At 41.1% G+C, this 72,089-nt stretch overlaps 2 protein-coding genes and 1 pseudogene across 4 annotated transcripts; all 3 read left to right on the top strand.

Moving 5' to 3' along the window:
* The first annotated feature begins 20,336 nt into the window (after positions 1-20,336).
* On the top strand, positions 20,337-22,734 carry LOC147897694 (putative 12-oxophytodienoate reductase 11). Its single transcript, XM_087379965.1, has 5 exons — positions 20,337-20,518; positions 20,999-21,139; positions 21,248-21,378; positions 21,679-21,858; positions 22,068-22,734. Exons 1-5 carry the CDS (start codon positions 20,442-20,444, stop codon positions 22,682-22,684), a joined length of 1,146 nt encoding a protein of 381 aa, XP_087236091.1. The 5' UTR covers positions 20,337-20,441; the 3' UTR covers positions 22,685-22,734.
* A 22,242-nt stretch (positions 22,735-44,976) lies between these two features.
* On the top strand, positions 44,977-53,677 carry LOC147897693 (acyl-lipid (8-3)-desaturase-like). 3 transcript variants are annotated; one of them, XM_087380564.1, is made up of 14 exons: positions 44,977-45,082; positions 45,425-45,607; positions 45,703-45,795; positions 46,542-46,695; positions 46,788-46,971; positions 47,093-47,162; positions 47,259-47,332; positions 47,697-47,764; positions 47,938-48,029; positions 48,281-48,425; positions 48,558-48,683; positions 49,133-49,204; positions 52,750-52,860; positions 52,945-53,677. In XM_087380564.1, exons 2-14 carry the CDS (start codon positions 45,444-45,446, stop codon positions 53,023-53,025), a joined length of 1,434 nt encoding a protein of 477 aa, XP_087236690.1. In that variant the 5' UTR covers positions 44,977-45,082; positions 45,425-45,443; the 3' UTR covers positions 53,026-53,677. The 3 variants fall into 3 exon arrangements, with proteins under 3 accessions (XP_087236690.1, XP_087236691.1, XP_087236692.1); XM_087380565.1 differs by having other exon boundaries at positions 44,989-45,082; positions 45,439-45,607; XM_087380566.1 differs by lacking the exons at positions 44,977-45,082; positions 45,425-45,607 and having other exon boundaries at positions 45,699-45,795; positions 46,546-46,695.
* A 6,914-nt stretch (positions 53,678-60,591) lies between these two features.
* Positions 60,592-63,912, top strand: LOC147897692 (pentatricopeptide repeat-containing protein At3g09040, mitochondrial pseudogene; annotated as a pseudogene).
* The last annotated feature ends 8,177 nt before the right edge of the window (positions 63,913-72,089 follow it).

Genomic DNA, 72,089 nt, shown 5'->3' with positions numbered 1-72,089 from the left:
AGAAGGCATTTGAGTAGCTCGGTTATCCACTAGGTCCTGGTTTGGACACCAAATGGGGGCCATGTGTGGCCTGATGGCTGGACGGAGTTGGCACACTGCCAACTAGGCTACATGCAAGTGCGGGAAGGCATCCCATGACTGACCGCATTAAGGGTGGACGCAGCATTTCCTAGCACAGCCCACTCTCGAGTTGCGGGGCTTGTTTGGAGTCCCAGATGATCCCGAATGGCTGTGGGCCAAACGGTGACCCTAGGTCAATTGCTCTATTTTGCGCACTAGTTCTATCGTGTGGTCGGTGGCCTATTACCCCCAGTCGACCATTTTGGCTAGACTGGGTCGATCACCCAATTGAGCCCAACTGACTACGACTGGTGGCTATATAAGAGCAAGCCCGTGAAGCCCATTTTATCACTAGCTATAGTGTGAAGATAGTGGGAGAGAAGGAAGGAGTCTCACTTGCAGCTTTCTCACATACACAATGGGGGAATACACACAAAGGTGGAGGCTGAAAACAGTTTTCCTCTTCTTGGTTGTGTAAGCCAAAAGAACTCTAGTACAAAGAAATAGAAGAACCCTATATGTGGGTCTCAAACCAAACTCAGCTAACTAAGGTGGCATACTAACTGAGCCACAAACTAGAGTATATAAGGATAGCTGTCATCCAGTGCATCTGTAGCTAACAAGTCGGTGACATAAATGCACAACGGTCACCCTGGCATATCACGAGTGGAGCTCGATATCTCAACACTCCCCCTCAAGCTCAATCCCAATTCCTACACACTAAGCACACTAAGCATGTCTTTGAACTTGCACAGCTTCTCTACACCCAATTCCTTCGTGAATATGTCAGCTACCTGATCCTCTGTGCTGACATAAACTAGATCAATAAGACCTCCTAAAACCTTCTCCCACACATAGTGATAATGCACCTCAATGTGCTTTGTTCTAGCATGATAGACTCCGTTATTTGCCAAGTAGTGTATACTACTCATGTTGTCACAATAAATGACAACTGGCCCTGATGCATATCATAAAGTAGCTTATGCACATGCAGCCATTATTGCACCCCTGTACTCAGCCTCTGTGCTCAATAAGGCAACTGTAGGCTGTTTCTTGCTGCTCCAAGTGACTACAGCACTCCCAAAAGAGAACACATATCCACTGGTAGATCGTCTATTAGAAATACTACCAGCAGCTAATTCAGCATCAGTGTATCCATGCAATTGTATCCGAACCCCAACCTCATAAAATAGTCCATACTGTAATGTGGACTTCACATACCTGAGTATGTGTCTAGCCACATCCAAATGCGGTTTCCTTGGAGCCTACATAAACTGACTTACCAATCCAATAGCATAGCTCAAATCTGGCCTGGTAAAAGTCATATAAATCAAACTTCCTACTATGCATCTGTACATAGTAGGGTCTTCCAGAAGCTCACCTGCATCTGCGCTCAGCTTCACATTCTGCTCCAAAGGAACTGATATAGGCTTATAGCCTGTCATCCCATATTTGGATAGCATGTCCAATCCATATTGCCTCTGCAAGAGCCGTATCCCACTTGGTGATCTAATCACCTCAATGCCCAAGAAATAACGCAGCTCTTCCAAATCCTTCATCTCAAACTTCTGCTTCAATAGCATTTTCACATGAAGGATATCTTCATCACTATCACCTATGATGATCAAATCATCAACATAAATGACAAGCAGCATAATACCTTTCTCTGTTTTTCTCACATAAAGTGAGAAATCTGCCTTGGAAATCTGAAAGCCAATATGACAAGATACTATCCTATCTTGTCAGACCATGCTCTAGGTGCTTGCTTCAAGCCATACAAGGCTTTCTTCAACCTGCAAACAAACTCAGGATGAACAGCATGAACATAACCTGGTGGCTGCTCCATAAAGACCTCTTCTTGCAAATCACCATGCAAGAATGCATTCTTTACATCCATCTGATGTAAATACCATCCCTTTGATGTAGCCATAGCAATGACTACTCTTATGGTTGCCATCCTTGCAATCGGACTGAATGTTTCTTCATAATCAATGCCATATGTCTGTGCATACCCCTTGACAACTAATCTTGCCTTGTATCTGTTCACAGAACTATCTACATTGTGCTTCACCTTATAAACCCACTTACATCCAATTGCATTCTTGTCTTTAGGCAAAGGCACTAATTCCTATGTAGCATTTGCTTCCAAGGCATCCATTTCTTCATCCATGGCTTTCTCCCATTTTTCTTTTCCCATGGCTTGCTCAAAAGAAGTGGGTTCTGGTTCGTGTATCACTTTGACCATATAGGTATAGTGAATGGCTGTAAATCCATCATATTTCAGCCTATCCACAGGATACCTAGCTCCGGTAGACCTAGGCAAAATAGGCTCACTTCTAGGTGCTCTCAAAACATCCCTGGTCTTCCTTACTCCAGGTGTAACAACAGAAGGAACTCATCATCAATGCTCTGTTCTAAGCCACTGGATTCACCATCCACATAAGAGTGACCTGCATTCACATCAAACATGGGCTGATCTACCTTCTCTTTTCCTTTTTGTGATACCTGCATACCACTATATCTGCATTGCTTTGAGGAGATTCTCCTGATCTCAATCTGCCTATCCATGGCGAAGTATGTAAACCACTACTAGAGGACACTGAATGTCCACTAATATTTTGTGATTGCTGCTATGAATTCTCTGCAGCATTACCATTTTGTGCATCTACGTCATCAATCACATTTACTGGTTTATACCAGCTACTCATCTCATCAAAAACAACATCTTTGCTCACTGTAAACTTACGAGTAGAAGGGTTATAGCATCTATACCCTTTGTGCTACAGAGAATAACTGATAAAGATGCACTTCTCAGCTTTTGGATCCAACTTGGACCTCAACTCATCAGGCACATGAACATAGGCAATGCAACCAAAAATTTTCAAACGAGAAATATCTGGTTTCCTACCAGTATACATCTCCTCTGGCATCATGCCATGTATTGCTGCAGTGGGAGTCTTGTTCATTATGTAAACTGTTGTAGCAACTGCTTCAGCCCAATAATAATCTGGTAGGTCTTTTTCATTTAGCACGGCCCGAGATACCTCTCCAATATGCCTGTTTTTCCTTTCTGCAAGTCCATTTTGCTGTGGGGTATGACTGCATGAATATTGCTGCTCTATGCCATCCTCCTACAAGAACCTTGCAAACTCATTTGAGAGGTACTCTCCCCCTCCATCTGACCTTAGGCATTTTATTTGCAGGCCTGTTTCTTTTTCAACCATAGCTTTAAAAGCTTTGAAATGCCCAAACACTTCACTTTTCTTTTTCATAAAATACACCCAAACTTTTCTGCTATAGTCATCAATAAAAGTGACAAAATAATGACAGCCTCTAATAGATGCAGCTTTAGTAGTCCACACATCAGAGTGGATTAATTCCAATGGCTTCTTACTCTCTTGAACATGTCTAGGAAATGGTTTCCTTGCCTATTTTCCAAATGGACAGGCTTCACATACTTATGCATTTCTGCAACCTTGAATTTAGGCAATCTTGCAACAATATTTTGGGCCTGCATTGATTTAAGTCGTTGTACATTAACATGACCAATGCGTTTATGCTAGATATCAATATCTGCAACTACACCGGTCCCATGTGCAAACATTGCTACACTCAATTCAGGCATGTCTGCATCCAACATAAACATCCTACCCTTCTTCTTTCCTTTTGCTATCAAGCGACCTTTATTTTTCATATCCTCAACAAAGCATCCATGAGGATTAACTCTGACCTACAAGCCTTGCTCAACCATTTGACCAATAGAAACTAGGTTCTTGGTAATATTCGGGACATGAAATACATCAGACAGGTATTTCTTTTTCCCATCCTACATAGACAAAGGAATTTTACCAATCTGTACAATAGGATGTGCAGTATCATCACCAGTCTCCACAAATCCTGGTCTTTCCATTTTCCTTGCATCTTGCATCCATTCTGCATGACTTGTCATGTGGTTTGATGCACCTGAGTCAACATACCACACATTATTGCTTTCTTCTGCACTTGTCACAGAATTGGTCATGTGTTGCACCATAAACAGATGCTCATTTCTGTCATCACCCTGTCTACTAGAAGCTGCATAATTCCCTTACTGCAATTTTCCATTCATGATGTCATTCTGCTTTTTATAGCAGTCTTTAGCCATATGACCCATTTTACCATAGTAGTAGCATTCAACATTGTTGTTTGGATTTCGGCCTCTTTGCCATCCACCACGACCTCTTTGGCTCCCCCTGCCTTTAGAGCTACCATGTCCTCCTCCATAGGACTGGTTTTCTTGAGTTTGCTGCATATTTTGATTTCTACCATGGCCTCTAGATCGGCCTGCTCTACCTCTGCCTCTACCTCTTCCAGCATTTGAGTAGAAGACAGTTTCTTTTGAAGTTCCTCCTGAAGAAGATGCACCACCATTTCTCTGCTCTTCAGAAATTAGAAGAGCAAACAATTCCTCAAAATCAGGAAATTTTTCACGGACGGCAATGGATGTCCCAAACTGTGCATAATCCTTTCCTAGACCATTCAAGGTCACAGAAACTAAATCATCTTCCACTGGCAACCCAATGGAAGCAAGTGCATCTGCAATTTTCTTCACCTTCATATGGTAGTCATTGATGCTCATATTTTCTCTCTGCACATAAATTATGCAACTCCTGCTTGAGCTGCATTTTCCTGGCTTGCGTATTTGTGCTATACATTTTTGCCAAAGTATCCCATGCCTTCTTTGGCATACTTGCATCCTGAATCTGCACAATCATAGAATCTAAAATACTGATAGACAGCCAGTACATAACTTTTCTGGCTCTCTCATGCCTGCATTTCCTATTGATTGGGAACATTAGGAAGAACTGGTTCTTCTTCATTTCCTGTACTGAACTCCCAATAGCCTTTTCCCATAAGGAAATTTGTCATTCTAAACTTCCATGCTTGGAAGTTGTTCTTGTCAAGCTTTTCAGTGACAATCTGTGAAAGAGAATCAGACGCCATTACAGAACACTGCAAAATATTATGTCACCGCAAAAACCACAGCTTCTGCCTCACAAGGGCAAATGTGCAAAACTGACGAAAGTGGTATTTGACCACACAGTCACTTCCTAGTGACGATTTTGCATCAACAGGCAACCAGGATGATTCTGTAACTCCCAATATCTCTGTGCACAGGCATATGATGCAATTTCTATAGCAACTTTTCACCGACCTGCAGAGCAGTGGTCGCACAGCAAAACCAAGCCCTTTTTCTCAGTGCTTGCGGAGAACTTCCGCCTCCAAAACGGGGGCCCCGAAATGGCCTCGAATCAGAAAAATAAAGTCACCATGGGTTTTCCCCCTTCCCGCAGTATATACTGCCCTCTCGCCACACTGCAAAGGGCGTCTTAATCTGAGACAATGCACTCTTGCACTTTCCGGCTGTGCTACCTGTAGAGATTTGCTCCCAAACTCGAAAAAGGAAAGCAACACTGGTCCTCTTACCAGAATACCGCGAACTTGGTTTGCTTTCTTGAGCTCCTTACCATGAACCAGGATCTGATACCATGTGAAGATAGTGGGAGAGAAGGAAGGAGTCTCACTTGCAGCTTTTGCAGCTTTCTCACATACACAATGGGGGAATACACACAAAGGTGGAGGCTGAAAATAGTTTTCCTCTTCTTGGTTGTGTAAGCCAAAAGAACTCTAGTACAAAGAAATAGAAGAACCCTATATGTGGGTCTCAAACCAAACTCAGCTAACTAAGGTGGCATACTAACTGAGCCACAAACTAGAGTACATAAGGATAGTTGTCATCCAACTATTATTCATGGGCGGTGTACCAACCGCATCTGCAGCTAACAAGTCGGTGACATAAATGCACAACGGTCACCCTGGCATATCACGAGTGGAGCTCAATATCTCAACATACAGCAACCCTGATTCCTTAGCATCCAACCTCCATCCTCTACTGTTTCCAACTCGCCATCGAAGCTTCTTTCACAGGAGTGTACGGTTGGGAGGCAGCGCCATCTATTTTATCAGTTCTATAGTAATCAAATTTTTGATTCTCCATACTATCTGTTTTCTCTCTTGCGTACGAGATCCCATTATCTGTTGAGCACAGACGTTGTATTGTTTTCTTACAGTTGCATTGTGTGTTGGGCTATTCTTTAACAAATGGAACAGCTTTAAGGTGCAGGCAATTCTTTTGTTTTTGTAGTAACTGCATGTAGGGCAAATGGGGGAGGTGTTCCAATACATCACATGTGCCCTTTTGGGAGTATGTTACCCTCTATCCCTTAGAGAATATCATTGAAGATGAGGACAAAACTGATGATCCAACATTTGAAGGACATCATGATGCCTTTGTGTTGGTGATAATTTTGTTGTTATAGCTCCTCCTGATTTCTATATTCTAAAATGGACACAAGGGAAGCCCTCATCCTAAATTCTAAATCCTTAACCTTAATTTCTAAATCCTTAACCCAAACACTCTAAACCCTAAACCCTAATCTTGGCTCTATAAACCCTGACCCCTAAATCCTAAACCCTAATCCCTAACTTCTAAATCCTAAATCCTAAGCCCTAACCCCTAATCATTAAACCCTAAACCCTAATCCTAGCCTCTAAACCCTAAACCATGATCCCTAAACCCTAAACCCTAAATCCTTAACCCTTAATCCCTAAACCCTAAACCAAAAACCCCTAATCCCTAAACCCTCATCCCTCACCAAAAACCCTAAATCCCTAAACCCTAATCTTGGCCCTACCCTAAAATCTAAATCCTAAACCCTAAACCCTAAACCCTAAATCCTTAACCCATAAACCCTAAACCCTAAACCCTATTCCTCACCCCTTAAACCCTAAACCCTAAACCCCAAACCCTAACTCCTAAACCTTAAGTCATAAACCTTATCCCTGAATCCCTAAACCCTAAACCCTAATTCTAACCTTCTAAACCCTAAACCCTAATCCCTAAACCCTAAACCTAAACCCAAAAAGCCTAACCTTAAACCCTAAACCCTACATCCTAAGCCCTAAAACCCTAAATCCTTAACCCTAAACCTAAACTCTAAACCCTAATCCTAGCCCTCTAAACCCTAAACTCTTAATCGTAAATGATAAATCCTAAACCCTAAACCCTAAACCATAAGTCTATGAATGCTTGTGCAAAGTATCATATACATCTGTGACAAGCACATAGGACAAAAGCATAGGGATTTAAGTAATAGTTTTCATTCATTTAAGTAATATCATTGGTTTAAGTAATAGTTTTCATTGATTTAAGTAATATCGTTGATTTAAGTAATAGTTTTAATTCGGATTGATAAGTGGGAGTGGGAGTGGGAGTGGGAATGTGGGAGAGGGAGAGGGAACAAAGTGATGTGGGATTGAGAGAGGAGAGAGGGAAGGGAGGGATGTGGGGGTGGGAGTGGAAGTGGGAGTGGAGTGGGAGTGGGAGAGGGGGAGGTGGGAGGGTGGGAGTGGGAGTGGGAGTGGGAGGTGGGAGGTGGGAGTGGGAGAAAGGGAGGGTGGGAGTGCAGAAGTGGGAGTGGGGGAGGGGGAGGTGGGCGTGGGCATGGGCATGGGAGGGTGGGAGTGGGCGTGGGCGTGGTAGGGTGGGAGTGAGAGTGGGAGAGGGGGAGGTGGGAGAGTGGGAGTGGGAGTGGAAGTCGGAGTGTGTGGGAGAGGGGAGGGTAGGAGAGACCAATGGAAGAGGGGGTAGTTGGATGGAGGGGCCAATGGAAAAGGAGATAATGTGATGGAAGGAAGGGCCGATGGGAGAGGAGACAATGAGATGTAGGGACCAATGAGAGAGAAGCACTTAAACTCTAGCTTTTCTCGTGTATACCCTTCTCCTCTCATTCTTTCTCCCATTTCAACAAGGAAGAGCAAGAAGAGAAGCAAGAGGAGGAGCAAAAGCAAAAGCAAGGACAACCATACTTTTCAATCTCAACTTTCTTCCAGGTATTTTTTTCACATTTTCATCTTTGAAAATTTAATTCTAGAGAGAATCTAGAGAAAGAAATAAAAGAGAGAGAGAGAGAGAGAGAGAGAGAAAGAGAAAGCTCAAGAGAGAGGGGAGGGAGGGAGGGGAGGCTCAGAGAGAGAGATGGGAGAGGGAGGGAGAAGCCACGCTACCACAGCAGCGCACAAGAGAGAGAGAGAGACAGAGAGACAGAGAGAGAGAGGGGGGGGGGATATAGGGAGAGGAGAGGGAGAGAGTAGTGAGAGAGAGAGATAAAGAGAGAGAGACGGAGGGGCAGCACGAGCAAGAGAGAGAGAGAGAGAGAGAGGGAGAGAGGGAGGGAGGGGAGAGGGAGAGGAAGGGAGAGTGCGCGGAGGGGAGACTGAGAGAGAGAGAGAGAGAGAGAGAGAGAGAGAGAGAGAGATGAAGGGAGAATCACGTTACCACGGCAGCACGCGTGCGAGAGAGAGAGAGAGAGACAGAGAGAGAGACAGAGACAGAGACGGGGGTGGGGGGGAGGAGAGGGCAACGCGCGCACGCAAGAGAGAGGGAGGGAGGGAGAGAGGGAGAGAGGGGGGGGGAGGCGCAAGCAAGAGAGAGAGATACGTTAATCTAGGGAGGGAGGAAGTGAGAGAGAGTATGAGAGAGAGAGAGAGAGAATGAAAGATAGAAAATAGGGGGGAGAGAGAGAGAGAGAGAGAGAGAGAGAGAGAGAGAGAGAGAAAATCTCTAAGGAGGGAAGGAGTGAGAGAGAGTACGAGAGAGAGAGAGAGAGAGAGAGAGGATTGGGAGAGGGAAGGGAGAGCCTGCTACTACGGCAACAGGGGAGAGAGAGAGAGAGAGAGAGAGAGAGAGGGAGGGAGGGAGGGGAGAGGCATGCATGCGTGTGCACACACATGAGAGAGAGAGAGAGAGAGAGAGAGTGCCATGGCAACAATGAACTACTATTGTGCCAACCTACAAGCTAGAGATTTACCGTATTAGTGCATGATCAATAGTGCAAGATTAACCCAACAATCTAAGTGATTGTGTAGGGAAGAGAGAGCATGTATGCCACTTTTCATTCGATAACCAAGTGACGGCCAAGCAAACACATTTGTTTATGATCTAGAAGGCAACAAGTAGTTAAAACACAGCATATTGATGCCTTTTCAAAAGCATATAGCATCTATAGTGGCAATACCAATCGCACGTGAATAGCAACATACATTCTATCGATACTAGTAGTAAAAGAAACCGCAGATAATGGCGTTATTGTATGCAGAGACCAAGACCATTCTTCTTTGGGAGGAAGTTGTCAAGGGGAAGTAGTCAGGAGCTTGTACAGCAATTATTTTAGCAAGCAGTGAGTACATAACATCCTTGAGATATCCCGAATAGCACCCACTAGAGGTTTAAGAGACTAAAGAAGTAGAACTTAAGGTAGGCCATGCACACATTCATCTATCCATCACCAAAGGTAGCTCCCAAGCTCAGAGTATGTACAGTTTATGTAAGAATAAATGAACCAGCCTCTTAACTTACACTTATAGCAATATCTGACTTCCAAGTAGTAGATCCACATAAGGATGAAGAGGGAGCTATAGCTCGATGCAAAATTATGACCAAGAGGCAAGAATATAAGCTACACACAAGAAAAGGCGAAAGAGGTCTGTGATAAGTTGATAAATGTCACCACAGCTTTCCATTGAGGACAAAGAAGTAGCGCCACCAGCACCTACAAACTCTCTATAGGTTATCTTGAGGGAAAGAAGACATCCAAGAGAAAACTCAAGCCAAAAGGTGCTCTGAAAAGTGATCATGGAGGAGTGGCCTACGAGGGGGAATGGGCAGCAGTGCGACTGTATAGCTACGGTCACAAGCCAAGACAATAGAATAAGGAGGTAGACAGTGCACATTTCCTTAGTATCATTCCAATGACTAGTCTAGGCTGTCTACCCTGAACGTAGCACAAGGAAAGAAGAGTACAAAGACAAGGTCACCAAAACCGACCAAATTACATACATTGTGAAAAGGCATTATTAAACATAGAATCCCAGGACACCCTTGTAGGGAAACTACGTACAAAATACAAAGAAAGCTTTGCGCAATAGAATGAGGACTTCTTTGATATAGAAATAGAGTTGCTCTCTCAACCGTCTCATAGCATTTGTAGGTGAAATTGAGTCTAATCATTTGAACAAGTATACACATGAATTATGATTACGGAACCAGTTATTACTCCAACAATGACCAACAAATAATTGAACATACAAGAGATTATCCATGCTTGAGAAGAAAAAGGAGCAATAAAAACATAAGAACTAGCATTGCAAAGATTAATGAGGCTATGTGTGTGTAAGCGTGTGTGTAAGTGTATGCATAAATGTAAGCCTGTTTGTGAATGATGATGGAATATATGTGTATAAGAGTGTGTGTAAGTGTATGTGTGTGTGTATGTGTGTATGTTAGGGTATACATAGAACTCTATGTGTGTGTGTGTGTGTGTGTGTTTTAGACTTGACATGACCCCTTTCCATAGTGAAATGAATACAATGTAGCTCAAAAGAGAGAGCAATTGTCATTAATGAAAGATATTGAATGCTAATGTTTTGAGTAAGGTTTAAAAATTGTAGAATGCACAATTGTTCAAAAGGTTGCACTTTGATAAGTCGTGGCAAGCCTCACTTTTATTGAAGAGGGGAGTCTGCATATCTGCTACCATCCAACAAGAAAAACATGGTGAGAACCAGTTAAACCTTAGTTGGGAAGACAGGTGTCATAAACACCCCTCCCTTCTTATCGGAGTCACAATAAAAATAAACACTAAACCATTGACTTACAAAGCTACTTTGAAAAAATTATAAATGCTTTGTAAGTCAATTTTGAGCAAAGGAAAGGGAAGGGAGAAGAAGACCCGTGATAAGGTTTAGAAGTAACCTTTGAAAATATTTTTTATGTAACAATTTAGAAGTATAAAAAGGAACTTTAATGGAGAAAATTATGGGGAGTGAGAAGAAATAAAAAGAATAAAAGGAATGCTAAATAAACGTAGCGGGAAATTAAAAGGGATTGGAAATTAAGAAGAAGGACTAATAATAAGAGACGAGAGAGACTAAAATAAAAGGAATTAAAGACAAATATAAAAATGACTAATCATAAGAGAGGAGAAAGAAAGAGGGGAGAGAGAGAGAGAGAGAGAGAGAGAGAGAGAGAGAGAGGGGGGGGGGAGTGGGATTTAATGCAAGGGTTCTTAATAGGACCAAAAAAACCTAAGCAATTAATGAAGAACAAGAGGTAGACCACATCATGGCAAGGAGTCATTTGAGAGGGGTTAAAGTAAAATAGAGAGGGGGAATTATATGTATAGAGAAATAAGAGGGAATTAGAAATATTTATATAGAAGGAGAGGGGGGGGATTTTTAATATAAGTAAATAAGAAAAGAAGAGGGTTTAATTAAATGGGAGGAGGGAGAGTTTATGAAAAGAGAAGAAAGAAAGGGGGAACCATTAAAAAGGAGGGGGAAAAACATTACAAATAAATTTTTAAAGAAATGAAAAAAGGAGGGGGGGGGGGAAAGGGGGGTTGGGCTAGAGAGTCGGGGAAAGGAGAGTTAGTTTAAAGGTTTGGTAAGGGAATAGTTAGTGGAGAGTGTTAATCTGCTAACATTTGTTTATTTATTACTGGAGTGTGATTATATCTCACTTTCCTAGATTAGTATAGAATCGTGTGTATATGCTCGATTCTCTCCTTTTAGCTATACTTAGTGATAGCAAGAAGACAATAGATGATGTTTGTACATGGTTACAAGCTCTAGATTTGGATGGCATGCTAGTCATCTTTATGGCATATTACTGTAAGTATTATCCCAACCTTTCTTTTACTCTTTTGTTTGTAATATTGTGTCAATTACTATTTTATTCTTTATTGGTCATGTAACTTACATTGGATCCTCATAGTATGGGATCTTGATGACAATCATTGTTGATCTGTCAATTCATTTAGAGGCTTTCACGGCTTGGTGTTCAAGTAAGTGTTCTTTTAACATATCATTATGAACATGCATCTTACTGTTTACTACACAAATTCACTTTTTCATATGTCATGATGGACAAGTCTACAAACAAGTTAGTATTGCTATTAGAAAAATCAGGCAGCATCAAGACCAACCAAATTTCCAGACACGTATCGCAGTGGAGCAGAAAGACGGGTATAGCATTGGGTGGAGAGTTCCCTATAACTTCATGTTGTTCCTCAATGAAATTTTTGAATGGGCCTCACATGTCTCAATAGAAGCATATACAAAGCTCGAGCTACAAGATTTTATGTGGCTAAGACTGTTCACGACCTAACTGCTACCATTGAGAAACAACATGATGTCAATGAAGAACTCGAGGAGAGCTCACTCAATCAATCAAAGAAAAACAAGAGACGATTCAGTCTCCTAAAGCATCATAGCCTCAAGTAGAGTTGCAACCTACACAGGAAGAAGAGAATGAGTCTATAGCAAAAGCATTACAGTCCCCACCTGAATTAGAGACTCAATGCATTCTTCCCACACAAGAAGTAGAGACTCAATGTGCATCTACAGCATCACATCTTGCGAAGGAAGAAGAGATTAAGTCTATCCCAAAATTATTACAGCTTGCACCAGAAGTACAAACTCAATGTACACAAGAAGAAGAGATTGAGTCTACCTCAAAATTATTACAGATTGCACCAAAACACCATCTACACAAGAAGTAGAGACTCAATGTACTCTTACAACATCACAGCCTCAAGAGGATTCATCAGACTCTATTCCATTGTAAAGCATGCAGATGCCCTAAGAAACATGAATCCTTGAATATTTTTACCTTGTTTGTGTTGACTAATGATGGTGTTTTTTTTACTTGTGTTAAATGTTACAATACGAGGATATTTACTTATGATATTTCTTCCATTTGTAATATTATTTGATTATATAAATGTCTCATTCTATGAGAAGAGGTACTAAAGTTGGTTTTTTCAAATCTTTAATGCATATTATGTAGAATCCTTCGTCTCAAATTATGGTTCTTTATCTTTCACTTCACACTGTCAAGTAGAGAGTTCTCCCATCCTTGTCATAGCGAAAGCACTTCCTCACTCAAGCTATGGTTCTACAATTGTCACTTCATAGTTTGTAGTAGAGCGTTGTCCCTGAACCGCCGTCTCTTTCCTCATCACCCACCTCCTTCCAAGTGAATCTGTCCCTATGAAATCTTGCATGCACACGAATATGCAACCTCCATCGATAGCAATCAGCCACCACACACCACCCTAAAGAGAACTTCATATCTTCTAAGAAGCATGGACATGACTTGCAATAGTAATTCTTCTAAATCTTGTGATAACTTTGGGCCTTATATAGCTAGCACACGCTCCCTTACAACATTATTCTAAGATCTTCGAGGCAAACCAAATATTTTCCAGTCGAAAATTTGCCACCCACAAGTTGTGTCTCATATGCGAGGGCTGATACCCTAAATCTTACGTCTTCTTCAGAGCACCTGAACTGATATGCAATGCTTCACTTATTTGCAAAGTCACTCCAGCAATTCCTTCAGGTAGTCACTGGCTCAGAGATGATAGCGACAAATCTGTGAATACTTTGATGGCATGGGCGTGCGGTTTCTCACGATCAGCTACTTCCTAGGGGCTACTGCAAGTAGTCGTGAATCCAATAGCCACCAAGGTTGGTTTTCAATAACCATGTTGGACATCGATGTGGTTGAAAGAAGATGAAACTTTTTACGATGCTAACATATGATGGTATAAATATTTTGGCTAGGTTTTTATTTCATTTGAAGTAGCATAGCATATTGGTTTATGGTAGACAACCCTTTTTATGCTAGACTGCGGTAAGTTCAAATCCATTTCTATATATCTTGTAATGGATGGAGAATTGGTATGACTCTGACCCATAAATAGGTCTATACATGCCTTTTTATTTGACAAATCCCCATCGCGCACACTACAACACGTGAGGGTCACCAACATTGGTTTTTCATAACCATGTTTGACATTGATGGTCAGAATAAGACAAAGATTTGTAGGAATCTAATGATTGATTGCATGCTTTAATCATCTCATTCCATATTATTTGGGTGTCATCTCGCAGTGTAGCATAGAAAGGGTTATCTAGCCTAAAATATGCTATGCTAATCCAAATGAAAAATATCCAAGCCCCATGTTCAAAATAGTAGACCTAGTCTTGAAAATATTCCTTTAGTGTCAAGTCAATGCTAAATAAGTTTTCCCAATAGTTGTTATTGTGAAGATCTCAAAGCTATATGTTTTGTATAATTGAATATTGGAATTCCAATTTTCCACAAAACACACCCACACAACTCATATGTTGCATCATGATTACCACTCACATGAGACTATATCTACTACTATGTACTACTATCCACTTCTATTATCTTCCTCCCAACCTCAATATTGGCTTAAAGAGAATTTAAAAATGTAATATTCTAGTTGAACTTCCATACATTGTATCATAATTACTACTCACATGAGACTATATCTACTATTATTTGCTTATTTTATCTTCCTGCCAACCTCAATATTGGCTTATTTTTATGACTTCCTATAAAGACCTCTTTATCAGTCATAAAAATAAGGATACCATATCCCCCATGAGGACTAGGTATTTTTATAATTGTCATTCATAATTTCTTTAGGAAAAATATACTCTTGTTGATCTCAAACATTGTTACACCAATAATCCATTAAATCATATACACGTACATTTACAAAAGAGCCCCCCCTACGTGGACATATTCTTGTTATTACTGTAGTAACACACAAACCACAACCACTTCCATGTAAAACATATTGACTATCATAGAATATTAAGGTATCATAATGTTTCTTCTAATGAAACATTGTACGGTTTCATACAATAGGTACCACCTTATATTAAAACATTTATCATCGTATGGGTTCATACAATTCTTTCTCATATTAAAACAGGACATTTCAAAGCTTGTGTGCATTGTTGGCATTGACTCCCTTGCTAAAATCCCAACCCATGATCAAACACACCTACTTTGTATCATAGGGTTGCACCTCAAGTTCAAGCATGTATCTTGACCAATTACCACAAGTATTAACACACTCTATGAGACATTTTCTCTCCCCAAGCATCAATGCCCCCTGTAATGGCTACAATATTATCCCTTGTCTTGAAAGATATTACCTTGTATTGAACACACCTAATAATCGTTGTCATACAATTTGATTAGTAACAAGCAAAACCTAGCAATGTCTACAAGATTGTCCCCTCTCTTGAAAGATATTATATTTTATTGAATGCATGAAACAATCCTCCCCATACCATGTTACTCCCATCTTCTACATTACCCCCAGAAAACTCATAAACGATATACCCCAACAAGCTAAAAGGGATAGTGTCATTACACAAATTATGGCTATTTCTCACAACTTCCTCTTCAATAAGGATAATGTGAGGGCCTTAAGGCCCTACCATAACTTTGAAACATGGATGTCCTTTTTCCAAATTCCTATACAAGTTGAACATCTTGTTAGGGCCTATAGGCCCTGCCATAACTTTGAAAACTTGGAAATCCCTTTTCCAAACTTCTAGACAAGTTGAAACTTGGAAGTCCCTTTTCCAAACTTGGAAGTTCCTTTTCTAAACTCCTAGACAAGTTGTAAGGATTTAGAGAAGTTCCTTGAACATCTTGAGGCAAATAACGTGCCAACAACCCTTCCAAACATCATCACCGAGAAGCCTTGCGTAGTTGAAATTTATCTTGTTCACAACCCCAAAGATCACGTTTTATGAACACAACCTATTTGTTATTTACATGGCCTCTAGAAATTATTTCATACTAATTCTAACACTCCCCTTGAACCCCCTATGCAAAGATTTGAAAATGAGGTAGCTTGATTGCTAGAATTCTATCTGAGATCTCTACCCAAAATGTACCCCCTATGTAAAGCTTTGAAAATTGGTTGCTAGAATGCTATTTTAAACCTCTACCCAAAAAGTACCATAGAAATTTAATCTCCCTTGTTAGGTGCTTTCTACTCGATGCCTCAAGAACTCTTGAATACCACTATGAACAAGATGAACATCTCCTACTCTTACTACTCTTAAGCCTGCCTTAGGCCCCTTAACAGGTAGTAGGAAGAGTCAGTTTCTATAATATTAAGATAGCTATCCGCCTATATCTAGACTCAGCTATAATCCATGTTTCTCTTAGATAATAAAGCCTCATTATCACATAAATAAATTGCTTTTCTCTCCCCTTCCCAAATTATTTTGAAGAGATACTAAGCAGCTATCATCAATCAGAACTATAGCAAAGCTTAAGTGGCTTAAAATACAAGGCTAATCTAACTATTGTACAATATAGTGAGTCACTTTCTTGCATGTCTGACATAGACCACACCCATCCAATCCATAATCAAAAATCGTAAATTTGGACTACCCTCATGCTGAGGAAGCAAGTACTCCTCCTACCATCAAGCTTGAAAGTGGTAATATGTGAGTAGGAATGAATAGGGATTTGGCAAGCTACTAAGGGTACAATGTAGTGCAAAAACAATGTGAACCGTATGTGACTTAAATAGGTCCCAACAATTAATTGATAGCACAGTTAGCAAATGCACAATGAGAAAATATTACATTCTTTGGGCAAACATTAGCTCCATAAACCTTAAATTAGTCTATCATTATGTGCCTTCATGTAATGATGTTTTTAAAACTTTTTTTAATTGGGGGGACTTGTTCATAAAAAGCTATTACAATGGATAAGGATTCTTTATGTGCCTTCACTTAATGGCATATAAATTTTTTATCCAGTTATGTTTACCTACCTTCACTTAATGGCATATATATACCCCCCCTCCCCCTTCTAATTAGCTAGCATCCTATATTACATGCTTCTTAAAACATGATCTCATCCTAGCAAGATTACCATAGATGTTTTGGGATGAGCCAAAAGAATGTCATGGTTGTATGATTTAGGGTCACCCCCAAGCCTAACCAAATGCCTTTTCTCCACCTCTTAGTCCAAGTTTTTTTCCCTTGGCACATCATGAGCATAAAACCCTCATAGCCTCATCTAGATTAGCAAGCCTCATAGGTTGGCCACCTAATAGATGGGCATCTCTTTGTGCTCTATATACCTACTTGTAGCTACCTTGGTAGCTGAAATTGTGTCCCTGAAAGTACCCCACCAGGAAATTATGGTATTCATGTTGTGTTGCTGATTCATGGTAATCATTAAAGCTACAATAGATAGTGCATGTGCCTCCTTATAAGACAACTTATGCTTTGGAGGTAAAGGAGAGGTAAAGCAGCTTTTGGGAAAGGGAATTTGTACTTTGCCAACCTGATCAAAGCTCATGATACACATTGTATGCAACATGAAAAAGTCTTGAATGATGTCAATAGGGTCTATGAGCTACTTAAAATTAGTTTTATATGGATTATTAATTCTATGCTTTTGGCCATGCTAAGAGTCTATAGGAAGATGAGATTGTTGTTTCATAGACAATACCAAAACGTTTTATTGAATCTAATTAGCATTTTAGGTTAATGATAATGTAAAGAGTAATTGACCATTGAAATTAAAATTTCTTAGGGGTTCTAAAGCTTTGGTGAGCCTTTCTTAGATGTATGACATCACTGTGTGACAAGTGACTTATTCACAAAAGTAGTTACATTGGATAATCATTGTTTGATTTTACATAAAGGGCATGTAAGTTTGCCAATTGGGTAGATTCCCCCCATTAGCTAGCTACTATGTTACATGTAAGCTGACCTCGTCCTAGGAGGGTTGTTAGAGATGTGTTGGGGTGAGCCAAAACAATGTCATGGTTATAGAATTCTAGGGCTCACCCCAAACCCTAACCATATTCTTTTTCCATCCCTCTTAGTTCCAAAATACTATTTGCCTTGGCTTGGACATACCTCCAAACCTTCATAGACTCATCTAGATTGAAAATCCTCATAGATTGGCCACTCTCCCTAATAGATGGACATCTCTCCATGCAATCTATTCCTACTTGTCGCTACCTTGCTAGGTAAAATTGTGGCCATGAATTGCCTTGCTAATTCACAATAATAATTATAGTCGTAATAAATGGATGCATAATGCATTATAATCTTTATAGTTGGAACTACCATCATTATAGTTGCAACTATAATCATCATAGTTGAAAATATAATCACTATAGTTGTAACTACAATCATCATAGTTGCAATAGATAGTGCTTGTGCCACCTTGTAAGACACATCTTGTAAGAAAACTTTTGACATAGGGGATTTCTATTTTGTCGCTTGTCAAAGCCTCATGATATACATTCTATAAGCCTTATGATATACTTTGTATGCAATATGAACGAGTCTCTACAATGATGTCAATGTAGTCTACGAGCTATTAAAAGTAGTTTTGCATGGCCTATTGCTTTTGTGCTTTTTGGCCATGCTAAGAGTCTATAGGACGAGGATGTTGTTTTTTCATGGATAATGGCCAAATGTTCTATTGAAATATGAAAAATATTTTGGCTTAATGATGAGAACGTAAAGAGTAGGTAACCATTTAAGTTAGATTTAAGGGTTTTAAAGATTTGGTGAGCCTTTATTAGATGTGTGACATCACTGCATGATAAGGGGCATGCTAAGGGCTCCACTACTCCCTTACCCCCCTTAGTTGCTTTTTCACCTAGTCTTTTCTCACCCCTCTTCTCTTCCTCATCACTCCCTTTTCCCCCTTCTTCTCTATTCCCTTTTCACCCCTATACACCTTAGGTCTAACAAGGCTTTAGTAAATTTCCACCTGCTTTTGGGGTGCTTTTTGCATGTGCATGTGTGCGTGTGTGTGTGTGTGTGTGTGTGTGTGTGTGAGAGAGAGAGAGAGAGAGAGAAGGGGGGGGGGGGGTTGCATAACATGTGGACATGTGGATGCATGCATGTGTTTTTCTCAATATAAAGGGACAAAAGAATATCCCACAAAACTAGGCATTGTCTCATAATGGAAAACTTTAATGCCTTTCCTTTGCCCCTTTCAAGTGAAGGGATACAATTTGCTAACGGGTCATACTCTTGACATGATATGCGATAGATGTGATTGATTTCAAGTGATATTACAACAGAGCAATGTCTAATCAAGGTGGTGGATTAGATTGTGTAAGCCTTCCGTATTTATTGAAAATCAAGGTGCATGGGTGGGTTGAATTATGTAAAACCTAAGAATTCATTCAAAATTAAGGTGGCGTAATAGATTGGGTGAGCCCTTTAATGCAACCTAAAAGCTTTTATTTTTTTGATAAAATATAATTCTCACTTTCTTTCCCACCATGCTATGTTGGTCAAACACTCACTAAACAAAGCTGAAGGATTCATTTAAGTGAGTGTATACATGTATTTTAGAGGGCATATCTCACTCTAAAACGGAAGCTATAAAACCTTATCGTAAAGGATAAAAGGTGGGCAAACAATGTTATACCCTTGCCGATGATTTTAAAGTACATGTTCTAAAATCTTATGAGATCTACTTAACTAGAGGAAGGTGAGCACTTAATTAGAGTGGCCATGGTTAGACATGCAAGCAGATGCAAGGTACCCTCTTAGAGGTTACCATGAGCTTGCTCTGTAAGCATGGACGTAAGCAAATGGCTTCGATGTGACAAATCTTTATCATTGGCGAGGGTAGCATGAACCGTCGTTTTGATGAGAGATATGTAGGTCAAGGTAGGACATACTTGGTTACTCATACATTCTTTGAAATCTCTTCCTAGGGATCACTCCCGATGTGAAGGTTTGAGAGCATTCAAGGCCCTTAGATTTGCAAAGATTTGTGGCTAGCAATTTTGAAAGCAATAGGATCTACAGGTGAAAAAGGGGCGGTCATTGTAAGCCCTTTGATAAATGGCAAGACTTTTGGGATTGGAGAATTTAGTCAAAAAATGTGGAGAGAGAGAGAGAGAGAGAGAGAGAGAGAGAGAGAGAGAGAGAGAGTTTACTTTGTAGTAGCAACAATACCAAGGAGCTAAGATTGACTCATTCGAAGCGATTCTAGGAATAATTGAACTCACAAATGAGCCTCAACCACCAAGACCCATGAGAGAAGCGAGAGAGAGAGAGAGAGAGAGGAGAGAGAGAGAGAGAGAGAGAGAGAGAGAGAGAGCACTTTATATGGTGAGGGAAGGGAGGACGTAAGAATGGTGATGCTACCGAAAGACAAACAATACCGTCCAACCTTTTGGCGGTGGGGGAGACATTGCAATGTGTGGGCAACTTCGCCCAACCAGTTTCCTCTCTTCTTATAAATAACCCCTCTCCTTGCTTTACTCTCTCCAAAGCATTTCAAGCTTTGAAAGTCTTTACTTGTCTCCTTCCCTGGTTGTTCCCTCACGTCACCACTCCTCTTTGCCCTTCCTTTTTCCTTCCCTTGCATTCCCATCAACATGGGCTCCCTTGATCATCCCCCAACTCTCCCCTTGCTCACCCCTTACCAAATGGGTCCTTTCCACCTCTCCCACAGGTATCCCCTCCCCTCTCAGCTTCACCCCAATTGCTCCTTTTGGGCAGCACCCGGATGATTTGGGTTTTCACTTTTGCATTTCTCAGCATTTGGGTTTTCACTTATTGAATTTCTCAGCATTTGGGCACCCTCTTCTTGTTCGAGGATTTGGGTTTCCAGTTTTGCATTTCTCAGCATTTGGACACACCCTCTTCTTGTTCGAGGATTTGGGTTTTCACTTTTGCATTTCTTAGCATTTGGGCACCTTCTGTCCCTCCTCTGCCCCCTTTGATTTTGGGTTCATCTTCAATCCGCAGTGGGCAGCCTTCTCAGTCCTGAGCTGTTCTTGGGTTAGCTCCATTGCCAATGGCTTTCGAATTCCAAACCTTCGGGCAGCCTTTTGTCAGCCCCCTGTCTGCCTGGTTTTTCGTTCGTTTTGGCCCAGCTTGATTTTAGTTCCCAAGCCTTGCTTCTAATTTCAATTCGTTTTGCTCATTGCAGAGTCGTTCTTGCTCCCCTTACGAGATGCAGATCTTACGGTCACGTGCCTCAGCCTCATCTCGTTCTTTACTATTCTCAACGCACTTCACCCGGAGGACTTCTCATCGCCGAAGCGACGGGTATCTCTGATACAGCGCAGGGGTACGATTTTCATAGCAAACCGTTTTTATCTCAAGCTAGCTCATAGTCTTTAGAATTGTGCTTTTGGTGTACTCGCGGAAATAATATCAATGAACGTCTATCGAACAGGTATCCACATGCCCCTGGAGTATGGACAGATGAACAAATACAAGCTTGGAAGCCTGTTGTCCAGGCAGTTCATGACAAAGGAGGAATCTTCTTTCTCCAGATTTGGCACGTTGGCAGGGTCTCTAACACAGGTACAATTGGCAACAGTGTACAACTCGGCATTCTGTTTCAGTAGATAGTTAGGTCAATGTTTGAGTGAAAGATCCATACTGTCACACGTACACAGTTCCTTTGCAAAGGAAGTGTAAAACAAAACCGTATTGACTGTCATCTTATGTTTTAAGTCTAGTTGAGGAAAGGACGTTGGAATTTAATTTGTACATATTGAAGAGGATCGGTGTTGGCAAGCAGATTGACTGCCTAGAGAATGTCATAAAGCTAACTATCCAGAAGAATAATGGTTCTAACAGTATTTGTTTTGTTTCTTACAGCTTATCAGCCTGGTGGTCAGCCTCCAATTTCTTCTACCAATAAGAAGCTCGAAGGACAGTGTCTTCTGCCATCGGGTAAAGAGTACGGTGAATATTCAGCACCGAGGGCTCTGAGGGCCGAGGAGATCCCACAGATCGTCGAACATTTTCGAATTGCAGCTAGGAATGCCATGTCTGCAGGTAATAGAATATCTCTTTGCAGAGAACTACTCAGAGATCTGGAAATATCCCTGGAAGTTTACAGTGGCTGCTGCTTCCTCGACCTTATCTTTTAACTAGAATTGCTGCCAAGTGATTTTGTCGTTGCGCTGGAATTCTTATTCTTTTTCCAAATGGGGGAGCCAATCTCCATGAGGGGCTAATACAACTTTATCATCTGTATGTGATAGGTTTTGACGGCGTGGAGATTCATGGTGCGCATGGCTATTTGCTGGACCAATTCATGAAAGATGGAGTGAACGACAGAACAGATGAATACGGTGGATCGTTGGAGAACAGGTGCAGATTTCCACTGGAGGTAGTGGAAGCAGTTGCTCAAGAAATCGGCCCTGAACGAGTGGGCATCCGCCTCTCTCCCTTTGGACATCATTCAGGAGCAATTGATTCCAACCCACAAGAATTGGCATTGTATATGGCCAATCAATTAAACAAGCACAAAATCTTATACGCTCATTACGTCGAACCAAGGATCATAGCAAGTGGGTTGCAGGTTGATGACACCCATTACAGTTTACAGCGAGTAAGGAAAGCTTTCAAAGGAACCTTTTTAGTTGCTGGCGGTTACAACCGTGAGAATGGAAATGAAGCCATTGAATCTGATAAAGCAGACTTGATAGTGTATGGTCGTTGGTTTTTGTCTAATCCTGACCTTCCCAGAAGATTTGAGCTCAATGCTCCTCTTAACAAATATGTTCGCGGGACTTTCTACACTCAAGACCCTGTCTTAGGATACACTGATTATCCCTTCCTTGAAGATTTGGAGCATCAAACCCATGGCTCTTCATGAGATTTGTCTCAATTTTCTCTCCCATAGATTTATAAAGACTATTTGTAATCTCACCTTGTACTCACTTTATAACTCCATCTACTAGAGGCGTCAAACATTTAAATTAAAAGACCTAATTGTTTGCTAGCACCATCAATACCCATGTTCAAGGATATGCATTTTGTGAGATTGGTGCTCATACTTGTCCTTCAATTCACCTAATTAATTATGGGTATTCATTTTTTGTTCACATCATATGTCTTCAAGGGATCATTTTCTATAACAAAAGACCTTGAATGCTCCTAAGCATGACCTCAACATTGGCGAGACAAAATGAAACATTCAAAATAGCAAGCATTTAAGATTTAAAACATAACAGATAAAGGCTAAATGTAATATTATGATTACGTAAGCCAAGCCAAAACAAATCATTTACACATTAAATTGCACCAACCTATACGATTGGAAAACCACTAATGGTGGTAGCATCAAGTATTATGGCATGCTTAAATATGGGCACATGGACCTCTTGAGCTATTGTCAAGTGACATACAATTGAAATTTTTACAGTTTGCACGGACAAGTGTCTCATTTCTTATAATTGTTTTGATCAAACTTGATAATTTGACTTCTAAAATTGGACATACGAGGAAGACCTATGAGGAGGCATTGTAATATGATTTGTTGTGAATATTAAAGAAATGATTGGCAAGGATTAAAGTTCATAATTACCTCATTTATTAGTGTTGTGTCTACATGTTTATATAGCGTGTCCATGAAGGTGTCTAAGTGGTATTTGTTTGGGACACATTTAAATTAGTTTATTTAAATGATCATTCTGGTATTGACAAAGTTCTCTATCTGGGACAAATAATAGGTCTTATGCCTTGTTGCCCATTACATAATGGCATGTGCTAAGACCCCTCCATACACCCTTCGGCTCCAACCCAAAAACAAGCAATGGTTGGCATGGTCCAATTTGATGTTCCATTACCATTGCAGAAGATGTGTTGTCTATGGACTTCTTTGGCTAGGGAGGGAAAGTGCATCCCTATGGGGGCATATATTGTGTCCCCTACCACATACCATTGTTTGCACTAAGATGATGTGAACTCATGAAGATCATGGCAACCATGTGTTATGCTCTGTTTGTTGTGTTAAACATGGATGGGCTTAAGAAGGTAAGGTAGATCATACTTTCCTCATGTAGCAAAGATATACTTTCTATATAAAGGGAAAACTTTGTGGGGTTTACTTTCGAAAGCTCATCAAAGGAGTGGCATGTGCCAAAGATTCCAATACTCTAGATTGTAATAAGGACCGTATAATGCCCACATCCCTAGTAGGAACAAGATTTATTGCTTTTCATCTCCCGAACCACTTTCTTGCAGTTTCCATGCAACTTAATGTAAGAAATTTACCTTTATTGTTGATCTTCTTTGGCTTGCAATTTGTTACCCATGCCAATTCTTGGAGGTTTGCCTTATGCTTCACTTTATGAAGGTATTGTGCTAATCATGTCATGCCTGTAATTTTCAATACAAGGCCCCTTGTTTCCATGAGAGGAAAGGAGTAGAGGACATATCTTTCACAATCATGAACTTAGTGAGGCGTATTTCTCAAACATGAAATTAGTGATGTATCATTCTTGTATCTTATCACCCTCATTCTAGGCAAGTGTGCAAGACTTTCACCCCATGTCAAATAACAAGCATGACCAAGGTAAATTTCAAATGCAACATCATACGTTTACCTTCCTATAGTCATTCTGAAATGCATAGTAGTTCATGCATCTTTCTAACTTGTTTGGTATATAACCTTGCCAGTTGTTATGGGAGGGAAGTTCCACTCCCAAGTGTTTGAGCTAGTCCACAATCCTAATTGTGGTCCTTTGAAACTCAAGTGTGTTAGTGTCTTGTTTTTGCAAGCACAAAAAAAAAATGGCAAGTACATATAGATCTTTTTTGCAACAAGTATCTCAAATTTCTTCCCCTTGCATGCTTAAATTGTTTTGCACCCAAAACCACTCTTCCTCTAGCCCCGCCGTCCCTCGCTCCCTCCCTCCCTCCCTCTCTCTCTCCCTCTCTCTCTCTCTCTCTCTCTCTCTCTCTCTCTCTGTATCTGTATATATATATATATATATGCTTACAATCAAATATGGAAAGACAAAGGTCATGTTGGTAATGACTCATAAAGACAACCAACCAACCCTCTTCTATGATGGTTGCAAGGTTGAGGCAGTAACCACCTTTAAGTATTTAAGTATTAAAGGATTAAAGTTCCTTACCACCATAAGGGGAATAGTTGGGTGGCAGTGGTACTATGTCTTTGAGAACATTCACTTATGGTGTTGGAGCTTAACAAAATACATGTTTAACACTTGTTGTGCCAGTTTTAGTGGATGTCTAACTCTTGTCATACTAGTTTTAAAAATACATGTTTGAGAATTCTCACACCAGTTTAAAGAAATACATGTTTGACACTTGTCACACTAGTTTAGTGGATGAGGTTGAGATTTGGGGTAGTAGCTTACTATTGAACACACCTGGAATGAGGTGAAAAATTTTCAAAAAAAGTTTCTAGCTAGTTTCTATAGGGTAAATGAAACCACATCATGCTCTATTCTTCTCTTTAAGATGAGAATTCTACCCTTGGAACTACTTGGCATGGAGAAAGCAGTTTGATATTTCACAAATAGAATATGCTAGCTAATAGACTCTATCACCTAGCTTGGGAAGCTTGTTCGAAAGAAATACTACAACTAAAGTGGATGGTGGACGTAAAACATTTGTTCAAATAGCAAGAGGTGACGATCTCGTGATGACTGTCCTCATTGAGATATGCCCATGGAATCATGCCTCTAGCATAGGCTATGGAGAATCACATTCACTAAAAAATGTACCACTATTACATGTAGTATATCAATCCATTCTATAGGTTCTTTCTTGAATTAGGGAACCAGAACTAGCCCTACCTACTTGAGCCAATACCTAGTTAGAAGCAAAGAGCACTGGCATCCATTCAGTGTGTGTGTATGTCCTATTAACCATACTACTGAATCAATTCTCAATGTGGCAGTAAACCAAATACAACCATATATCATTGCCTTTAACATTGCATAAGTGAGAATAATCTATAACCACATCGTTCCTTCTGGCAAGGTGTCAAAGTGGGAGTCAATTTACATAGTCACATTCATGTCAATAAATTTTAAAAGGTATAATAATACTCAAGATGAGTCTGCAATAGAAAGTCCAATCCTATTTATCAGTAGTTGGAGATAATCCACCATAGAGTACTCCTCGAAGTTGCCAACATTGTATCTTCATGCCTTAAATTTTTCAATGCAAACTCGATGGAAAGGTATGTCGACTCAACTGGCACTATCACAACCAAATGAAAGTTAGAATAATTCATTTAAGCTCTAGAATCCAGGCTTCAATGTCGGCACACAGTTGTTATCCATGTCACTCGATCTAGATTAGCACAATCAAATCTTGGCACTCTACTATTCAACATAATTTTGAGGTTGGCAATTAAAGAATTGAAGAAATACTTATAAAATGTTAGAGATAAAATTCTTGAAAGAGTGAAGATTCTGCCCATGACGGCCAAAATCAGTAGAGGGAAAAAATATTTCTATATACCCAATATTGATTGACAGCCGAATTTTCCTCAAGGGATCATAGAGTGCAAAATGGAAATCAGAAAACTGCAAAGAAATCCTTACATAGTTTATACTGTAAATCTCTAAGATAAGAATCACAATTTCTTATATAATTTATTTTAAAAAATAAAGTTTACCTTTTGCTCGGCTACTATAGTATCTACTATACTTGAAACTCCAAAATGCAAAATAAATCCTTCCAAGTACAAGACAATTACGTAAGATTCAATAAGGATCTCCTCTTTAAGTCCCAAGCGTCCTTTTGTCCACAGATGATGGACCCTTTGAACATCAGTCTTGACTATCCCTACCTGTATCGATTGGCTACGGTCCACTTGATACTTGGGGAGCTTTGTGCAGGACCCTTGCACTTATAGATGTCTTTTTTACTCTTACAAAAGCTAGACAAGGTGGCCAGGTGAACAACTTCACTTGCCATGATTTTTCTATGTGCTGTAGCCTACAGGTCACAAACTCACAGTCACACTTCAACCTTGGACACTAACTTGAGTTCTGAGCATGACAAATAATTACTGATCTCTAACATTCCTCCCAGGTTATGAGAGATAAATAAGCCTTACATCATGAGTCCTAACTGATTCTATGCATTCTAGTTACGTAGGGGGTTCGTGGGAACATAGAGAAGCATCTATTATTTGGCTACAAGAGCAAGTATTCGACGTGGGAATTTTCATGGTCTGTGTGAGTGCCAGAAGTCTGGGATATACATTATTAATCGCTCAGCTACATTATCACTAGAGATCCCTGGAGTCGAGAGCTCTATATTGGTGCACTACCAAGCTAAGTGGTCATCGTGCAGGGCCCTTTGTGGGTGTAGAGCGGTGGCAGGCAAATAGAGAAGTTCATCACCTCAGCTTGGCCCGATCATGTCTACACAACAAAGTAGCTATGTCTAACTAAAAAATTATAGACTCGCAACAAAATCTAAGGCAAAGCAGTGACAACTAGGTTGTCCACTTCGCCATATATTCTTTTTCTTTTAATAAAGTGTGGCTAGCGAGTATAGCTCAAGATTACTAACAGGGCTCTAGGTCCCAATCCACAACAAAACTTACTTCCATGCAGCTAGATTCCTGTGTATCTCACTATTAGAACATTGGTGAGGTCCATATGTCATGAACTGAGAGCCATATGTAGAGATTTGTCAAGGTGAGGTCCATAGAAGCCAATATGCATGTGTAGTGGTCCATTGGTTCTCAAAACGTGGGTAGAAATACTTTAACAAGGAAGTAACCAAGTCTTTGAAGCTCCTATTCAGCGTCCACAAAAGTGTTAGGAGCTAGTGAAGGAAACCCAGCTTGTAAATCCCTATTGTGGTATATCGAGCTCTCTCCATAGTTTGCAAATACAGCATGTAGTCTCTCAAGACTCAGAGGCTCGAATTTTCTTATCGTTTTGGGTTTGATGGTCATAAAATAATATCACCCTCAAAGACAGCAAGTCAGGGATCATGGCAGAGCATCTCAACAGTAGTCTTGCTGAGGCAGGAGTTCCAAACCACGTTCAAAAGAAATACGAGCTCATGTTAAGCTCTACCTTTAGGGTCGAGAGTGCATTATAGGGTTCATTATCGTGTTTGCAATATATATATATATATATATAACTTACCTTGATGTTCGAGGTTGTTCTTCTGATATACACCCGAAAGCCATGGACAACCCACAACTAGTTTAGTCTCCATGCTTTGAGAGTCTTGAGGCGAAAGGAGATTGAGTCCTTAAGAGATTATATTGTCAGGATTAAGCGCATGAGAGGATGAGAGATGCTCAGCTCTTACCATGCTTCCTCATAGGGCTACGGGATGCTAAGCTACATGATCATCTGTTTGCTATGAACCCCATATCGTTTGAGCTATGCAGTAAGATGGCGATGATAACATGAGGGAGAAGCCCCAAAAGGATAAATCCTTAGGTTCCTCTGATATGACCCAAAGGACAAAGGATTCTAACCTTAGAAGCAACTAAGGATACGCCCAAGGTGCTAAACATGGAAGAGTTGGCCTCTGATCTATTAAACGAGTTGAGCTAACAATGGAAGATAGAAGCATCAAAAGAGGCTCCAAGCAACCACCGTATATTTCCACAAAGAGATAACATATGTTGTGGGGTATGCAATGGAAATCATCCCACTAAGGAGTGCCCTCATCTTAGGGCAAGGCCAGCACTCTATTGCGCCCATTGTGTTCGTTGGGAAAATCATGATACATCTCAATGTCATTATCCTAGGGTCATTCCACAACCCATGTATCAACAAAGGATGCATCTACCATTGCCTTTACCACCCGATCCATCCAATTAGGCACAATTGGCAATACAAGGAGCCACATCAACCAATCTAGGGCAATCTAGGTCTCAAAACATTCCATTAGCCCCACCAGTACTAGGACCTCATAAAGGTTGAGTGGGAGGTGGATAGGCCTTCTGTGTGAGATCGTCTCTTAAGTTTTGGTTAAGGAATCTCCGCACCTTCCAACATACCGCGCTCTATACCAATTGCTTTAAATTCCATGGAGAAGGGAGGAGGGCTACTATAATCTTCTCGAGCAGTGTGTTCAGACTCCTTAGTGGTATTTAATTTTTTACTTGTCCAATTCTATACTTGTCAGGACATATCCAGTGGTCCCTGCACACTCAACCATTGTCATTTAGTATACATGTCATTATTTCTTAGTTGGTCCTTCTATTATATCAATAATATTAACACGTGATCCTTGCATATAGGACCCCCTCCAAAATGCTTAATCGTATGCAATATCTTCATGGCTTTTTTATCCAAATTCTTACACCAATCAACATATAATACATATCAGTAGGGGGTACTCCCCACTCATTGGTGGAACATGTCTCAACAAATCAATATGTCTACCACATAGATAATGGGTGATCTCAGGTGTTATTCTCTATGACACCTACTAATGTTTCACTTGAAGACTTCAAGTTACCTAATTCTCTCACCTAGTTTTCAAAGTAACCATGAGGAAAAGGTCCAAGATGTTCTCATGGACAATCAAAGTGCAAACAGCCCCAAGGATCCCCAAGGGGATAAGTGAGTGAGTGAGTGTGTGTGTGTGTGCATGCATGTGTGCACACATGTGTGTGTGTTGTGTGCACATGTGTGTGTGTGTGTGTGTGTGTGTGTGTGTGTGTGTGTGTGTGTGTGTGTGTGTGTGTGTGCACGCACATGCACACATGCGTGCATGTGTGGATGTGCACACGTGTGGCATGCATGCGTGGGTGGGTGTGCATGTGTGCGTGCATGTGTGTGTGTGGGGGGGGGGGGGGTGGGTGGGTGGGTGGGTTGGTGGGGGTGTGTGTGTGTGTGTGTGTGTGAGAGAGAGAGAGAGAGAGAGAGAGAGAAAGAGAGAGAACCTTGAAAGTTTGGACAATGGTTGGAGGGACATTGTCACAAATACATAAAGAATCAATAGTGGAGTATGAACAAACGATTCGCTCGGCACTACAAGCCATGAAATGCTACATATACACGAGTAACATTGAACAATTACTTTGGCCATGGAGTAGGCCATGGAGCAAAACACTACGAGGGCTAAAGACTAGGAAGAAGACGTAACATCAATTCCCATGACTCTATCTTTGTTTGTTTGATGCCCTTCCTTTACTTTCTATGCACTATTGTGGTTGGTATGTACCTATTTCTATGGCACTCAATTGCTAGCAATTGATTTTATGTTACTCAGCCATACTCTAAGTACACATAGAAAAAAATTTAACCTTAGCCATTGCTACCCTTATGGATTATGGTTATTTTAACACTAAAGGGCATTTTTCTCTCTATGTGTTGAAGACAAATCTACCTATCTGGCCATGTGCGAAGCATACATCTACCTACTACAAATATAGACACGAGGAGGGAGACAAAATGCCAATAAACAAGCTTTATACATAGAATTCAAAAATCTTGCAACACTGTCTATGTTTTTTAATGCCCTTCTTTCACCTTTTATGCACTATATGTATAATAGTTGATATATATGTATACACCTCATGCAAATAGTTGTCATACTTCACTATAGGTTGACATAGGGTCTTGGGTAGCTATAGCCCATACAATTCGGTTGCATGAATGTTGTTCTACCAATAACTTCATTTTGGCTAGGCATAATAAGCAACGTATTTTATTGAGGTTTGCAACTAGTAGACATTGGACTTTCTTCCATGCTTGGGTTGTCTTGGTGTTAGACTTGATTTTTACATTGTCTTGGTGCTAGCAATTGTAATGGCCATGATGGATCTTGATTGCTTGGTACATGCAATGCTATTACAAATTGCATTCATATGAGATGATAGTCCAAGAGATAGTATATTACTATGTCTTGTCCCTTTAATTAGTTGGATCATATGTATTGTTCATTGATTATGGGCATGGGCAGCTTTTATAAGAAGGGGCTAAGGCTGTAGGCCAATGAAAGACTATGGCTTGAAGCACACATGTAAAAGGTTGATAATTAAGGTCTATATATTTGGATGAGACATGTGGCCCATTAAGGCTATAGATGATATATACATGGCATTTGAGGAGGAGGATACATTATAGGGAGCTTATACATTATGCCATATGTTGTCAATTGCTATGATTTCCTTTGATGGTGGGTTAGACACACATGCCCATCATTGATATAGATCAAACACTTATACCATCTCAATGGATGTTTCAAGGGCTAATATCTATACCCATTAGTTTATACAACTATTAGGTGATAGAGGTCTTGAAAGAAGTTTTTTTCTTTAGAGACATTATGACATATATTGATTTGTCTCAAACATTTGACAGATACTCAAAATGGAATACTAGTCCCAAAACACATGGGGAGAAGAATATGACTAGACACCAAATACATGGTACGTGACAAATGCATTAATGGATTTACAAAATTTTCTCATACATAAGTGGGATTGTGCATAGTAAAAAATGGGTGTGCATGCTATTTTATAAGTGGTTGCATAAGCAATTACATATCACTAGTCATAAATGTCTTTTGGAATATTACTTCTAGATGTGCTAGCTTCTTTTTAGGAAGAGTTGGAGGTTGATGAATCATACATCAAATTGCATTATATGTACCTCATACTAAGGATATTGATTTGGTTTGATTTGCAATAGCATGGATGTAGGTGACAGATGGATGTAGGATGAATATGTCAGTAGTCTTGTCACACCCTCTCTCTCACACACACACACATACATGAATTCTTCCCTAACTATGAATTATTCTTTTATGTATCTCGTGAAATCTTCCCTTTACACTTTCTTTTTAACCACCCCGCATACCAAGCCCACTAATCGTCCCATACCTTCTATAATCCCTTCTTAACCCATGCACTCATTCGCTCCTTACTCCACGTGTGACTTAAAGTTCACTTAAGAATCCATATGGTTGTCCATATTCCTAGGTAAAGCGATAACAAGCCAGGGAAAACAGGCATTACTTGTCTACCCAAACGTAACTATGATGTTCTAACACCTAGTTTGTTTGGATGGTGATAGGTAAGTGGACCCCAACCTTGGAACTTGGACTACTTAAGGATTTGACATCTTTTTTAAATATCATGTTTGTCAAACTCAATATTATTAAAAATTTCTTAATTTTGATCAAAATGTTTGCAAGCTCTAGTTGCATTTTTCAACTTAGATGTCTCAAACATAGCATGGATATAGGTGACATATGTATGTAGGATGAATATGTCAGTAGTCTTGTCACACCCTCACACACACATATCTTTTTTTTGGGTGAAATACACACACACACTTACTCTTTTTTTCTTGGTAAAATACACACACACATGTACACGTGAGTGTGCATGTGCCTGCAGCGATAGTGTCTAAAAATCAAGTTTGATTGTGTGTTGTGTATTGAGATAACAACCAATACCCCCCTTTGACATCTACTTTCCCAGCTTCATGAACAACTATGAAGTTCATGGTCTTGATGGTTACAGGTACCAAGAGGGTGCTCTCATCATATTTCAAACCCTAGTTTCTCATTTTTTGTTGAAATAAAGAATTTCTTATTCTTGACTTCTTCATGCGTTACTCTTAATGTTTTTACATTCAATTTATGAAAATACACACATCAATTGAGGGCATCTTGATATCTCTTGATCCCATAGATAATTGTACAATTCATGTAGCTTTCATTGATCATTTATACACCCCATGATATCATGACTTGTTGATGCATGCAAGTGTCTAAGGGATAGCATATTGAAACGTTGCAACTAGGATATGATGGGCAACTACTAGCCCCTCCCATTGTCATCATGGGTGTAAGCAAGTTAATGTTTCTAAATAGCATATCCATGGACATTGCTTAGGTAGCATAAAGGTGGATAATAGGTTTTTGTGTCAATTAAAAATTCATTCAGTTTACTGCCACGTCCCCACTACAGTTGTCTTGAAGGCGGGATCATGTATATTCAAATCTTTTTGGATAGTCAATTACTCTCACATCCCACGTCTTCTTGTATAGTCCTCACACTATCTCCACTATAGTCCCACGTCTTCTTGTATAGTCCTCACACTATGTGCAATAAACAAGTCAAAAGCAGCCACCTTCTTTCTTTCTTACGCAGAGACATGCAGAGACCGGATGTATACTAGAGCTTTCAGTTGTTGAAAGCTCATTTACAGATTCATGAAAAGGCTGAGCTTACACAGGATTACTCTACTTGGGCATTCGATGTTCTTTGTATAACACGATTCTCTGAAAACAGACTTTAAATTGATGTGACAGACAATATTAGCTGCCCATATTGAGTTCCACCCTGGGACTTGAGCCTCCTTTGTCATCTTGGTGTCTTCAAGAAGCACCTACCTCTAGGAATGAAAGAGGGAATGCATCTAGCAAGAAGGATGAAAAGCATGCTCCCTAGGATACATTGTTGCTCAAATAGGAATCCTGTATAAGATGTTTTGAAGCTCATTTTGCTCTAGCCCATCTACTGTCAAAAGGTTGTATCTTTTTATTTCTCTAAGTTTACTATCCTTGCAAAAAAACATTTACTATCCTTGCAAAAAAACAAACATGGACATTATGCCTAACACACCAGGGTTGATATCGGAGGAGAACATAGATGTATCTCTAAGAGCGATGGGAATGTTTATGGAGGAGGTATATATGTTACATTTTGTGTCCTTAATGTGTTGCTTGATTTGATCGTGAGCTCACTGTCATTATATTGCATGATTTGGAACAGAAGAAAATTCAAGCAATCTTGCTCTATGGGAGAATGACCTTCGATCACATGCCATCATTAGGCACTATGAGGCCTAAAAAAAGAGAGAACAATGAGAACAAAAGAAACGCATGAGATGATAATTTGATTTAGATAGAGGAATCCATAAAGCAACAAATTGTCCTTGAAATGGTGAAGTTTGTCAATGACAAAACCCAAAGCATGGAGAAATAGATGAAGTATGAAATCTTCAATCAAATTCAACAACACCCTGCAGTGATAGGATTACAAGATTGAATAGCTAGAGAGGAGGCAGAAGTGCAAGCAACACTAATAGCCAATGTGCGTGCAACACACTGGCTATCGTAAAGCATCTTGTAAACAAAGAAGAGTTGTTCCTAAAGAAATGTACATTAACCATGCTAATGAGCTCTATTGAAGACATGCCCATTGCTAAGGTCGCAAGGGTTCTGCAAGTTTCCAAGTGTTCCTTGTACAAGTGTTCATAGCCAAATCTAGCCCATCCAAACCCTACGGGTTTCGAGCCACAAATGGCTCGGTTTTGAAGCAGGATCACTCCAATTGGCAAGGATAACAAAAAAGCCATTTGGATCCCATATATAGATAACACAAGAGCCATTTGAAGACAAAGAGGAGGCTAAGAGAATTAGCATATGCCTTGGCACCATATGGGCCCAAGTGGTTGTAACAAAAGAGAGACGAGAGAGAGTGGTATAAGGAAAAGGATTGGCCCTCCCTTCAAAAGATGACATGTATAAAAGGCCAAGTTGTTGACTCTGGTCTTCATTGTTGTATGCACAAGTTGGGAATACAAGCTCCCTCTAACAAGATATGAAGAGGGGAGAGAGAAAAGTGGAGATGAGGAGAGAGGGCACAGCTAGAGAGCACACCACAAATGACTAACTGTACACTAGATTTAGTTGAAAATGTAGAATATATACAAACCCAATTAGGGTTAGGGTTAGGGCATCTAACTCTTTCCTTTATAGCACTCTATAAGTGTTAGTGCTATGCACATGTAATCACATGATGTTGAGCATGGTCTCTCAACACCTTCCCTCAAGATCAACATCATGAAGTAGGCCTTCCCTCAAGATGATGATTATGGGGAATCAAAGAAGGGCTGAGCATTACATTCCATCACATCCCTTTAAGGGGAATGTCCTTCCTCTGTGTTAAAAACCAAGAGCTTGTCAGTGTTTCTAGAAAATCTCTTTACCGAGTGGTTTGGTAAAGATGTCTGCAACATTCTCTTTGCTATCACAATGCTACAGTCTGATGAACACTCTTTCTCTGATGAAGTGCTCTCTGACATCAATGTGCTTTGTCTTGGATTGATATACTGGATTCTTGGCCAATGCTTGAGCCGATTGGTTATCACCGTATATTATTGTTGGCTTTGATTCATCAAAGTAATCTATTTCTGACAATAGTCTTCTGAGCCATATAGCCTCACATGCACCTGTAACGAGTGCCCTATATTATGCTTCAGTCGAAGACAAAGAAATAGTTGGCTGTTTATTTGACAACCATGATATAGCACCTTGACCAAGGAAAAATGCATATCCCTGTGTGGATCTCCTGGTCTCATGATCTCTGGCATAGTCACTTTCATAGTATCCATGCAACCTTGGATGACTTCCTCTGTATTCTATTCCAAACTATCTTGTACCTCTGATGTATCTCAAGACTCTTTTGGTTGCATTCCATTGAAACTGTTCGGATTTGCCATAAACTGTGCTAGTGAGCTTACTGCATAACAAATATCTAGCCGTGTGACAATCAAATATATAAGAGATCCGCGATGAGCTGCCTGTAGCACCTGTCATTGATTATAGGCATTTCCAAATCTTTTGTAAGTTTCAAACTATGTTCCATGGAAGTGGTTGCAATCTTGCAATCTGCCATATGAAGCTTCTTCAAGAGACTATCAACATATTTGAGCTGACTCATAAAGGTGTTGTCTGAATCCCTCCAGAATTCAATTCCAAGACAATAGTGCATAAGTCCAAGATCTTTCATGTCAAACTCTGTAAATAAGTCTTGTTTTAGCTTTTTGATGAAGCTGTCCTTTCTTTTGGTCACAATTAGATCATCTACGTACAAAAGTGCAATAGTAATGTCTTCTCCTTGAACTTTGTAGTAGAGAGTATGATCTACATTGGACTTCATGTATCCCAGATATGCAAAATACTTGTCGATTTTGTTGTACCAACTTCTGGGTGCTTGCTTTAAGCCGTAGAGACTTTTCTGATTCTCTTTTCCTAGTTCAACATAACGTGCTAGTTGTTGCATGTAGACTTCCTCGCTTAGGTAACCATCGAGCTCATACACATTACATCTGTTGAGTGTCGCTAGTGATATCAAGAACCGTATGGAATCCATCTTTGCAACTGGAGCATAAGTCTCATCATAATCCTAACCATATTGATGTGCAAATCCTTTTGCAACTAGTCTGGCTTTGTTTCTTTGAATGCTTCCACCTGGATTGTACTTCACTTTGTATACCCATTTGTTTGATATGGCCTTCTTTCCTTGTGGAAGGTCGCATAATTCCCAAGTATTATTCTTGTACAAAACATCCATTTCTTCATTCATAGCAGTTTGCCATTCTGGCTTGTTAACTACATCTTCGAAGTACACTAGCTCTTTTGTAACCATGATGGTAGTCATAAGACCATAGTTGGTGGTTTCAACCTAAATTGCTTTGCCTTTCTAAGCATATGTCGATCTGGCTAGAGGTTTGCTTTCCGTAGTAGAGTGTCTGAGTTGTTGTGGTTCATCTCGAGGGGTTTCTGGCAATTCTTGCACTTCTTCATCAACCTTTTCTGTAGGTAATTGTGAAATCATGCGTCTATCTCTTGTGTATTTGAGGTTTTCCATTCTGATTCCTCATCAAAGATTACATCTTTGGAGATAATGACCTTGCGGTTATGGGATCATATAACTTGTATGCTTTGCTTTCTTCACTGTAGCCAACCATGATGCATTTACGTGACTTCACATCTTATTTTTTGCGATGGTCGTCATGTATGTGGGCATATGCTATGAAACCAAATATGCAAAGATGCCCAATGCGTGGCTTGTGTCCAGTGAATGCTTCATAAGGTGTCATACCCTGAATCGGTTCGGTAGAAAGCCAATTAAGCAAATAGTTTGCAGTGGCTATGGCTTTTGCCCAATACCGATTCGAAAGATGCTTTCCACTAAGCATCGCTCTAGCACTATCTACTAAAGAACCATTCTCCCTTTCAACTCTTGCATTCTGTTGAGGAGTATCTGCACATGTGAATTGTCTTCGAATGCCGTGACTTCTGCAAAAGTTCATGAATGCTGAAGACATGTATTCACCTCCTCTATTTGATCTCATGACTTTGTCCTTTCTGCCTGTCTGGTTTTCTACCATGGCTTTGAATTCTTGAAATCTGGAAGAAACTTCATATTTATCTTTCAGAAAGTAGACCCAACAATATCAATTGTAGTCATCGATGAAAGTTAGGTAGTAAAGTGAACCATTGATGTTGCAGGTCTGGGCATAACCCGATTCATATGTATGTATCAAATCAAGAATACCTCTTGCTCGAGAGGTGCTTCTGCCAAAGTTCGTTCACTTTTGTTTGCCGAAGCAACATGCTTCGCAAACTTTTCCAAGAAACTGTAGCTTTGGAATCCCAATTTCCATATTCTGATTCCTAAGATCTAGCAAGCTCTTGAAATTGACATGTCCATATCTCTTGTGCCATTTTGCAGATAGTGGCATCTGCTGTGGTTGAGTTGACATGGCATGCAAATCTAGTACTGTAGCTAGCATTTTGTTCAAGCGTCCTTCCTTGACTCCTTTTCCTACTAGCTGAAATCTTCTAGATTTGTCTTTAATAGTGCATTCATCTCTGTCAAAGATGACTCAGTAGTTGTGTTCCATCATTTGACCTACTGACAAGAGTTTCTTGCTGAGCTTCGAAACATAGAGTACATCTTTCACCAATGCTTTCGTACCAGTGAAATTGTTCATAAGGTTAATGCCTATCCCTTGAACTATATTCGGTGTATTATCTACTGTGTAGATGACATTCTTTTGACCTTCTAATTGTTTCATCCCTATGAACCATTTCTAATGATTTGTCATATGAGATGATGCACCACTATCGATGTACCAAGGATCCTAATCTGCTTGGTCGACTTGATGATTGAAATCATCTTTTGAATTGCCTAGATACATTGTATCAGCATTTCCTTGTTTGCAAGAAACCTATTCCCATGTTCATTTGTATAATGTTAGTGACTAGAATGTCCACCACGATGATTTCCTCTTCTGTGGAAATTCCCTAGATTGCTTGCTGGATTGACCGCCTTGGTCATACTGCTTCTCGCCGCAATCTCTTTCATAGTGTCCAAACTTATGACAGTAGTTGCATTGGATGTTTGACACGTTAGTGGATGCATTCCCTCGTCCTTAGAATCTTCCTCGATTGGAATGATTTCCTCTTTGTTGATTCTAATGTTGCTGAGGATGATGTTGATGCTGGTTCTGACTTTGGTGATGATTTTGTTTTGCTGATGATGATCACTTCTTTGGAATGATCGACCTTTGTCTCTGCCTCTGCCTCTACTTCTATCTGAAGATGTGAATGCATGATCATTAGAATGACCTTTGTGTACATGAATGGCTTGAGTCCTGAGTTCTTCACCAAGTAAGACTGTTGACTGAAGTCCTTCCTGTGTCAAAATTTGCCATTAAATGGCAATACTCTAGACTAGATTCTCATATCCCTCTCCTAGTCCATTTAGGATGACTTGAACCATTTCTAATGTATTCATAGTTGCGAGTTGATTGTTGTAGTGTTTGATCCTGAGTACTTGGTTTTGCTGATGTTGCGAAAACTTTGGTTGATTTGGTTTCTCAGTGTGAGAATCTTGGAAGTGTTCTTGGACTCGTAGAGAGTTGCAAACATATCCCATGCCTCTTTTGATGTCTTGACTGTGTTGAGTTGTCCTAGCATGACATCTTGCACATATCTTTCTTGTCCCATTCTGCCTGTACTCTGCCTGTACTTGAACAAAGGCAGGATCTGCTACAGGTGTGAAAACTATTGGTGTAGCTAGAGATCTCATTGGTAGTGTTGTGACGATAGGTGGAGTAGAGCTACTGCTAGCTGGATCATCCAATGGTCTAGCTGTAGATCCATCGACATACTCCCATTTGTCTTGAAGTACAAGAATGGTCTCCATTCGGTATTTCCATGTGCCATAATGGGAGTTTTCTAGCTTAGCAGATGCCTCCAGATTGAGGTTGCTAGTCGTAGACATGGTCCAAGAAATGTACTCAAAGTGTCATGAAAATCATTGTCTGAATCAAGTGCAAAACACTGATTATGGTAAGTGAAATCTGAGCTATCGGTGAAGATAGAACTGCAATATATAATCCAATCTGAATTACAAGGCTTGTGGCATATGATGTCGGGAATAACCAAGAGGCTTTACAAGGCTAGAATAAAGTGCAGAATGCCATGAAATAGCCAAATAGTCTTTACAATGATGGCATGTGTGTGTGAAATCAAATCATGTGCTATCTGCCCACCACTGATCAATCGGCCAATGCCTCTGAACACTCTGAAGCCTGCTTACTAAACTGATGAACGTCACATTTCAGGTAATGTGATGATGTAAAATTTTGGGCATGGCTTAGATTGGCAACTTGGAGAAATTCAAATCGTCTCCTCTATGACAATCTAGTCTACTCTGATCTATACCAACCGTCGATCGATGAAAGAACACCAAATAATCTCTTTTGTTCTTTTTATGTGCTGGGTCAGATGCGTCGATGTAGAGGCTGATGTGCATGTAGGAAGTGGATTTGTTGGGCGAGGCTCAAAAGTGAGTGATACTTGTGCCAAAATGTGGGCATGATGTGATGAGTGCGTAGAGCACAAAAAATTGAGCGATTTATCTTTTTGGATTGCCCTCAAATTCTTCTTAGATTAAGAGATACGACTTGATCTAGGTGGAGGGGCAAAAAGGTGCAAAGTGTGCTCATTGATGATGTGGCAGTCATGGGGTCACATGCAATGAGTTTGCCTATGAAGAGGTGTGCCAGTGGAGCATTGTGTGATGATGTGGTGGGCAGGTGCACATGCAGTGTGCCTGGCAAGGGTACAATGTGCCTACAGGGGGTAGTGCTGAGACTGAACAGTTGAGAGGGCTCTCACTGAATTAACCCAGGGTCAGGTTGACCCAACCATGGTTAGGTTGACTAACCCATGGTCAAGTTGACCTAACTAGAGTGAAGTTGACCTCACTAAGGTTTGACTAGTCAACATTGACGTCGCTGATGGTGATGTCAGCAATGGTGATGTGGCATGCCACCATGGTAGATGATGTGGTAGATAAGATGATGACGTGGTAAATGTGGTCACTGCTGACATGGTAGGCTTATCCAATCTGCCACATGGCAGATTCTAAGCCAAGCTTATGGTTTGTGGTGACCTTAGAGGATAAGGTAAGGTGCCCACCACGTGTTAATTGTAGTTCTATCGGAATCTTCAAGATTTTGATGGAATCTTCGATTCCATCGATGGCCTTCTTCTTTGCTTTGCAAGGAGTTGTTGATGCGGATTGGGTCGCCCATGAGAGCTCGTTGGAGCGGAGCTATAGGAGCCGAAAGCTCAGAACTGTCGGTGAAACAGGCACTAGATGTTGTGCACTTGTGCGCTCCTACTACGCATGCAGGCTCCTTCCGCTACTGCTTGCACAGGTCCTCGTCCAGCAAGTGGGACAAAGTGCCTGCCAGTCACTCCTCAACCTCCAACACGATCGAAGCTCAATAGCTCTCTTGCAGGTTAGTGGGCCACGTCTCAATCGCAATGTCTATTTCTTGCACTGTGTTAGGGCAACTGCTAACAAGTCGTATTGGCTATTGGCTATTGACGGGAGTTGCGTTAGATGGCACTGCGGAGGAGAAGCGTCCGTCTCTAGCTGAGGAGAAGCATCCGTTGTAGAATCCCTCGAGGTTGCCAGTAGGCTTGCTGCTGAGGCGAGATGGATACTGGAGGTCGTCTGCTACAGTGTTGTCCGTTTGCTCGTTTGTGCGTGGCAGTGGAGTTTGCAAGCTGCCTGTGAGATTGTTATGCCCATGATGGCACTGGAGTCTGCAGAGGCTGTTTTGGAGATGCAGATTGGGGCAGGGCTCGTTGTTTGTGGTGCCTCTATGGAGTCACCTTTGTTGGAGAGTTGTAGTCATTGATGGTGCAGTGAATCAATCGTAGCAAGAGCTATCTTGTGAGCCGCCTTGTGCAGGGAAGGGTTCTCACTTTCTTGTGAGCCCACTTGTGGAGCTACTGCTCATGGAGCTTGGAGAAGCGGCTCGAAGTTGTCGCAGGAGATGGCTGAGTTGTAGTTGTAGTTAGTTGGAGAGGTCGTAGTTGCTAGTCGGCTTTAGCAGAGTAAAAGGCTTTGATAGCTTTGCTTTTGTAGACTCACTCATATTTCATAGATATGTGGAGACCCATGGCAATGTCAAGAATAGAAAAGAAGGAATCCAAGACTCTGTCAATGGTCTCAAAGGAAAATGAAGGAAAAATCTCAGCTCTCTCTCTATTTCTCAGAAGTAGCTCTCTCTATCTCTATCTCTCATAAAGAGAAGAAGGAAATGGATGGAAACATTCCTCTCACAAACTAGAGAATATCTCTCTCAATAAACTCAAAGACTATCACATGAGCCTCTCTCTCTCACGTGATGAAAATTATACTTAAAGAACTCTCTCTCCAATAGAGATGAACAGAATGGACGGAAGTTTTCTTTCAATGAACGGAATTTTTCTTTCACGATAGAGAAAACTCGATTTTTCAATCTCTCAAGCTATCACACTCTCTCATACTCTCGCATACAGATCACAGTGCCTCAGCGAAAGGCAAGGATGCTCTGATACCATGACAAAATAAGAAAATTGTCAAGATATAGAATTAAATTTGAGGTAGGGTGTACCTCCGATATGATTATATGACTAAAGAAATATATGTGGTCAAGGGAGAAAGAGGTGAAAGATATTACTTTAAAGCACCAGCCTCACATGAAACAAAATTGTGCAAGTCCTCATGGAAGAATTTGATGAGGCACTAAAAATTGTAGAGGGAGATTCAAAGCGAGAAATCTAGAGTCCCTAGCACTAAGAGAATAGTATTTTCTATAGCATAATTTAATTACAACTTATAGAGGTAAAATTTGCCATTAACTATGGAAAGAATCGATAGATATGATGTCACATGTAATGTACGTACTTTTCACCTAGACTATCGATGATATAGACTCATTGTTTGTAAAGCACTGAACATCTAACTTTGAAACAGTGATTAGATTGCTAACCCATAGATAGTAAGAATGCATGGATGATGCATTTTATGCTTGGATAGTTTACGAAAAAATATAGACATAAACGAAAACTAGAACAAGTGGATATGAGTTGGGTAAGCTAAGAACATATGACTACTAGGACAATGTGCCTTGTGGTTTAGCCTCCACAAGTCCAAACCTAGAATCAATCAATGGGTGTGACAAAGCATGATTTGACAGTACTAAGTCTAGTGCGGGGAGAAATTGATATGCAAGTCAATGTTCAATACAACGTTGATTTCTAAGTGTCCTTTTATGATATTAGTTTACTCAAATTTGTAATCTTTCTCGAGGAGTGATAAAGCAATGATTGCTATGCCTCTTTGATGCGATGAGTAAGAGGACCTCCTCTACCATATAGCTACTATGAGGATTTAAAAAACATTTCATTGATGTACGACATTGGATATTGCGATGAGCACCACAAGTGAAAGGCATACATTTGCCTTATAGTAGTGTATGTTTGTGCATATATTGGAAGTAATGGACTTCCGGTACAATGCCATTGCATGACAAGTACTTGGGAACCACCCCCCGCCCCGCCTCTTTCCCCTTGTCTAGCCCCCAATTCCCCCCACCCCAAAAATCGAGCCGCAAAGTAGCTTGTACTTGATCCCTAACATGCATGCCATGATCTTTGCCATCCAAAGGCTCCATGAAGAGAACACCTCACAACTTTGGGTCTCATAGAACCATCCCCACACAAGGGGCAAGTAAGCACTGTAAATTCCAACTCTCCTTGTAAAATCGTGTGAAAACAAAATGCAATGGCTTGATGTGTGCGTTTGTGTGTTATTAAAATGGTGGCTAGCTAGCATGAAACGATCCACGATACAACCGAGGAGGAAGAACAAAGTTTTTTTAAAGAGTTCTCCCTTTGCAAAATGAAAGCCAAGTTGAGTGATCCTTTAATTAAATATAATTAATGCACACACTCAATCTATTTGTTAGTTATACTTTAGTAAATACAATCAATCTATTGGATAAGAAAATATGTTGATTACTATCTCAACTAACCGTTTCAGCTTGTGCTATGACTAAAACCTATTTCTAGCATGATGGTGACCTACAAGAGAGTGTGCTTCATTTTTGGGATCAATAGAAAGTTGGTTTTTTTTTTTTGGCTAATCAAGTTAGATGTTTTGTTTTGTGTGTATTTGGTCAACATGAATTTTATGTAATTGACGTTAGTGTTAAGTATTGTGTTTGTTAGCACTGCCTTCAAGCAGCGCTCTAGGTACACTTTTCTTAAAAAAGTGTCCCACATACTTTGTTGCCACGTGGCCCCTTCTATTTTGGTTCTCTCTCTCTCCTCTCTCCTCTCTCTCTCTCTCTCTCTCTCTCTCTCCTCTCCTCTCCTCTCCTCTCCCCTCCCCTCCCTTCTCTCCTCTCCTCTCATCTCTCCTCTCTCCTCTCTCCTCCCCCCTCTCTCTCTCTCTCTCCTCTCTCCTCTCCCCCCCGCTCTCTCTCTCTCTCTCTCTCTCTCTCTCTCTCCCCCCTCTCTCCCCTCGCTCTCTCTCTCCCCTCTCTCCCCCCTCTCTCCCCTCGCTCTCTCTCTCTTTCTCTCTCTCTCTCTCCCCCCCGCTCTCTCCCCTCTCTCCCCTCTCTCTCCCCCCCCTCTTTCTCTCTCTCACACACACACACACACACACACACACATGGAGTTTGCAAATCATTCGAACTTTCCTATACACAGCTTCCATCACATGTGTTGCAAATTAATCATTTATTCATCTTGACAATTGTTTTCCTTTGACAAAACCAACTTGAAGGCAGTGCTCACGAGTACTTGTACTCCCTTGTTTGTTTACCATATGATAAGTTGTTAAAGGTTGCCTTCCTTTAGTACTACCTCTATCATTAAAGCAAGGCCATTGGCAAATTCAGAAAAATAGTTGTTAATGGGCATTAAAGGTTGCCTTTTTGTTATAACACCTCAATGACTTTCCTCTTATCAACAATAAAGCACAGCCATTGATCATTTTTGAAATGACCTCAACTACTTTTGAAATAATGTATAGTACCATCTCAACTACTTTCTAAATTAGTAGTCTTTAATGGGCATTAAAAGTTTCCTTTTTGTAGTACTACCTCAACGCCTTATTTTTTAATTAAAGTAGGGCCATTGGTCATTTTTGAAATGACCTCAACTACTTTTGAAATATGTAGTGGTTAATGGGCATTAAAGATTGCCTTGCTAGAGTACCATCTCAACTACTTTCTAAATTAGTAGTCTTTAATGGGCATTAAAGGTTTCCTTTTTGTATTACTACCTCAACCCCTTATTTTTTCAATAAAGCAGGGCCATGGTCTTTTTTGAAAGCAGTTGTGAATGGGGCATTAAAGCCTGGCTTTTTTGTAGTACTACCTCAACTACTTTTGAAATTTAGTAGTGGTTAATACGCATAAAAGGTTGTAGTGTTACCTCAACTAATGTGAAATTAGTAGTTTGAAAGGATGTGTTTTTGTTAGCATTGCCTTGCAGCAGGCAGTGCTCTCCACTTGTTTTAGGCCACGTTTGGCCACTTTCTATTTTCGTGAGTCAGCTCTCTCTCTCTCTCTCCCTCTTTCCACCCCCCTTACCAACCCCTGCCTACCCCCCTCTCTCTCTCTCTCACACACACACACACACTCTCCACCCCCCTTGCCAACCCCCACCTGCCCCCCTCTCTCTCTCTCACACACACACACACACACCCTCTCTTCCCAAATTAACTCGTCCCTCTAAGGGCAGTCCTCACGAGTACTTGCACTCGCTTGTTGTAGAACTACCTCTACGACTCTGCCATCCAATAAAGTAGGGTCTATAGGTGCGGGCTCAGGTGTTTCTGTGCAGTGTGTGACTGTACTCATGTGGTGGGGGATTCTACTGAGTGGCCTTGAGGGAGAAGGGGATATCCCAAAAAGGAAGCGGGTATATTTCGATGAGGTGGGGGCGACTGGGACACGTGGCAAGCATGGTCGGTAAGATGAGGGGAAAGGGATGTATATAAAGGGGGGGGGGAGTAAGACGCAAAATCTTCGTTTTCTTCGTTTTGGAGCTTGTGAGCAAACTGTGTTTGGCTATGGTGATTGCGAGCTTCAGCAGCAGCAGACTGTTTTAGGGTTCCGATTTCTGCTCTCTTCTCCAGGTGCATTTCCTCTTCCCTTCTCCCTCTCTCTTCCTGCTTGCTCTCCTCCATTGGTTCACCACATCCTTTTGGCTATGGCTTCCCTTTTTCGCTCTCCTTGTGCCCTTCCCACAGTGCTTCCTTCATACTTTTCCTTCTATTCCTTCCTTGCTTCCACTTTTTCATCCAGCTTTCCCCCCTCCGTCGGTTCCTTCCCCTCATTCCTGCCGGTTTTGCCTTGCATGCACTGTTTTTCGCATGCCTGCTGCTTGCATCCAGTACCCATGACGTCAGCTTCTACAGTAAACATACCAATTGCCTCCCTCTCATTTGTTGGTTTTTCTACTTCATCGAATAATGCAGTTACGCCGGCGCAGGGGAAATGGCTCCCCATGTACCCACGGACGATGCTGTTGCTTCGTGCGAGCAAGACTTCGATGAAAAAAGCCAACCGCGCGCGTACAGCTCTCAAGAGGTTCTCAGACATAACACGCCGGAAGATTGCTGGTTGATTATTTCGGGCAAGGTTTACGATGTAACTTCCTGGTGCGTTTCTCTAGCTGCTGACCTGTATCGTCGCTACATGCGCTTGCTTGTCTTATGCGTACATGTCTTTGACTGCGTGCTGCCTTCTTGCCCAGGATCCCGCATCATCCAGGAGGCACCCTTATCTTTGTGAATGCGGGGAAAGATTCTACGCAGCTTTTTGAGTCCTACCATCCACTTTACGTTCGGTGAGTATGACGTATCCATCGCATCATAACGTAGTGTTCAACCCAAGGTTTTTGATATAAATAAAGATGCTACTTGTGCTCTGTACATTATGTGATGCTTCAACGAGTCTTTGAAGGTCTATAGAGGGGCATTGTTATTTTTTTCCTTTTGTATTTTGGAGGTTCCAATTATGCTCACTGTACTTGAGCATGCACATAGGTTGTTTGCAAGGTGTCAGCGAGTGTATTTATGATGTGGCTGTGTTCTACTGCTTTCCATTATTCGACTTGACCTGTTATAATTTGCATTCTTGTCAAAATGCTCTCAGGGCATCACCTGATGGAGCCTTATCTATGCTGAGATTATTCTTTATTGCTTGCCATTATTTTTACGTGACCTACTAATGCTATCAGCATCTCACCTTTGAAGCCATGCCTAGCTTCCAATTCTTTTGTTTACGTAACATGGATTATGGATGTGGAGGGGAAAATGTATGCTGCCACTGGGGCTGGAAAGCTCTATTGCGAGTTTAATTGAGGTTTTCATCCTCACCAGCCATAGAGACCGAGGGGTGAGACCTTTTAGGAGTCACAGACATAGGTTTACCCTTCTTTCCTTGCTGCTTCCTAGGTCTTTTTAGGTAAAATTAATCTTCTAGGATGCTACAGGGATTTTCTTGTTTGCTATCTGTGATTCGCTAAAGGGAATCAGTTTGCGAAATCTGCCAACATTTGGGATGTTATCTAAGTATCCTTTCCTCATTTAGGAAGATGTTGGCACGGTATTGCGTCGGAGAACTTAAAGAAACTGCAATACACAAGCATACGGAAACTCCCCCCTTGTATTATAAGAGTGCAGGGAAGGAAGACTTTTACCATACGCTAAAGCAACGTGTAGAAACTTATTTCAGAAAGTCTAAGGTACAAGGCTTCTCCTCTTCCCTTTCCTATGTATTTTTGTCAGGTTTATCTGTCTCTGCAATGGTTAGTCTTTAAAACTAAATTTTGTGCAGGTTAACCCGAGGGTGCATCCTCACATGTTCCTCAAGTCATTCATTGTTTTGGCTGCGTATTTGTTGTGCTATTATTTTACCTTCTATTGGAGTCAAAGTATTATGTTTTCCATGCCATTTGCTATGGCCACAGGCTTTTTGGCTGCTCAGGTTGGTATGTCCATCCAACATGATGCCAATCATGGTGAGTTGGTTTCCTCATTGGAGATTTTAAATCGAACATATGCAGTCCTTCTCATACCATGTTAGGTTTTGATCCTATGGCATGAATGTCTATCAAGTATCTAGGTTTAAATTTGATGCAGGTGCGTATTCTGATTGGCGCTGGCTAGGATACTTAATGAGCGCTTCTTTAGATTTTGTTGGAGCAAGCAGGTGCGCTGAGTTGTCATGCTTTCTATGTATTTTGCTGTTATTTTTCTGTCCAAGTGACCATTTTTAAATATTGACAAGCTGATTTATATCTTGCAGTTTCATGTGGAGACAGCAGCATGTTGTTGGGCATCATTGTTTTACTAATGTGGATGGCTATGATCCAGATATAAGTGAGTACGCCATTTAAAGCATTGGGCTCTGATGAAGTTGGTGGGGATATTATACTAGCCAGTCCCATCTAGTTGATTGTTTCGACCTTCTGTGTGGCCTATTATGAGTTCAAGATCTCAATGGCTTTAAACATGTTCCTGGATTCAGGCTGGGCGTATAAAATACAGAAAGCCTTAGAGATCTACCTCTCAAACATCCACGATTGATGCTTTGAGGTTTAGTTATCCAAAGCACGTTTTAAAAACTTAAGCCTTATTACGTACTAACATATGTTAATGACTGTCTTATGAGTCCTGGGAGGTTACAATAATGGACCATTGTCTTAAACTTAATGTTTATTGCTACCTTGAATTTTTATATCAGGAGTTAAAGATCCTGATGTGCGAAGAGTAACACCACAGCAGCCGAGGCAGAAATATCACTCTTACCAGGTTAATAACTTTACAGACTCATCACGTGACATTCTATATTGGGATAAAAAGTGCAGCCTTTTTTTGCATCTTCCTTTCTTTTCTTGTTAACAATGTTGGACTCTTGAATTATGTTCTTCATGTACATTCTTGTGATTAGAATCTCACTGGAAACATTGATCTTCTCATTGCAGCATTTGTATTTGGCATGCCTTTATGGCCTTCTTGCACTTAAGAGTGTTTTCATCGATGATTTTATGGCTTATAGAACTGGAGCAATTGGCTCGTAAGTCTTTTGACTCTGGCCTTTCAATGTCTGCTTTTTTGAAGTTTGAATCCTTTTTTAAGTCTGGCATTGCAGTTTCATTTTTTTCTAAAGTTTGAATCCTTTTATATCCTCCGGGGAGGTGACAAAATTCCAAGGAGGAGATACCTTGTCATACTTTATGGACTAGATTTATTCTTTTGTTTTCCATGGCGTATTGCTTTGACGAGGTTGTGAGGTTTAATTTTCTTACATAATTGTTTGGGATCCAGTATAAAGATTGCCAAGATGACCTCCATGGAGTTGGGCATTTTTTGGGGAGGGAAGCTATTTTATGCCCTGTATATGCTAGTTTTGCCTGCAATCTTCAGCTGCCAGAGTTTTATTGGCATAGCTTGTTTGTACCTTGTCAGCCAGGTAAATTTTGGTTTAGGTCCTATTCCATCTTAGTTTTAAAAAGAAAATGGATGGGAATTTTGACGAACGTTGCTCATTGAAATGGTTATTGGAACTGATAGTATCTTGGTACAAACTTTTTGGCTGGACCAGTTGGTCGCTGGTTGGGCCTTGGCATTGATGTTTCAGGTGGCTCATGTTGTTGAAGAAGCCGCATTTCCAGTTGTAGAATTGAGTGCTGGAGTTCCTAAAGTGTCAGAAGATTGGGCAGCTCTACAGGTAAACCTTTGCTTGTGTACCTGGGTTAACTTTTAATTGGGTTTCCCTTCACCTGGTGTTAGGTGTTTTCTATATTTGTGTACGGTGTAATTTGCAAGTATGTAGAAGCTCAACACCTACTGTCTTTGCAGTGGGCAATTTGTGGATTCGTTCACTAGCAAACATTTGATTGAATTTGGAATTCACCTTGTGTTTTGGGACGCCGCTCTGGTGCTTGTGTGCCTGTCCATGTGTGGGTCTGGCAGGCATCTGACATTTCTTTTTGACCCTGTGGAAGGACAGATTGAGGAACCTAGATGTTCTTGGTAGGTGTGGGATTTGATCAAAATGAGAACTATCTATATATAGCTGTTCTGTGAAACCCTTTTTTCATCAAATGTTTTGGGTAGCTTGCTTATTTGAAGTATTATAAGATTGTCATTCTCTCTCTGGTGCCATTTCCTTGTTAGGTGAGCACCACCAGGAATTTTTGCACGGACTCCCTTTTCTGGACACATGTGAGTGGTGGTCTCAACTTCCAGGTAATAAAGTCAGTGAAAAGAGCACAAGTTAATGATAAATGCAAGCTTGTGTCTTCCCCCCCTCCCCCCTGCCCCCCTCCAAAGAAAGGAACCTTCTATTAATGCTTGAAAGATTTCATACAAGACAGCAGCCCCGAAGGTGCTGAGTATGGAAAAAACCGGAAAAGGCTGAAAGAAAGAAACCGGCTTGTTCCAAAGAAACCCAGCTCATTGCCTAGGGAATCTTTGGAACTGGCTTGTGCCTTTCATTCTTTGTAGTTGTAATGTCAGTGAAAATAGCACAAGTCAAAGATAAATGCAAGCTTGCATCTCTCTTCTTCATTTCTTGATCTGGTTTGAGCAAATGCTTGCAGTTTTTCTTGAATCATATTTGCAACGTGAACTTTTATTCTTTGTAAATGTTGATGTCTGGAGGGGACTGGCAAAGCATATTTTTTTGTTTGGGACAGATATGGATAGGACTTCGATAGAATTCTAAATTCTGAAGAGGCTCGGATATTACGTGTACTCTGCAAAGGGTCAAAGGCCAGCTTCTGCCCTGTTTTGCCAAAAAAGATGGGCTGTACTTATACCTGTTTGGTTGTAACTGATTTCAATATAATACAGCCAGAGGAAAATAGCTGCTATTCTTGAAGTAATGAAGCAGCTATTTGCGTATGGCTTTATTGCAATGGAATTAGAGTTGAACAGCAAAGGTTTGGCTTGCAGGTATCTTTGATATAAATAGGATTGAGGAATATGTTGTTATAGCTCCTGGTTTTGTAGCATATAATAGGTGGCTCTTTTCCAGATAAGACGCCTCTTTTCTCTGGAAATCAAGGCACCAAGCTCTGAAAATAGGGCTAATTTGCTATTGCTATGGGGGTAGATTGACCCAATCATAGTTATCCTTTGGTTGCTGACTCACAGTGACCCAGACATCTGTGGTAGGAAGAAGGTTGGATGAATTTGCTCCAGTGCCACTTGCCAAGGCGGCTAATGAAGCGGGGTCTGTATAGCTTTTTCATGGAGCCAATCCAGCCCCATTGACTAGGTTCTTTACTATGGTTGAATCAATGGCCATCCAAGTGATCGAACTGTACCTATACCTATTCAATGGCTTATGCTAGGACAACCTGTGATCTTGTCAGATGTCCACCTTTGCTGCACAATTTAGGGTCCAAGCCTTTAGCGACCTAAATGGAAAAGAAACACACAAAAATTTGGCAAGATTTTCATCGCGGTTGAATGTGACTCAATTTGAAACCCAATGTTGGATTCAATCATGGATCCATATGGCTACACCTGAGCATTTGTAAGTGTCTCATATGCAGTCTTATGCAAAATACATTGTTTTATAACACGACTCCATAATGTTGGTATACTAGGCAAAAATTCAGGTTTAATTTACATTGAAATTTGATTGCGGTTTGTGTGATCTCTCATCCAACATTGCCATTCCACTCAATCTGGGGTTGCTATCGTTTGGACAACATTCAGCTGTACGGGTGCTGAGCGACTAAAGAATCAGATGAGAGCGTGAGAATTTTGGATATTGTGGACATTCAAGGTTCATTCTTTGTATGCTTGTAATGCTTTCTATTCTTTGTGTAATTGTATGATGGTGAGAAATCTGGATATTGTGGACATTCAAGGTTCATACTTTCTATTCTTTGTATGATTGTAATGCTTACCGCTATTCTTCAATAAGAAGTTTGCATTATTTGTCGGGTCGTTGCTCAATTGAATTGCTTCATTTTATTGGGTGCTACTGCAAAGTTGTGGCTTATGATGACTTTTTTATTGTCCGTACCATCTGAGGCAACAGCAATGCTTACTGTGAAAGATTTGTTCTGAAGCCATAACTGAGGTTTTAGTTGCTTTTCTGAATTTACTGTGGTGCACTGTTTTTGGTTGTGAGTGCAATCTTCCTTGCGAGATGTTCGTGAGGCAAAGGTTAATACATCTCATTGAGGTCAATTCTGTAGTGTAGTTATTACTCTAGGTCAGTGATCTGGGCTGGCAATGGGGTTGTGATATAGGTTGGGTTTTATTATTGAACTGCAAGAATGGAGGGTTTCAAGGCATGGTTTAAACATTGTGTAAGATAGTCTGGGAAAGCCTTGGAATTAAACAAGGGGGGTGTAGTACACATGCGTTGAAGTTTGACTACTGCTTGTTCTGTAAAGATGAGGCAGGCACATTTAAAACTCATGGGATACTTCGAGGCTGCCTGATCGAAAGAACCAGATGGCTGTTCTTCCTTCTCACATGTCCTTCGCCTCAACCTATGGCTTATAATGAATGATAATCTCCGTACCATCTGAGGCAACAGCAGTGCTTTGTGCATAGATGTCTCTGAAGCCGTATATTTATCCGTATTTATGTCCTTAAGAGAGTTTATGTTAGTGATGTGGTCACTATTCAACATGAGTTTATTATGAACTTTCGGTAAAGGATCTTGATTTTGGATTCTTATTTTGTTTGATCTCTCAATTGCTTGAAGATTATGGAATCCTTACCTTAGGCAACTACAATAGATGTCTCCAAAGCCGCACAAAAGCAAATACGTATTTGGAGTTTGTTTTTGATGCAATCGCAAATCCTTCCGAGCTTATATGGGGGTCTTCATCTGAACACTTTTTTCTGCTTGTGACATGATTCCCAATCTTTTGTTTGACCTTACCTTTTGGCATGCTAAATGAATGAAAGACCATATTTTCCAACGTGCTAAGTGGCTTGAAGACCATGGGCAAGTATGAGTGAAATTGTCCATACCATCTTAGGCAGCAGCAATTTACGAATCCAAGCTATTGATGTAAGCAGCATCTGTGGATGTGTCCTGTCAATGGCCCAAGCTTTTGGCTTGTGAGGAGAAGCCATTGTCCATACCATCTGAGGCAACATCAATGCTTTGTACAAAAGTTGACTTCTGAAGCCAAAAGTGTTTAAGGATTTGCAAGTCAACTAAAACCTATGTGCAGCCTTGCTTGTGAGCACCAGTTTTTTCTGCATGTTGGTAACTCTTTCTGCTATTGTTTAGGTCTTTTGTTTTGATATGTCAAATGCATGAAGATGATGGCTCATGATGAGCACATTTTTTAATGTACCATCTGAGGCAACGAATTTTTCAATAAATAAAAGCGTTCTCCTGAAGATATGTAAGCATTGGTGAATGCATCTTTTGACCCAACTAGTATTTTGACGAAATACTAGTTGAGTTTTACCAAAATACTAGGTTCACAACTAGCTGCAGAGTCCACGTTTAGGGGGTGGATTCTTTCTGGCATAAGTCAATGTGTAAACAGGACTTAGTTGCAGATTTGTCATTTAAACTATTCGCATATGTGGGGTCAAACGGTTTGAAGTCTGTGTTGAGTAACCCCAAGCGTTGTGTAAAACTGTTGCCTATTGATGTTGCACCCTTGGCCACCTACGTTTTTGTATTGCCAAAGGTTAGTTGACGGGGCTAAATCCACAGATGCTGTGACGTTAGTTTTAAATTCTTTACTGGCTGGGATTGTAATGTGGTTTTTGCTTCTGAATTGTGAAAGCTATGGTTGCAGATCGAACATCATTTATTTCCTGCAGTATGCCATCTACATTATCCCAGGATCCAGTCAATAGTGAGGGAGACATGCAAGGAGTTCAATATTCCATACTACTGCTTTCCATCTGTAAGCTTTTTTCTTTTAAAAGTAGTCAAGTCTAGTGTCTAGTTGCTTTTTATATCTCACTAACTGATATTGGTTGCCTGGCAGTTTTGGATGGCTCTTGCGGCACACTTTGAATACCTGAGGAAAATTGGGAGAGAAGACTTTAAACTCCGGCTTGATGGTTGAGGAATTGGACCAATGAGATGCACAGTTGCCTTATTATCTTGACCAGTCTGCCTAATATCTCTGGCAGTTTTGAGGGGCTTGCAGACAACAGTTGGATTGCCAAAGAGAATTGGGAGATGGTACTTGACTTTGGACTCATGGTTATGGATTTTTGCAGAGTTTCACGCTGTGCAGCTTATGTGGGCAATAATCTATCAAGGCTCGTCATTTACCTTTTTCTTTTGGATTCATATGCCTTACGGAACACATGTTCCAATATTCCTAGAATGCTAAAGAAGTGGTCAGTGAGATTCTGAGTTGAGAAGTCTGGAATATTTTACCATCAACAGGTTGAGGGGCATGGCTGTGTCTGTCATTGAGGATGATTGTTGCCTGTAGCGGTTTATCATTCTTTTGTACGGAAGGCAAGCATTTATGATGGCGTCATATGCCATACTGAAAATGCTAGGCCAAATTCTTTTTCTATTTGCCTTTTTTTTGGGCGGCAGGTTATATTGTAAAATTTTTCTGCTTTGACCACTGAAATTATCCTCCTGCTGCTACCAAATATTGTTTTTTAGAGGAAAAGATATTTTCCCTCTGTTACCACTGCCACTTCATACTATTGATCTAAAAGAGAGCATATAATGAAATAAATGAAAACTTGACAAGAGCGTGTCCATTGTAGATGAAGCAATGAGAGTATGATGATATTTTGCATGCCATTTGGACAAAGACCATGATAAATATGTTGTGATAAATAGTGCCACGATAACTAGGAGTCCACGATGAGTTTTTATGGGCATCAGAATTTAATATGCATTCCAAGGTTAAAAGTATAATTGCATAATCAACCTCATGAGTCTTCACTACCTCTTAGCCATATAGGTGAGCATTATGAGAGAGGGCTGGGAAAAGGGCTCATGTACAATATCCAGAGGTTGTGCGAGAAGAGCTTCAACCTCTTCACCACCTCCTAGCCATAGATATCATTGTGAGGCTAGGAAAAGGGCTTACGTGCAGCATCTAGAGGACATACAAGAAGGGATGGAACACAATGACTATTCATGTTGAAGAAATGGACTCCTTGGTCCTAGCAAAATGTGGGCAAAGAGTTGAGAGTGAAGGCTCGTACCATGTGTTGTATGAAGGTGCCAAATATCCTACCTAGGAACAATTCTCTTAATGTTCAACTTGTAAGCAACTTATCAATGGGTGGACAATATTCTCACACGAGTGATTTGGGCCAATCTTGAAAACATCTTTTGTTTGAAAGGTCTTGTGACACGTCTATTATACCTAAGATAAAATACATGTTCTATTGTCCCTACTAGTTGACCCATTTTGGATTCTTGTCAATGGGAAGTCTTGGAGGCACTTGGAGAGGAAGGATCAATGATACTTTTGTCTTGGGTTGGCCATAGATATAATTTCTTTGGGTCTACTAGAGCTTTGATGATAGAAATGTGCACAATTATAGTGGCCACATGAATGCATTATACTTTAGCAAAAGTTCGAGGAAAGTAGAAAACTTTGAAAATAGGATCTATGTTTTGGAACATTTCTTAATGCTTAATTCTACACTCATACTTGATTTCTTTGTTTGTTTGTGTATGAGAGAGAGAGAGAGAGCTTATTAAAGTCTTTGGAAGATCTATGAGACTGTGAGAATCCTAATACAAATTGTGAAGGTGGAAGGTGATTAGAATGCACTCTATCACCTTTGCACTGGCAAATGCACTCTACTCAATCACCCTTCTTCCCCCCCTACATCCACACTAAAGTCGAAAGCAAAAAGCTAGTGTGAAGTACTACATAGTCATGTCAGAGTGATTGACTACACATCATCATCATCATCAATTCATCTAGGTGGATGAGACGGCGGGAGCATGAAGTCGGAGAGAGAGAGAGAGAGAGAGAGAGAGAGAGAGAGAGAGTTTGTTAAAGTCTTCGGAAGATGGATGGGTCTATGAGATCGTGAGAATTCTGATACAAACAAATTGTGAGGGTGGAGCTACTAAACGAGCATCCATACCAATGTAGAATGCAAAAAGCTAGTGCTAAGTACTACATAGTCATGTCAGAGTGATCAACTACACATCCGTATCATCATCATCATCATCAGTTCATCTAGGTGGATGAGACGGCGGGAGTATGAAGTTGGAGAGAGAGAGAGAGAGAGAGAGAGAGAGAGAGAGAGAGAGGATCATCTAGGGTCCTTTTAGACCCCAAAATGGGAAACCCCCATTTCTCCTTGCCTTGCCAACGCCCCATTTTAATTTGTGTGTAAAATTGGGAGGGGGAAGGGCCTTTTGGGATTTTCAAATAGGTTTTTAAAAGGAATAGAAGGAAGGCATCAAAAGGGGACGGCAAGGGAAGCCTTTTGAAAGACCCTTGATCCCCCTCCCCCTCCCACCGTAAGAAAATAAACTCACGACTCATAAGCGAGCCTTTCTACTCCTCAGAATGGGAAACGTTTAGAAAACAAAGTCCCCCTCCTCCTTTTTGCCCCTCTATCCCTCATATAATCGATCATACAAATTGACCAAGTTGAGACTTAGGGCCTTAGTACATGGATGGGGCTAGCATGGGTTTAGGATGGGAATCTTTTTGTCATCATTACTCCCATCCTACACCAAGTGGTCTAGGATGGATTTAGAATGGGAGTAGCCACTCTTTCTCCCATCCTGGACCATGGCCTCTAGATCCTGGTTGCCAAAATGGGTTTCCCTTTTTTAGGATTCAAAAACATGGAAGGATGACGTGTGCTTGTCCCTACGTGGTCCCCACCTCCTAAACACATGAAATGATGCCATGTGTCCTCTTCCTCCTAAACCCATCCCTAGTTCTTTTTTTGTTAGCACATGGTGGGATGGGAATAGGATAGAAATATGCATGGGACCACCTTTTCCCATTCCCATCCTATTTCTTCCCATGTGCTAAGCCCCTTAGTCTGTGAATGTGGTGGTGGTAGAGAGTGCATTTATGAGGATGAGAGCAAGGAGGATGCTTGAAAAGGGTAATTGGGGAGAGGAGATAAGGCAAGGAAATGCATCTCTCTCTCTCTCTCTCTTTCTCTCTCTCTCTCTCTCATTATTTAGCATGGCATTTTCTCTTTTAGTTTAGCTTGCAACTCACATTTTGATTTCTTTTTAGTCCTAGGTTCGACGTTCAAAATCCAAAGTTCCCAACCCCCACCCCGGGGCTTTGAACCCTTGACCCAACTTAGCGGTTACTTAAAGCATTGGGGTACTCAGATTTACACAGGCAAATATGGAGCTTCTCAAGATGATAGCATTTACTACCTCAATTCTAGTTAGCAAGCCCTTGTACTCTGCCATTGTAGAATTATTGACACCCACTCCCTATGCAAAGACTCATTTGAGACACGAGCAAATCTATTACTTGTAGCAAGAAATAAGAGAGCTCTAGCTTCAGCTTGCAAGCTACAGCCATTGGAACGAAAGTGCAAGTCATGGAGAGTAATGGAAAGCAGGAAATCATTGCAGAGGTCATACACAAATTTAATGCATCTCCACCAGCACCGACACGACTCATAAGCGAGCCTTTCTACTCCTCAGAATGGGAAACGTTTAGAAAACAAAGTCCCCCTCCTCCTTTTTGCCCCTCTATCCCTCATATAATCGATCATACAAATTGACCAAGTTGAGACTTAGGGCCTTAGTACATGGATGGGGCTAGCATGGGTTTAGGATGGGAATCTTTTTGTCATCATTACTCCCATCCTACACCAAGTGGTCTAGGATGGATTTAGAATGGGAGTAGCCACTCTTTCTCCCATCCTGGACCATGGCCTCTAGATCCTGGTTGCCAAAATGGGTTTCCCTTTTTTAGGATTCAAAAACATGGAAGGATGACGTGTGCTTGTCCCTACGTGGTCCCCACCTCCTAAACACATGAAATGATGCCATGTGTCCTCTTCCTCCTAAACCCATCCCTAGTTCTTTTTTTGTTAGCACATGGTGGGATGGGAATAGGATAGAAATATGCATGGGACCACCTTTTCCCATTCCCATCCTATTTCTTCCCATGTGCTAAGCCCCTTAGTCTGTGAATGTGGTGGTGGTAGAGAGTGCATTTATGAGGATGAGAGCAAGGAGGATGCTTGAAAAGGGTAATTGGGGAGAGGAGATAAGGCAAGGAAATGCATCTCTCTCTCTCTCTCTCTTTCTCTCTCTCTCTCTCTCATTATTTAGCATGGCATTTTCTCTTTTAGTTTAGCTTGCAACTCACATTTTGATTTCTTTTTAGTCCTAGGTTCGACGTTCAAAATCCAAAGTTCCCAACCCCCACCCCGGGGCTTTGAACCCTTGACCCAACTTAGCGGTTACTTAAAGCATTGGGGTACTCAGATTTACACAGGCAAATATGGAGCTTCTCAAGATGATAGCATTTACTACCTCAATTCTAGTTAGCAAGCCCTTGTACTCTGCCATTGTAGAATTATTGACACCCACTCCCTATGCAAAGACTCATTTGAGACACGAGCAAATCTATTACTTGTAGCAAGAAATAAGAGAGCTCTAGCTTCAGCTTGCAAGCTACAGCCATTGGAACGAAAGTGCAAGTCATGGAGAGTAATGGAAAGCAGGAAATCATTGCAGAGGTCATACACAAATTTAATGCATCTCCACCAGCACCGATACTTATCTCCATGGATAAGAATATGATCACCAATCAAGTGACTCAATCAAGCAAGAAATGGCTGACACCAACAACAAAGTCAATAGAGCAGATCTTTATGTGAAAGTAAAAGAGCATGAACCAAAAGCACACAATAAGGCGATCTAACGCACTGGGGGGTTGAAAGATGGCTACCTTCATGATGATAAGGAGAAATCCATAGATGACACAATCATGTCTTTAGGAAGAAATAGCACAAGTTAAATGGGACGAAAATGATATACACAATACTGTTCAAAATGGCATACAAGCACAAGTCTATTTCACAGGGAGGGAAGCAAGCACAAGCACACAAAAGCACGAGTCTATTTCAGAGGGACGGTGGCACAAGTCTCTTTTAGAGGGAGGATAGCAAGAATTAAATCCTCAGACAAACACAAGTCTATTAAGATTCCCACACAAATACACAAGTAGACAAACACTAGTCTATTTCAAAGGGAGGTTAGCAAGCATTAAGATCCTTAGACAAACATATAAGCTGAAGGGTACAAAGATTTGGATATCTGAGGAGCTCACTTTAATCTAGCTCAAACAAAGAAACAATGAACTCACCAAAGTAAAGGAAGCACTTAAAGCATGCAAATGGATGGGTTATCGAGATGGGCAAGCATTGATTAGGGAGTGCAAATCCAAACCCAAAGACTCTTAGTATTTAAATTGATGTTACAAAGGCCGCCTTATGATAGTATTAGAATGTAGCTATGCCCTATAATATCTTGGGAGGAGCCGAGCCTTGTGAACTCCCCTTATTCTCTAATTGTCCAGATGTAGTGTCTTCTAGACCCATGAGATCTCCCATAGACATTAACATATCTTTCTTTTCTTTCATTTTCCCCCCCTCTGTCTCTTTGATAATGCCAAAATATAAACACCTATTAAAAAGGCCTCAACAAGAAAACGGAGAAAAGCCTTTGGGCAAGGTGATTTTTTAACATTTTGTTTGATTAAACCTTCTTTTTTACTTTTTATTTGTTATTTTGTATTAAAGATAAGTGCATTTACAAGGGTAAGATTTAGGAGGGGGAGCTTTTTATGGAGGGAGAAGGTTACCGCCCCCCCTTACCCAAAGAAATATACCCTCTTGTCTTGGAGTGTTGGGAAGACCAACAAGCTTGTAAGTCTCTCCAACCTACATTGATCGCCTTTATCCATGAATACATTTTGGTTGATAACAGAAGGTGGCCAATGCCCATGGATCTTGTGGATCCATTATTCGAGTGAGAAGATGGCTCTATGAAGCCCATGGATCTGGGTGATTGAGGGTGCTAAAAATTACCCCATCATGGGCAATGCAATGCCCAAGGATCATGGATTGTCTGCGACCATCCTCCAAATATATGAAGTGGAGGGCTGTAATCTTAGTTGGCCGAATAGGAGGGAAGACCTTTAGACATTATGGCACAAAAAAATGAGCATGGATTGAGTGCCACCATTCTCCAAAAATATGAAGTGAAGGGGTGTAATCGTAGTTGGCCCAATAGGAGGGAAGATGGTGGCACAAAAAATTGCGAGGGGTGGTGTGAATATGGCCTCAAGGCATGTCTACCCATAGTGCATTGAATGCAATTTGGGAGGGGACTCGACGTGTGTGGGGCAGAGGAAGGCTGCCCATTGCATGGCGGCTATACCAATGAAAGATCCTATGCCAGGGTGCCAACACTGCTTGACAAGCATAAGGATAACATTAAGCCAAATGTTCTCTCATACTATGCAAGTATGTCCCCCCATACATTATTAACGTATATATGTATATACATTTATCAAGCTAGAAAAGTATGCAAGGTTCGATGGAGGCGGCAACTTTAGGCTAGCAGACGGGGTCTTAGCCATGGAAGAACCCTTTGATGAAAGTCATGGCAACGTTTGTAGATTAGTTTGAGAAGGGTGACATCTCTCTGCGCCTTTATTCGCATTAGCTCAATTGTGGGGCGTTGCAGACCCGCTAGAGTCTAGGACCCCATGTTTGGAAAGAGAGAGTGCTTCGCTTTATAATGCTATACAGGAATTAATATTTTGCAGACGCATGACTCGTGGGCTCTCCGTTCTCCGGATTGTACATTGCATTGCATCATTGCATGGTGCATTTTTTGTAACATGTGCTGCTGTCCCAGGGTCTCATGTCCCATATGTAGTTGGTGGTTTTAATGGTACTATTTCTCTCCTGCTTCATCTGATCATCCCTAAGGAACAACTATTGAACACTTGGTTACAGACGTGAATATGTGAATACTGAGACGTAGGGCGCTTTTTGGATGGACAACTTGAAGCTATCGAGATTGGGCTTAGCCACTCATTTGTGAACACACTATGTGTACTCTGGTGTGGGCAGTGGAGCTCGGAGCGGCTTTTTCTCTCAAAGCATGATGTTCCAGACGTTTTAACTGTAGCATGCTTGTGGATAGTTGTGGTAGAGCTATGTCCTCAAATTTGCTTGGTAGGCAGTGAACGTCTTTCAGATCGGTCACTGATGAAAAGAGCTAAAGACTTCATCGCTTGTGATAGCCAGAAAGACTTAAATGCTAAAACCTTGTTTTCATGAACATTTGTGAAAATGTATTGTCTTGATTAAAAATTCCTACCTACACGAAGGAAAAGAGAAACACAGGAGTGAACTCCAACCGTGGTTGCACAGGTCTCAGCCCAAAAGCAAAAAAAAACCAAGAAGGAAACTAAAAGAAGAAACCAATCTTGCTTCCAAATTTGAGCTGTAAAGGCTAGAAGGATGAAGGAAGGAACAAGAGCTGTAAGCAAGAGAGAAAATCACGACGAGGAGTGCAGGGTCCCTATCTAAAGCACGAGCCAATGAATAAAACAGATTTTGTTTTGCTTCTGCTGGCTGCCAGAAAACAGAATTTATTGTAGGGTTCTGAGGAATGGAGGGACCACTCAACCAGGCTTTTCAGGCTGCGAATCTTTTGTGTCAACAAGGACCTTATGTTACAATTACCAGATTTCATAGTCTTCTCCAGGAATGTATCACCAAGAAAGACCTTGCAGCAGGCAGGGATGTATATTCACTAATTACAAAGAGCGGCTTAGAGTCAAATGCTCTCCTAGGGAGTCACCTTGTCCGCATGTATGCCTTGTTTGGAAGTCTAGTGGAAGCAAACCTAGTATTTCGCAAATTGCTTAATCCAGATGCATTTGCATGGAGTGCCCTAATAGCAGCACATGCAAAGCTCGGAGAAGGTGAGATGGCAATCAATTTATATTACCAACTGCAACGGTGCAGTGTGATACCAACAAAATATGTTTATATTGCTGCCCTTGCTGGGTGTGCACGGGCAATGATCATGACACAGGGCAAGAATATCCATATCCATATAATAGCGTGTGGCTCTGAGGCAGATGTGTTTGTTGATTCAAGCCTAATTAACATGTATGCAAAATGTGGCAGCCTGGTGGATGCACGAAGCGTATTTGACAGAAACTCAGTGAAGGATGTGGTGTCATGGAATTCTATAATTGCAGGGTATGCACAGCATGGAGATGGTTTAGAGGCACTTCGTCTCTTTCAACAACTGCAACAGGAAGGCTGGAGGTCAGATAACAGTATATATGTCAGCGTTCTGAAAGCATGTGCTATGGTGTCAGCCCTAGATCACGGGAAGCTGATCCATGCCCAGATTTTTGAAAGTGGTTTTGCAATGAATGACTTTGTTGGAAGCACCCTTATTGACATGTATGCCAAATGTGGAAGCTTGACTGATGCACGGAGGGTCTTTGACAAAGTCCCTAAGAAAAACGTGGTCATATGGAACACAGTAATGGCAGGGTATGCCCAGCAAGGACATGGGGAGGATACTCTCGTAATTTATCAGCAAATGAGGGATGAGGGCATAATGCCAGATAGTGTCACTTATATCAGTGCCTTGAAGGCATGTTCCATACTAACAGGCCAACAGGAGGGCAAGCTAATTCATGCACACCTCATCGAGGGCGGTTTTCAGTCAGACATTGTGGTTGCGAGCACCCTTCTTGACATGTATGCTAAGTGTGGGGGACTTGGTGACGCTTGCAAAGTATTTAATGCATTGCCCAAGCGAGATTTGGTGACGTGGGGTGCAATGATTGCAGGATATGCTCAGCATGGGCATGGCGTAGAGGCTATTAATCTTTTTCAACAATTGCAACAAGAGGGCTTGAGTCCCAACAATGTCATTTTTGGCAGCATTATAAAAGCATGTGCTGCCATAGGGTCCGTAGGTCAAGGTAAGCTGTTCCATATCTTAATAAATGAAAGTCATTACAGGTGTGATATCATAGTCGCAAGTGCCCTTGTTGACATGTATGCCAAAAGTGGAGTCCTCAAGGATGCACGCAGAGTATTTGACAAATTGCTAACAAGAGATTTGGTGCTCTGGGGTGTGATAATAGCAGGATATGTCCAGCATGGGCCTACTGAGGAGGCTTTCCGACTTTTTCAAGAAATGCAACAGGCAGGCGTTGAACCAAATCCCTTAATTCTTGTTAGCATCCTAAGAGCATGCTCCAGCATAGGAGCCCTAGGTCAGGGCAAGCTAATGCACACGAATGCCATTGTTTGTGGTTTTGAGCTGGACATCTTTGTTGGGAGCAGCCTGGTTGATATGTATGCCAAATGTGGAAGCCTTGAGGATGCACGCAGGGTGTTTGACAAATTACCAGATTCAAATGCAGTAACATGGAGTGCAATCATCACAGGATATGCTCAGCATGGGCAAGGCCAGAAGGCCATTCAACTCTTTCAGGAAATGGAGCAGAAAGGTTTCAAACCAGATAGTGTGACTTTTATTGGCCTCCTTTCTGCTTGCAGTCACATGGGCCTAGTGGATGAGGGGCGTCGGTATTTTACGGGGATGATGCAAGTCTATGGCATTAAGCCAATGGCTGAACACTTCAACTGCTTGATTGATCTTCTGGGCCGTGCAGGACTCTTGCAGGAGGCTGAAGAAATCCTTGACACAATGCCTTTTTCACCAGATATTGTTGGTTGGATATCTTTATTCTCTGCCTGCAGAACATATGGCAGTTTGGAGTTAGGAAAAAGATGCTATGAGCGTGTTGTTACACTAGATGGTGGGTATGCTTCTGGATATATGCTCATGTCAGATATCTATATTGGTGCTGAGAGGTGGGAAGATGCAGGCAAAATCCAAGACCTCAGAAAATGTGCACAGGCATGGAAGAAGCCTGGGGAGGCCTTCGTGGAAGTAGGTAACATATCACATGAGTTCAAGATAGGAGATGACTGCCATCCACAAAGTGATTGTATATATGTGAAGCTCGAGATGCTAAATTTGCTATTGAAACAGAAGGGTCATGTTCCTCATTTGGAGTCTGTCACAGACACTTGCAGTTGAGGTATGAGAAATACCTTGCATAGTATTTGGTGAGGAGGTTGCAGTGCAAGCTAGACTACACAAGCTGTGAAATTAATAGAGATGTGACTAAGCAGAGACTCAATTACATGATTTAAACGTTGAATATGGCATAGCTTATTTCAGCTCTCTTGCCAATGTCAAATGGTACTAGAAGCATAAGATGGCTTGCCAATGCTGCAACAAAATTTTGCACATCCTTGGCATTATACTTCTGAAACAATTCTTACACCTTCTCAAGATTGAGTAGAAACTCTGCAATTTGAAGGAGATCTCATTTAAATAAACCAGGCAGGCCACATGTTGGCATGAGGCAGAAGAGATCCTCCAAATGGCTTTAACACTAGATATTGTCTAGTTGGGACGTTGGAGCTAGCAATGGATAATGCCCATACAGCTGGATATTTGCTAATGCCAAAATGACCCTGAGCTATTGGTACTTGGATAATGTGTACAAGAATGGTAAATAAATGCATGAGACCATCGGCTATCGAGGTTCAGACAACTGTAGGAAAAGAAAGAGGAATGGCCAAAAAAGGAGAGAAGGCATGAGGGAGAACTAGCTGGCTTCTAAAACAGCAAGCCCAGGCTTCCAAAAGTCCCAAACTCTCCAATAGGACACAAGGGCCTGCAATGTCCACAAAGGACATCCCAATGGTGGTCCTGAGAGAAGGGCAGGAGAGGTGAGCTGAAAGAGGGAAAAGAGGACTCAAGGCACAATGTATTTGTGGCTGAAGTGATTTGCACTAGGCCTTTTCTTTCACACTTAATAGAATCTTTTTCGGCAAGGGAAAAAGGAAGAAGAGGATGGGTGGCATTCAGGGACAAAAACCACCCAAAAAAAGAGAGGAAAAAAGAGAGTTTCATCTAGAAATGAAGCATTTCTGCTAGAAACTGTCATCACATCTTAGTGGAACGCATTTTTCGGTCACTATGAATATGGCATGGGAGGTGCCACATCTTGATCTAATCATGTATCACACGTTTGAAACTATTGCTCGTGAGTTGGATATTTTTTTGGGGAGGGAGAAAGATTCTTGCTTTCAATGGCTAGTGGCCTTTCCTCCTGATTCCACACCACGAAAAGCTTTCCTGCCAATCTTCCTCTATATAAAGGTACATTCTCATCTGTTTGCTTCATCATTGGCGCTGCTTCCTCTAAATAATCTTTTGTATTAGTCAGAGGACTACATGGAAAAAGGGAGCCTTGCACAATATGTTGATGAGATGAAGCCATCGAACTTGAACTTGGAGAAAGATCTCACATAGCAAGGGAAATCCCAGAAGATCTGGAGTATATGCATGACAACTATGATATTGCACTTGCTCGCTGTGTCTTAGTCATCATGCGATTTGATCTAGACGTGAGTTATATGATCAGAATAACCAGGGCATCGATGGGTAGCGTAATTTCTAGATGTGTTGAGACTCTCCCTTGCATCCATTCCTGTCACGCTTCTTTGGTTTGGGCTTGACAGGTTCATCATTTGAATTTGCATCCCCTTCATGTTCTCATATTTGTCATGCTTGCTTTCACGGCCTAGCTGCAAATGGTTCCGATCTCGATTGCTCTTGCACGAATTGACTTCAGATGAGGAGGTGACTTAGTTGCTCTCCCTTTAAGAAGCACATGGGGTATCGAGATTCCTTCAGGAGGCATATAAAACTTTAGAATACTTTGTCAAAGAAACTTGAAACTGACTAAAAATTCGCCCTCGATTGTGGTTCCCAAGACATTGCAAGATGATATTTATCCTTGAGTGCCACAGGTTCATATGTAAACAACAAACTTGAACAAATTTTAGAGAGGATATTTGAACTTCGCAAAGTGCACATATTCGATAGACCTTGAAAACTGAAGGTTGTCTCCTTTTTCTCTCTCAGCTTTCTTTCTCCTTCAGCTTTGTGCTTTCCCAACCGGCTTTATAAATCTCGAGCAAATCCTTGGTCAATCTCTTACAAGACACCTTTCCTCAAGGAGTGTACCAAAGCTCGGATACCACTATCATGTAAGTATACCTCAAATTCATGAATTAATAAGAACATAAAAACCAAGGAAAAAAGAGAAAAAAAAGGAATTTGCTTGCTTATGTTATTGTTTCATTTTATTTAAAATGAAAAAGGAAAAGAAAAAGAAAAGTGTGGGTTCACATGGGAAGACCAAGGTATCAAGTGGAACCGCATGCAGTTTAAACATTAATTTACAAAGTAACATTATGATACATTTTAAAATTTGAAGAACTACACTAGGGGAGACATGGGGTCCCAAAGGGGGCTTAAATTAGTGTTTCCTAATTTCAAGGACTTAGTGAGGGAATTGTGGTGTGCCAATGAGAGTGCTTCTTTTAGTGGGGCAATGTCATATTGAGGTGGAGGGTGTGCAAAACAACCCCTATTTGCTGTTCGTTTTACATTGGGGCCACCCAAACCATCCTTTCCTCCCTTAAACCACGATTGACCCTCCTTCCCATGTGCACCTACACCATATTGATCCCAAATCTCATTCAAGTCCTTTGCATTGCACCCCCCGTCTCTCCCCCCCCCCCTCCTTCTCTCTCTCTCTCTCTCTCTCTCTCACACACACACACACACACACATCCCTCTTCCTCTATTAGATCCTCTCTCTCTCTCTCTCTCTCTCTCTCTCTAATATGCACCCTATCCACTTGCCTTGTATTGGAGGTCCATTCTTACTATTGTGACTCTATTCCTTTATCTTTTCCCTAGTACAAGGTCTTCATTGCCTTGCAAGCATGGTGAGGAATAGGACGGTAATATTGTGACCTCTTGTGTGTTCCACAATACAAGAAATGCATGGGATAAGGGGATGCCTTGCACCTACAAGTTGAATCTAGTCTCATGAAAGGATCTGCTAAGGGTCCACATAAGCTTCCTAAGAGCAAGAGAGGTGATGTTTTGCATGAGTGGAAGGGTTGCATCTTGGGGTTCAAGTTTGGGATGGATTGCAAAGGTGCAACAGTTCTATATGGGGAAGGACACGTGGCTACCTCCATCACTCAATCAATTTAGGGTACCATTACTTTGTTAGTCATTCTCTTTGTGTACCTTCTTTACCTGCGAGTGTAATGAGTCCTTTTGGAGTTTTATGTTGATTTCTGAAGAGTACTTATTCACAGCAGATGTAATTTCCTTTGGACTTTGAGCAGTGGAAACCAGTGGAGCCTTTCATAAATAAGCTCACTACCATTCATGAGGGTGTAGGTGGGAAAATGCATCTGAGAGAGAAGTCTTTCTCTTTGCAAAAGAGAAATGTGTATTGGTATAACAATATACGTTGCTCCAAGGACAGTAACAAGCTATGACCATCTTTAAAGCATTGCACCACAACAACTTTAAGATATGGATTGCAGCATGGTGGACTCAAGGACATTGTAATCATACAAGGACAAGATCACAAAGGATTTGGGCATCATCATGATCACTTTGGCTCCAAATGGGCAAGGTTATCTTGGTTTATGCCTCTGTGTATTTTTTTATTTTCAAAACATCCAGATGCATAGAACAAAAACTATGTGGTCATGCAAGGATGTAGATGAAAATGCCCTTGAAGATTTTCTTGGGATGAATTGGAAAATAAGGTCAAGTGACTTGTGATGAATTCGGGAATAAGGTCGAGTGAATATAAGAGTGATTTATCATGCATGTGAGGAAATTGTGGTTGTTCAGTACCACATATCATGCCAAATATGGTATTTAGCATTCCAATATAGGTGATGGAAGAAAGCAACCAGTCAGTGGCTTTCCTTTGATTCTAACAATGATGACAATATGGGGGAGAGTTTATCTATTTATGTTTATCAAAGAGATGTTAAGAATGCGACTCTCACATCATAATGGGCTCTAAGGGATGTGCGGGAATACCCGTTGGTTAAGGAGGATGGTATGTCAGTGTCCTTCAACTTTATCTCAAATGGCAAAAATGTAGGCAAGCATGTAGAAATGTGCATACATGGTGCCAAATTTGTCCCTTTTACAACATTATTTTTGAGTTGGAGGACAGAAAACAATGCTACAATTTATTTTTTTGTTTTTATAAACTATTTGGTTTCATGTCTAAATTTTCAAATAATATTTGGCATTTAATTTATAGTTTATATTTATGGGATTTGGCTATATAAAGGGTAAAAGAGACACCTTTATTTTCACTTTCAAATTTCCTCTAGAAACCACCCTAGTGCTTTGATTGCATCATCCAAAAATCAATCAACATTGGAAGTGATGTAAAAATTTAAAGGTCAATCAACATTGGAAGAGAGCAAGGCATAGAACAAGACAATGCTATGACGACAACCAACCGCATGTGCTTTGAATTTGATGGTATTATAACTTAATGTGTTTTGTGGGTCTTCTAACTCAATGTTTGTTGAATTGTTGATTTGCAGGAGACATTTGAGGCTGATGAGTTCTCTTCTCAATGGGCTAGTGTTTGTAGCACATTTGATTGAGATCACTCATATGGTTGATGAATTTTGTTCTTGATTGTCCAATGTTTATGGCACATTTGATCACTCATTGGTGCATTGCATCAGTTGAGTAGGAGGACACATTGTGGTCTTCCACAATAAAATTTCACCATGCCAAAAGAGGAGAGCCTGAACAAGTATGAAGAGGGAGAGGAGAAGAGTGGAGATGAGGGGAGAGAGCATAGCTAGAGAGCACACCACAAATGACTGTACACTAGATTAGTTGAAAATAATCAATATATCAAACCATATAGGATTAGGGTCAGGGTTAGGGTTTCCAACACTTGTGCCTTTTTAGCACTCTATGTGTTAGTGCTATGCACATATGGTAACACATGATGTTGAGATGAATCCTCAATATCTCCCCTCAAGATCAACATCATGAAGTAGGCCTTCCCTCAAGATGATGATTATGCAGAATGGAAGAAGGACTGAGCATTACATTCCATGACACCCACTTTAATGGGAATGTCCTTCCTTTGAGTCAAACCAAGAGCTTGTCGACGTTTCTCAAAAATCTCTTTCCCAAGTGGTTTGATAAAGATATCTCTAACATTCTCTTTGCTATCACAATGTTGCAATGTGATGTCACCAAGTAACACCTTTCTTTGATGAAGTGCTCTCTGACATCAATGTGCTTTGTCCTAGAGTGATATACTAGATTCTTGGCTAGTTCTTGAGCCAATTGATTATCATAGCATATTGTTGTTGGCTTTGACTCATGTATTACAGGATGCCAACCACTCTTACAGCCCATTACACTATTCTTTACCTTCATTTACAAGACAGTCCTAAAGACTCTTTACACCCATACTTTAATGAAGCCACATCACTATGTCTATCACCGCTCTATATACATATATACATAATTTGTACACCGACAATCTCCCCCTCAAGATCAACATGAGCTTTTAAATCATATAGGCCTAGAGCCTGTGTGAAAAAGAAAAACTTATCTTTACCTAATGAGTTGGTAAAGATAGCTGCAAACTTTGAATCTATCTTGGCATATCTCATGTCAAACTCTCCACTTATCACGTTCTCTCTGATGCAGTGATAGTGGTCCTCTATGTTTTAATGCTTGCATGGTAAATGGGATTCTTAGCGAGCATTTTAGAGCTAATGCTGTCTCAATATATCACAACTAGACCATCAATGCATACATAACTTAGCAATAACTAATCTTAGCCAAGTTGTTGAGAGTTCACGCTCAACATCATGTGATCACGTGTGCATAGCACCATCATGTGATCATATGTGCATAGCACTAACCCAATAGAGTGCTATAAAGGAAAGGGTTAGATCCCCTAACCCTAACCCTAAATGGGTTTGTATATATTCTACATTTTCAACTAAATCTAGTGTACAGTTAGTCATTTGTGGTGTGCTCTCTAGCTGTGCCCTCTCTCCTCATCTCCACTCTTCTCCTCTCGCCTCTTCATATTTTGTCATGGTATTAGAGCATGGTTCTGCCTTCTGCTGAGGCGCCATCCTTCTTGTGAGAGTGAGATAGTGATTGAGAGATTGAGAGATCAAGAGCGATTGAGTGTGCATTCTCTTCCGTAGAGAGAAAATTCTGTCTATTGGAAGAAGATTTCCATTCATCTCCTTTGAGAGTTCATTTTGAGAGATTTCCGCAAATTCATTCTCCGAGAGAGAGAGAGAGAAAGATAGGTATTTGTCTTGAGAGATTTGTGACAGCAGACAGGGAGAGATTTCATTGAGGGAGAGAGAGAAACCTACATGTGCAGACCCGTAGCTCCAAAGCTCCACTTAGCCGACCAGCTCCGACTACATCTACAAGGCAACTCAAGCCTTGCATGAAAATTTGAAGGCAGCGACCATTCACAACACAGGCTCCCTGTAACTCCACCAAGCGGCTTCTCATCGACTCAACTACAAAAAAGCCTTAGCCTTAAGAGCAGACGGCCGCTCAGAGTCCAACGCCTCTCAATAGCATACACAGTGTTTCTACGGTTTGCCTTCAAGGCTGACTCTACAACTAGCAGCGGCAAGCAGCTCCAGCTCTCGGTTGCTCTAGTGCTCACAGCCACAATGATCCTTCAATTCTTCCAGCAACATAAGGCTCTTATGACGGCAAGCAGCTGACTTCCAAACAGCGGTGGCCACGGACTCCTGCTAACAAATCTACAAACGAAGCCACAGTAGCGCCCACGCTCCATAGCAGCGAAGGCTTCCATGAGCCTTCCTTCCACGAGATCGGCACTTCAACGCCTCCAACCACAGTCTTGGCCATGCTCCAGTGCTCTACAACAGCCCTATGCACCGCGCAATAGCTTCAGCTCCTCCAGTGACGGCTCATGGTATTAGCCCCAGTCTATTACAACGTTGCACACATAGCCGCTCCACCCGCAGCTTTTGCAATGACCGATTGCTGCTGTCCACAGCATCTATGATCTCCACAAGGCGTCATCAACTGAACTCCAAGCAACTTCGAGCCATAGCACACGGCTTGCAAAGAAAGCCAATTGACTACAGCAGCCTCTGGTGCTCCTATGAATGGAGCTCCGAGCTCCTGCACCTCCAGCACGAACGGCACCCCCATAGCTCCTCATCGCTTTACAACCGAATGGCACTAGCCATCAACTCCCCTCTATGCAAACGACGCTTCATCGCCTCCTGCAACTATCTCTAACGTGGGCATGACTACAAGTAGCTTCATGTAAAGGCCACCAACGGACTGCCTCTTCATCACCAACCACAGGCGACGCTCCATATACTTCAACTCTCCAAGCCTCTCAACCGACGGCTCCTTACAAGACTAGCACCTAGCGACAGCCCTTCTGCCAGCCTAGCGACGTAAATCCATAATCCACAAGAAGATGAAATCACTCAGACTTTGTCAAAATCTAGAAAGATTCCGGTGACTAGTTTTTCAACACGTGGCAAGATAAGGCTCAACCAACTGTGGTTGAACTAACGCTAGTTTATTAAACCTTGGGTCAGCCTTATGGATAAGGTGGGTGAGGGCAACTAGGGTTGGTCAACCAGATAGACACATGGCACCCCAATCTACACTACCACGTCAGCAACCTTGTGAGGCTACCATGTCCACCTCATACACAGTGCCATGTCACCCAAGGCCACATCCGTAGGCCACATCACCAGTCCATGTCGGCACTACCACATCAACAGTCCACGTCAGCACTACCACCTCAACTACCACGTTAGCATCTGCCATGTCATCTACCATACCATCTAGCCACATCATCTACCACGTCACTTGTGCCATGTCATTTGCCACGTCACTTTTGCTGACATCATCATCTACCACCTCATCAGTGCCACGTGGCACACTGACCCCTGCAGGCACAGTCCCTTGCCAAGCACACTATGCACACATTGCTGCATGTGCACACAATTGCCACCTCAACACATTGCTTCACTGGCACATCGTGCCACATCATCATTGCATGTGACCCACAGTGACACATCATCATTGAGCACCATTTGCACTTCTTTTGCCCGTCCACCTAGATCAAGTCGTGTCGCTTGATCCAGGAAGAATTTGAGGGCGCTCCAAAAAGGAAAGTTGCTCGTTTTTTGTGTTCTATGCCCTCGTCACATCATACACACATTTGGCACAAGTTACACTCACTTATGAGCCTCACCGCCATGACAAATCCACTTCCTACATGCACATCCGCCTCTTCATCGACACATCTGATCCAACACTTAAAAAGAAAAAAAAAAAAGGAATTATTTGCTGTTCTTTCATTGATTGATGGTTGGTATTATAGATCTAGATCAGAGCAGACTAGATCGCCATAGAGGGGACGCTTTGAATTTCCCCAAGTTGCCAATCTAAGCCATGCCCGAAATTCTCGACTAGTACCTACTTGGAGTCAGTCCATATGCTCACATACGGTTTCACATCATTACATTACCTAAAACCTGATGTTCATCAGTTCAGTGAGTACACTTCAGAGAGTTCAGAGGCATTGCCGATTGTTCAGTGGGCAGATTGCATTTGATTTCACACACACATGCCACCATTGTAAAGCCTATACGGCTATTTCACGGCATTGTGCACATCATTTTAGCCTTGTAAAGCCTCTTGGCTATTCCGGGCATCATTGCCACAGGCCTTGTGACACAGATCAGAGTTTATATATTGCAGTTCTATCTTCACCGATAGTTTATAGATTTCACTTGGCACAATCAGTGTTTTGTAGTTGATTTATATAGAGATTTTCACAACACTTTGAGTACATTTTTTGCACCATGTCTACGACTAGCAACCTCAATCTGGAGGCATCTGCTAAGCTAGACAACTCCAATTACGGTACATGGAAATACCGAATGGAGACCATTCTTGTACTTCAGGACAAATGGGAGTACGTCGATGGGTCTACACCTAGACCATTGGGCGATCGAGCCACCAGTAGCTCTACTCCACCTATTGTCATAGCACCAGTAGCAGGATCTACAATGGCATCTACAAATGTCATCTACACAGTAGACAATACACCAAATCCAGCTCAAGGGATAGGTGTTATCCCTATGAACAATTTCA

Source organism: Dipteris shenzhenensis, chromosome 10 (genome assembly GCF_047967505.1).
Source record: "Dipteris shenzhenensis isolate YYH24624 ecotype China chromosome 10, Dip_SZ_1.0, whole genome shotgun sequence".
Classification (NCBI taxonomy): domain Eukaryota; kingdom Viridiplantae; phylum Streptophyta; class Polypodiopsida; order Gleicheniales; family Dipteridaceae; genus Dipteris; species Dipteris shenzhenensis.
Note: the sequence above shows the minus strand (reverse complement) of the source record. Positions and strands in the feature narration are given on the sequence as shown.

What these genes read in the sequence shown, in the direction of transcription:
- LOC147897694 (XM_087379965.1), top strand. Translation starts at nt 20,442, where the DNA reads ATGGGCTCCCTTGATCATCCCCCAACTCTCCCCTTGCTCACCCCTTAC. An exon ending in CCTTTCCACCTCTCCCACAG is followed by an intron (nt 20,519 to 20,998) that starts GTATCCCCTCCC and finishes TGCTCATTGCAG; the next exon opens with AGTCGTTCTTGCTCCCCTTA. An exon ending in TGGCAGGGTCTCTAACACAG is followed by an intron (nt 21,379 to 21,678) that starts GTACAATTGGCA and finishes TGTTTCTTACAG; the next exon opens with CTTATCAGCCTGGTGGTCAG.
- LOC147897693 (XM_087380564.1), top strand. Translation starts at nt 45,444, where the DNA reads ATGGCTCCCCATGTACCCACGGACGATGCTGTTGCTTCGTGCGAGCAA. An exon ending in AGAACTGGAGCAATTGGCTC is followed by an intron (nt 48,030 to 48,280) that starts GTAAGTCTTTTG and finishes TTTGGGATCCAG; the next exon opens with TATAAAGATTGCCAAGATGA. An exon ending in GTTTGTACCTTGTCAGCCAG is followed by an intron (nt 48,426 to 48,557) that starts GTAAATTTTGGT and finishes TGGCTGGACCAG; the next exon opens with TTGGTCGCTGGTTGGGCCTT.